This window comes from Glycine max, chromosome 20 (genome assembly GCF_000004515.6).
Source record: "Glycine max cultivar Williams 82 chromosome 20, Glycine_max_v4.0, whole genome shotgun sequence".
Taxonomy (NCBI): Eukaryota; Viridiplantae; Streptophyta; class Magnoliopsida; order Fabales; family Fabaceae; genus Glycine; species Glycine max.
The window spans coordinates 33,191,710-33,263,262 of NC_038256.2; the positions used below are offsets into that span (position 1 = coordinate 33,191,710).

A 71,553-nucleotide genomic window follows, 5' to 3' on the forward strand; every position below is an offset into this window, starting at 1 on the left:
GATAACAAAGCCAGGTCTTGAGCCATATCTGGGTTTGCACTATCCAGCCACCGATATTCCCCAGGCTTCACGCTTTTTATTTATGAAGAACAAGGTTCGTATGATAGTTGATTGTCATGCAAAACACGTGAGGGTTCTTCAAGATGAAAAACTCCCATTTGATTTGACTTTGTGTGGTTCCACCTTAAGAGCTCCTCATAGCTGCCACGCACAGTACATGGCGAACATGGATTCAATTGCTTCCCTGGTTATGGCAGTTGTAGTCAATGACAATGAAGAAGATGGGGACACTGATGCTATTCAGCCACAAAAGAGGAAGAGACTTTGGGGATTGGTAGTTTGCCATAACACTACTCCCAGGTTTGTTCCCTTTCCTCTAAGGTATGCTTGTGAGTTTCTGGCTCAAGTATTTGCCATCCATGTTAACAAAGAAATAGAGTTGGAATATCAGATTATTGAGAAGAATATCCTGCGCACCCAGACACTCTTGTGTGATCTGGTGATGCGAGATGCACCCCTGGGAATTGTGTCAGAGAGCCCCAATATAATGGATCTTGTGAAATGTGATGGAGCTGCCCTCATATATAAGAACAAGGTATGGAGATTAGGAGTAACACCAAGTGAATCCCAGATAAGAGAGATAGCTTTTTGGTTGTCTGAGTACCATATGGATTCCACAGGCTTCAGTACAGATAGCTTGTCTGATGCAGGGTTCCCATCGGCTCTTTCTCTGGGTGATGTTGTTTGTGGAATGGCAGCAGTTAGAGTAACTGCAAAAGACGTAGTATTTTGGTTTCGGTCACACACTGCTGCAGAAATCCGATGGGGTGGTGCAAAGCATGAAGCTGGAGAAAAAGATGATGGTAGGAGGATGCATCCAAGATCATCATTCAAGGTTTTCCTTGATGTTGTGAAGGCAAGGAGCTTACCATGGAAGGAATATGAAATAGATGCTATGCATTCCTTGCAGTTAATACTGAGAAATGCATTCAAAGATACCGAGAGTATGGATTTAAACACAAAAGCAATTAATACAAGACTAAGCGATTTGAAGATTGAGGGGATGCAGGAACTGGAAGCAGTGACAAGTGAGATTGTTAGGTTGATTGAAACAGCAACAGTGCCTATTTTGGCAGTTGATGTTGATGGGCTGGTCAATGGGTGGAACATAAAAATTGCTGAGTTGACAGGTCTTCCAGTTGGTGAAGCTATGGGAAAGCATTTACTCACACTTGTTGAGGATTCTTCAACTGATAGAGTCAAGAAGATGCTTAACTTAGCACTGCTAGGTATGTCTTTTTTTTCCCTCTCTCTGTCTTATCCTTCTATACTCTTTTCTTCTCTTTGTTTTTCAAGCCTTATCATTCATAAGCAAAAGCTTAAAAAATGAGTTAGTATGTGCCTTTGTCTATTTAGCTGTGAGCAACTGAGCATATTATGTTCCCTAAAGCCACACATGAACTTTGCATTGATGAAGAATTCTGAGAAGAAAAGTATGTCTTATTGACAGTTTCATTCAATTTTGTGCCCTTACAATAACTTGGGAAGGAATGGAACACCCTAGGAGTTGTGTTGTTATTTTTATTTTGGGGGCTTGGTGGAAGGAATTGATGCAATTTATCTGACACAATGAGCTTGTATTCTTCTAACCTGCTTTCCATATTTTTTATTTGTTGTTTTGTTCTGTTAACTAGGTGAAGAAGAGAAGAATGTCCAATTTGAGATCAAAACACATGGGTCTAAGATGGATTCTGGTCCTATTAGTTTAGTAGTAAATGCTTGCGCAAGCAGGGATCTTCGAGATAATGTTGTTGGGGTTTGTTTTGTGGCCCATGATATAACTGCTCAGAAGAATGTCATGGACAAATTTACGCGTATTGAAGGTGATTACAAGGCAATTGTACAGAACCGCAATCCATTAATCCCTCCTATATTTGGCACAGATGAATTTGGCTGGTGTTGTGAGTGGAATCCAGCTATGACGAAGTTAACTGGATGGAAGCGAGAGGAGGTGATGGATAAAATGCTTTTGGGAGAGCTTTTTGGCACCCATATGGCTGCTTGTCGCCTAAAGAATCAAGAAGCTTTTGTTAATTTGGGTGTTGTACTTAATAAAGCCATGACTGGTTTGGAAACAGAGAAGGTTCCTTTTGGTTTCTTTGCTCGGAATGGCAAGTATGTGGAATGCCTGCTTTCTGTGAGTAAGAAATTGGACGTAGAGGGCCTAGTTACTGGGGTCTTCTGCTTCTTACAGCTAGCTAGCCCAGAGCTCCAACAAGCATTACATATTCAGCGCCTATCCGAGCAAACTGCCTTGAAGAGATTAAATGCATTAAGTTACATGAAAAGGCAAATCAGGAATCCTTTGTGTGGAATTATATTTTCCCGGAAAATGTTGGAGGGTACTGCCTTGGGAACAGAGCAGAAACAACTTCTACGCACTAGTGCTCAGTGCCAGCAGCAGCTTAGTAAAATTCTTGATGACTCAGATCTTGATAGTATCATAGATGGGTATGATATCTCTGAATTTGTTCTTTTTCCCCTTATTTACATTCATGTGGTGTGAAGCATTTATCAGTTGAAACCTCATTGAAACTCAAGACTAGAAAGTTAACCTCATTCATGCAACTAAACTCCAAAAACATTGACTAGTATAACACAACTGATATTTTGTGTTTGTTGTTATCATGTTCTGTCGTTCTCAAGGTTCTTGTTATGTAGTTTTGTCATGTTTTGAACTTTTGTTAGAGTGTAGGGTACCCATATAAAATGTTCAATTATTAGCATCTTTGAAAGAAGGCATCCAATAGGTATGTTTATTTTTCATTCACACTGTGCTTTCAAAATCACTCTGTAGTGCTAGATTAATTTGTTTGTATGAAATTATGAATACACAAACATGACCAAAAATACAAAGTTTCCTCATTTATTTGTCTTGGCATCTTCCATAACAATTATGTAATCTTTTTTTGTTTTCCTGTGTGTTCAACAGTTACTTGGATCTTGAAATGGCTGAGTTCACTCTGCATGAAGTTCTGGTTACCTCACTTAGTCAGGTCATGACAAAAAGTAATGGAAAGAGTATCCGAATAGTCAATGATGTTGCAGAGCAGATTGTGATGGAAACTTTATATGGTGATAGTCTTAGGCTTCAGCAGGTATTGGCTGACTTTTTACTTATTTCCATCAATTTCACTCCAAATGGAGGTCAGGTTGTTGTAGCAGGCACTCTAACCAAAGAACAGTTAGGCAAATCCGTCCATCTCGTTAAGTTAGAGCTCAGGTAACTCTTCCATGCCCGAATTCAAAATTCATTTATTTAATTTAAGTTAGAGCTCAGGCTATTAGTATTCCCACTTTATATGTGATTTAAATGCCAGGAGGAAACAATGTGTGACATGAATTGATGCATGATCAACACATTGCTCGCTTGTGCTATGCAAAGAAACTTGCATTGTTTATGCAGTCTTGCTAACCAGTGTCCTTCCTAAGGACACCGATAAGGGTCGACATTAACATTTTCCTTTGTTTTTAACCAAAACATAAAGAAGGAACTTGCACTATAACCTTGATTTACATCTAAATAAGTGTTTATTTTTTGTATTTATGTAGCATAACACATGGTGGGAGTGGGGTACCAGAAGCATTACTGAACCAGATGTTTGGAAACAACGGGCTAGAATCCGAGGAGGGTATTAGCCTACTGATCAGCAGAAAGCTGCTGAAGCTGATGAATGGAGATGTTCGCTATCTAAGGGAAGCAGGCAAATCAGCTTTTATCCTCTCTGCTGAACTTGCAGCAGCCCATAATTTGAAAGGTTAAAAGTTTTGGAAAAAAGAATAAAAGATGATGCAACCAGCAAAACACAATCTGTTTTGTACATCATAAAGAGAACGGAGCTAGAAATTAATTGCATCCAATGTAACTCTAATTTGTTCCCACGTTTCTTATTAACTGCTTCTTGTAACGTACGTTGTAGATATGTATTAATCTTCTTCCCATTCCGTGGCCTGTTCTTTCTAGAGTTTTTCCTTATTTACTTATTCCTCCATCAAACAGCAATGATGAATCATTTGTTGCGAAATGAAACGTAGAAATTAGAAACCGCTGATTCTGTCTCTCGCTTCTTATTTCCACGTGTTAGCCTTGGTTTTCTACCTAACTTTTATGATTCAAATTCGATCAATGACCAAGCGAAATCTTACACTTTTCTCATTCTTCATATGTAATGTCTGTCGTAATTAAGATTTTTACAATATAACAAAATTTAGAAAAATACTAAATATTACAAACTTGCAAATGAATAAAATAAAACTTACTCGAAATTGCGTTAGTAGTGTAAAATAGCTGTTAGTCGTTAAGTATTAAAGAAAAATATGTTAATACTGGTTTGAGTAAGCTCATTTCACACGGCAAAGTAATCTCAGATGATGATAAAAAATATATATATTGGATTTAAACGGAATATGTTTGGCACAGAGGATTAGAGTTGGACTTCAAGGGTCAGTAACCGCCCACAACCGAAAGAGGAAAATACTTGATATTTTTCATTGTCTTGCCTTATTACATAAGTCTTATATTTACAGCAAAATTACAAATAACAGAATTTGGAATTTTGCATAACATGATAATAACTAATGGTGGAAATGGATTCGGCAATTGGAATTGGCAGGCAAGCAGGGGACAAGGTTGCCAAGTCAGCATCAAGGCCGTTAGAGGTAGTCCTTGAGGTACTCAAGTTTAGTGGCCCATAATACCTCTTAGCAAGCTTCGAATAAGTACCTGAAATGGTGGACTGTCGGTGGGACCGTAATTTCACCATGACCTAATCTCCTTCCTTAAAATTTACGTCCCTGCGTTTCTTGTCTACCATTTGTTTCATCAGGACTTGTGACTTCAAAAGCTTCTTTCATATCACAGCAAAGACCTCCTCCTTGTTTTTCAGAAAATCATCAACTGCTTCAAGATTGGAGGTTTCGGTAATGTTTTGTGGGATAGTAAAGGGTTTCTTGCCGAAGGTCAACTCGTATGGCGAGATTCCTGAACCTAAATGTATCGAGGTATTATAAGACCATTCCACCCAGTTCAAGAATTTTCCCGAGGACGATTGAGCACCTCTGTTTGTACCCATGTGGCCTCGATACATTCGGGTTCAGGAATCTCGCCAATTGTGTCCCATAGGCACCCATGTGGCCTCCTATGGGGGACGAGTGATACTCTGTGAGCAGGCTAGGAATAAACGAAGACCCCAGGGGCAACCAAATGCGACCACCTTTAAGGTTTAAGTCTTGGGCAATACTATACTCTAGGTGTTTATCAAGTTGGTCCATAATCTCCTGTCACAATTGGAGAAAATTCGTATTATGCAAAAGTTAGTGTTTCAATTCTTTGAGGGAAGTCAAGCATGGAACTGAGAGGACTAACAGGTTGCTGGGAACGAATTCAAGGACCCTGGATAAGGCATTTGCAACGCCATTCAATTTGCATGAGTGGTATTGAATAGAGTAGTCATACCCCATAAGCCTGACTAGATAGGTTTGTTGTTCCGACGTTTGTATCACTTGCGTCATTAGCTTTTTCAGACTACGATGGTCTGTAAGAATGGTGAAAAGGTGACCCAGAAGATATTGTCACCATTTCTTTACCGCGACAGTAATGGCGAAGAGTTCCCGCACATAAGTGGAAGCTTGAAGGAGTTTGGGGGTAAATGGCTTACTAAAGAAGGCAATCGGATGGCCCTTCTGAGATAACACGGCGCCCATGCCGGCACCAGATGCGTCAGTCTACAATGTAAAAGTGAGGGTGAAATCCAATAAATGTAGAACAGGAGCAGTGGTCAGCGCCTTCTTTAATTCCTTGAAAGCAAGTTCTGTCGCGGAGGTTCATTCAAATGTGTCTTGATTGACCAGTTTTGTTAATAGGGCTGCAATGGAAGCATAGTCGCGAATAAACCGACGATAAAACTCGGTGAGGCCGAGGAAACTACGTAATGTCCTTGTTAACTGCGATTTCAACCACTATTGATGGTGTGAATCTTAGTAGGAACGGGTTCCACTCTTTAGGCTGAGACCATGTGGGCCAAGTACTTAATTTGTTTCTGAGCGAATGAACATATTGACAGTTTAAGAAAAAATTGCCCTTCCAAAAGAATTTGGAAAGCTTTCTCCAGGTGAGCTACGTGATCCTTGAATGTCTTGCTAAAAATTAGTATATCGTCAAAAAAACAATAATGAAGTGACGGAGATACGGCTGGAAAATGGCATTCATTGTCGCCTGAAACGATGATGGAGCATTGCACAGCCCAAACGGCATGACTCTGAATTCAAAGTGCCCATGATAAGTGCGAAAAGTGGTTTTGGAGACATCTTTGTGCATCAATAGTTGATGGTACCCCTAGAGAAAGTCCAATTTAGAGAACCACATCGCACCACCAAGTTCATCCAAAAGCTCATCAATGGTCGGAATCAAAAAATGATCCTTGACCGTGATGACATTTAGTGCGTGATAATCGACACAAAATCGCCAAGAGCCATCGTGTTTTCGGACCAAGATTGTCGGCAACGAGAAAGGACTAGTGTTAGGACGAATAAGTCCCTTCTGTAGCATCGAATTGACCTGTGTTTCAATTTCCTGTTTCTAAAAATGAGGTAGCAATATGGCCTTACATTCACTGGCTCAGAGTTCGGTAGAAGGTGGATATAATGATTGGTGGGCTGCGATGGAGGTAATGAAGATGATGATTGGAAAAAGGTAAGTAAACTGTGTAATGAGGTTCTGGATGGGCGATGGTAGGTGGTCAATGGTAGTTTGGGGTGGAGGGAGGTCTGTCGGGGTAATGTGGATATGGAAATATGCATTGGCTTCATCTTTTTGAAACAATCGGTGAAGTTGTGGTGGGATGATGAGATGGAGAGAAGAGTCTGTGTCTCCTTGCAATTCAATTAGGCGCCCCTCACAAATAAATTTCATAAATAGAGTATTGTAGTCTGTCAACACAATGGGCCAAGTGATTCAAGCCACTGTACGCCGAGGACAAGGTTTGCACCACACAACGACAAAACACAAAGAGGAGCAGTGGGGCGTGGTGACAAGACCAATTGACGCACCAGGTGTTCTTGGATGAAGTTGTGGGTACTCCCCCCATCCACTAAGATCACCACTGGTTGCAAGGCAATGTGGCCCACCAGGCGTAATGTTTCAGGGGCTAGGTGGCCCGAAAGTGTGTAAGCTAATCTAGGCCTGAAGCGAGTCTTGGGTATTAGGCGGGTCGAGTGAGGGCTCCAATGAAGGAGGGTTGTCTTCAAAAGGCTCTTCATCGTCCGCAATGAGCAAAAAGGCCTTGGAGGCACACTAGTGGCTACGATGAAATTTTTCATCGCATTTGAAAATAGAGGCCACATTCACGTCTCAAGGTCAACTCCTTAGGCGAAAGGCGCTTAATAGGCAGTGAAGCACGTGGTTTCGGTGGTGTCGAAAACAATGGCACGGGAGAAGGAGTGGTCGAGGGAGAAGGAGACACTGGAACTGGGGAGGAAGGAAATGGAGGTGGTCTACTACGGAAGGAATGACAACCATCCACCAGTTTCTCCTCTTGCAAACGCGCCAAGCCCGCCGCCTGGACCAGGGTCAGAGGTTGCAGAGCTTGTACCTCCTGGCGAATGTTGGGTTGTAAGCCCGAGATGAAGCAGCTTAGAAGAAATTATGGCGAAAGACTGACAATCCTATTCACCAAATCCTCGAACTCAACCAGGTATGATTGAACATCACTAAGCTGTGTTAATTTGAATAAGGCCCTAGTAGGGTCGTCATACTGGGAGGGGGTGAACCTGGTCTGAAGTGTCTAAAGGAACGCGGGCCAAGAAGTGAATTGACCATTACGGGTCATCCACTGAAACCACGCCAAAGCTCTACCTTCCATGTAGCAGGAAGCTATAGTAAGGCATTCATGGTCTGGGGTTGAATGATATTCAAAGAATTGATTAATCTTGAATATCCACCCAAAGGTTTAGTACCATCAAATCGTGGTAATTCGAGCTTCATGCAGTGCGCAGAAGATGGAGAGACAAGGATTAGAATAGCAGTGGATAATGAGGGTGAATGGTGAGATGAATTCGAGGTATGGAGTTTGTGAATGAGCTCATCGAGCTTAAGGGTCATGGAATGCAAGGTTTCACTGAGGGATACTTGGTGGGTAGTGAGTTTGGTGATGGCATCCTCTAAGCGGTTGGAGTTCACTTTTGAACGAGTGGATTCCGCCATGGAGGGCAGCTCTCAACGAGAGCACCATAAATGTTAGGCATAGAGGGTTAGAGCTGGACTTCAGAGGGCCAGTAACCTCCCAAAACCAAAAGAGGGAAATACTTGTTGTTTTTCATTGCCTTGACTTATTACATAAGTCCTATATTTATAGCAAAATTACAAATAACAGATTTTGGAATTTTATAGAACATGATAATAACAAAATGGTGGAAATGGATTCAACAATTGGAATTGGCAGGCAAGCAAGGGACAAGGTTGCCAAGTCAGCATCAAGGCCGTTAGAGGTAGTCCTTGAGGTACCCTAGTTTAGTGCTCTTTTTGTTAGGCCTCTCCTTTAGTGCACCCTTCTACTCTTTCTTCGTAATAGAATAACAATAAGAAAGTAGGAGTAGATAAATCAGAATGTTAAAATATTAACATGACATTGATCAAGGAAAAGATGAAAGAGACGATAAGAGTGGTTTGAACATATACAAACAAGATTAGCAATGAAAAGAGTATATTAGATGATTTTTATTATTATAAAGAAGGGAGATGAAAACTAAGAAGAACATTGGGAAAAAATTATTAAGAGATATTTGAAAATTTTGGGTCTTTTAATTAAACCGAATAAGGTCTTATGATCCATGTAATTAACTTTAAGTAATGGAATAAAATTTTGTTGTCATAATATTAGCATGAAGAGTATTAATAATACATTTTTTTAATGTATTTTTTTATTGCTTAAGATTTATTAAAAACTATCAAATCAAAACAAATGTTCATTAAAATAATAAGATGTGAGACTTACAAAATTTTATAATTCTTAATAAATTTAGAATAATAAGTGAATTTATTCAAAAGAATGTTTTCTTAATATTTTTCAATCAACAATTATTATTTTTATTATTGACATCACTTGTTTTATAGTGTGTTTGGTTCCATAAAAAAGAAATGGTCTGCGTTTTATTGAAGCAAGTTGAACTAGCTTTTGTCTCTTTTTTACAAATTTGACACAGAAATCCTCTTATACATTGTTTTTAATGGATATCCAAACATGATCTTATTTTTCTATTTTACACTACTTTTTATTATTTTCTTAGCATTCACAAATTCCCCAAAATTATTAGCATTAAATATATTGCACTAAAATTCAACCCATAGAAGAGAAGGAAACAAGCTTCTAAATGAAGGCCAGCTGTAATATTGCAATATTTTGACTAGTATTATAGAAACTATGTGCTGAAATTGAAAATATTGCGTTTAAAGTTAAAACACCTCCCTTTATTTTCATCTTCCGATGGGCCAAGCCTTTGACAATATATATGGGCTTGACTTGGGATGAAAAAGGAAATAAAATAAAATAAAGTCAAAATTAGAATGAGGAGAAGTGAAAATGAAAAACCAAGTGCTTAACCTAGACTAGAGTAGTGCTAAGGAGCGAGTTTGTCTTGTCTTAATTGCATAGCATGGATATCAAAACCTTTGCCTTCGCCCCATCTTCTCCGCCGTTATCGGTAATCGCCGCCGCCAAGCTCGCCGGAATCTCTCCCACGATTGATACCGCTCTCTCTCCTGACTCACCTCCCTCATTTATCTTCTCCGATGGGTACTTTTCCGATCTCCTTTTTATTTCTTTATTTCTCCAATGTCTTCAACTTTGCGCACCCTTCAATGTTCGTTTCTCAGTGTAACAACTAGCAACACTGCTTCAAAATAAACCAAGAGTCAGTGACATTGTAATTCATATGTGCGTTGAAGTTCGTTTTGAATCGTAGATGACTGCCAATTCATTTTTTTAAGCCCCCCTTTGCGTAGGATTGACATTTTTGGAAGCATGCAAAACATATAGTATTTTTATGATGTAATGTGCTGTGAGTTTTAGGTTTTATATTTATATTTCATATTTATATGCATATGAATTTCATTTTCGTATGGCTACCCTTTCAAGTGATTCTATCAATTATTCAATTTGGTTCTTAAAGGAAAAAAATAAAGGGTTTATGTTATTGCTAGATTTCCCTCATATTCTCTTATAATCAGGGCAACCATATGTCCATATGTACTATCTATTATTGATTGATGAATGCATTTACTCTGCAGGCTAAAGTTGCACGGACCATATGCTCTTCTACGTTATATCGGGCGAGTTGCCAGCCTTCCTAATTTCTATGGGCAAAATCCATTTGAATCTAGCCAGGTGATTTTCCTGATGTGACATAATTGTAATGCATAGAGGAATCCTGCAAGATGTTTTATTGAAAATGAAAGGTTGAATATAATTTTCATGACAAATATATAATGTTGCTTAAGATTAATAAAGTTGTTTTCCAAATAGTTATTTCATGTGTTACCCTTTTGCTCCTAGTTGTTTACACACTTTATTGTCTTTTTTCCTGATTTCCCTTCTTTTGTTTTAGATTGATGAATGGCTGGACTATGCTCCTATCCTCTCATTGGGCCCTGCTTTTGAGAATGCATGCAAATATATAGATGAGTACCTGGAGAAGCGTACTTTTTTGGTTGGTTATTCATTGTCAATTGCAGACCTAGCAATCTGGGCAGGTCTTGCAGGTAAAGGCTTTTAATGACACCTATTGTCTTGTGGTACTGCTAGTTCACTTTTAAACAACCTGCCGATGGAAGAGAAAATCATGTTTATGATTTCACTTTGAGGTTATTTCTTTGTTGTATCCATGCCAACAAACTAGGTTTAGCAATCTATGCAGGATCCACAGGGTTTAATGTGTAGCTTTGTTGTGTTCTTTGGACAAAAAGACTCTATCGTAGTTGACAAATTTATAGAATGCTGTGGTAGTGTGTGCAAAAGAATACTCTATCTTCCATTTCTCTATTCTTATTCTGTGTACCTTGATGGCCTGTTGTTATTACCCGCAATTCAAATAGATTCTATGTGTGCTATGCTTTTGCAGGTTCTGGAAAGAGATGGGAAAGTCTAAGGAAGTCAAAGAAATATCCAAATCTTGCACGATGGTTCAATTCAATAGTGGAAGAACATGGTACTGCCTTAAATGAAGTCACATCAGTATATGCTGGCAAAAAAGGATTGGGTGAACCAACAGCAACCAAGTCAAAAGAACAGTCAGTAAACACTGATAAAGTGAAGAAGGTGAATGGAGATGTGTCTGAGAACAACAAAGGAGGAAGCAAACCTTCAGCAGAAATAGATCTTCCAGATGCTGAAGTTGGAAAAGTTCGCTTGCGATTTGCACCTGAACCAAGTGGTTATCTTCATATTGGACACTCAAAAGCAGCTTTGTTGAACAAATATTTTGCTGAGCGATACCAGGGTCAGGTTATTGTGCGTTTTGATGATACCAATCCTGCTAAAGAAAGCAATGAATTTGTGGACAACCTGATTAAAGATATTGATACATTGGGCATCAAATATGAACAAATTACATATACATCAGATTACTTCCCTGAGTTGATGGAAATGGCTGAAAAATTAATTCGCGAGGGTAAAACATATGTTGATGACACTCCACGTGAACAAATGCAAAAAGAGAGAATGGATGGCATAGAATCTAAATGCAGAAATAATATAGTAGAGGAGAATCTAAAACTGTGGAAGGAAATGATTGCAGGAACAGAGAGGGGATTGCAGTGTTGTGTCCGTGGCAAGTTGGATATGCAGGACCCAAACAAATCACTTAGAGATCCTGTATATTATCGTTGCAATCCAATGCCCCATCATAGAATTGGATCCAAGTATAAAGTGTATCCAACTTATGATTTCGCTTGTCCATATGTTGATGCTATAGAAGGAATCACGCATGCCCTTCGGTCTAGTGAATACCATGATCGCAATGCCCAATATTACCGCATTCAAGAGGACATGGGTCTTAGAAAAGTTCTTATCTATGAATTCAGCCGGTTGAATATGGTATACACTCTTTTGAGCAAACGAAAGCTTCTGTGGTTTGTACAAAATGGGAAAGTTGATGGATGGGATGATGCACGATTTCCTACAGTGCAAGGAATTGTGCGTAGAGGTTTGAAAATTGAAGCCCTGATACAGTTTATTGTTGAGCAGGTATGTTAAAGGTTTTGGTTTCATTTATTTTTAAAAAAGGAAAAAGAAAGATGCATCATTCTCTATTTCTCTAACAAATTTGAAATGATAAGTAGAATGTGTTTAGCAATGGATATGTTTTTATTTGTGTTTTCATTCCTGTATTACTCATATGCTCAAGAATGTTGATGACTCTTTGATACTCTTGCAGGGGGCGTCCAAAAATCTCAATCTCATGGAATGGGACAAGCTCTGGACCATTAATAAGAAGATTATTGACCCTGTCTGTCCTAGACACACTGCTGTCATTGCAGACAGACGTGTGTTGTTGACTCTCACCGATGGTCCTGAGAAACCATTTGTCCGCATCATACCTCGGCACAAGAAATATGAAGCTGCCGGAGATAAAGTTACAACATATACTAAAAGGATATGGCTTGACCATGCTGATGCAGTGTCTTTATCAGCAGGTGAGGAAGTAACATTGATGGATTGGGGAAATGCCATAGTGAAGGAAATAGAGAAGGACCAAGATGGAAATATCACAGGGTTGAGCGGTGCTTTGCATCTTGAAGGATCTGTGAAGACCACAAAATTGAAACTCACTTGGCTACCTGAGATAGATGAACTAGTTTGCCTGACATTAGTGGAGTTTGATTATCTAATTACAAAGAAAAAGGTGCATGTTCATCCACTGTTATTTTAAGCCCATTGGTTTCTATCACTAACAATTTAGGAAATATAAATTTTTAAGGAAAAAATAGGTGTTGTTTGGTTTGAGAAAAATCAGAAAATGTTTTGTTTTCATTTATTTATTTTTACTTTTAATTACCCAATTTTCAACTCTTTACACTTTGTTTCTTGTTTTCCAAAGTTTTTGTTACAAACAGTGAAAACAATAAAAAGTTGTTTCACTATTTCCTATAGAAATATTTGAGAACAGGAAACAAAGTGAAAAAAGGTGGCATTTTTGTAATTGAAGTTAAAAATAAAAATAAAACTGCAATACATTTTCTGAAAGTAAACAGCACCACAGTAATTTACTAATTTTCATTTTTGTTAAAGTTTTGTTTATATACCGTTTATATCTTGCCTGTTGTTGAAGCCAGTGCAGTGGTCGGGTGAATCTACTGACATTGGGCTGAAACTTTACTTTGAAAAAGTGTCCTATGAAAGAGAGTTTTTACTGTCTCAATATGATGTGTTGAATTGAATTTGCTGTCTACCCTGTCTTAGACTGCAGTCATTTTCAATTTTCTAAAGCTTGACACATCAGATAAAAAAATTTATTGGATAGGATAAGCAATCCCATTTGGCCTCGTAAAATGTGGTGCATGCACAGAATAATATCTAGATGATACTTTTTTTATTGTGTTTACAATATAACTCTTAACCGGGGTTAGGTTAAAACTAGATAGGATAAGAAACTACCACCTTGTGACCTATACACTACCATCACGAGCCACTCCCCACAGCCACCATCATCACCATTTATAGATGTACTACTTAGTACTTACTACTAAAACCATTTTCACCTCCACCCACTACTCTCCCTTGAAAAGATGACACTTTTATCTAAGTGGATATTTGTCTATACCATTAGATATTATGGGGACATGCGCAGTTTGCAATAAACTTAACAAGAATTTATCAGTTTTATATACTACCTCCTAGCCTGATCCCTTGTCTTGCACCATTATTTATCATGCTCACCTTACAAATCCTTAGTTTGATGTTCCTTTCTTCTCTGTAACTATGAAAACTTGTGAAATTCAAATGAGGAGTTGTTTTAGCACCGACCCAATTTATTTGCAATCAATGTTATTAATAAGTTTGTGTTACTAATAGTAATACTTTGTGTTATTCTTTGGTTGCAGCTTGAAGAGGAGGATTTCATTGATGTGCTTAACCCATGTACCAAAAAGGAGACTTTAGCATATGGAGACTCCAACATGCGAAATCTTCAGCGTGGAGATGTATTGCAACTGGAGAGAAAGGGATATTTCAGGTGTGATTTACCCTTCATTCGCCCCTCACAACCAATTGTGCTATATGCAATCCCTGATGGTAGGCAACAGACAAGTTTGAAGTAATCTTTTTATCTTGAAACTGTGTGGAGCATAACCCACATTCACACTCAGAAAAGTTGGTAATGGGGATAACAAGTTTGTGGAACTACTTTTATGTTTACCATCACATTGTACTATGTTTATATGCAAACCATTATATCTGGATTTTTTACTAGCAATTGGAAAAGTCTTCCCTTTGTTATTTTTGGGACAAATTGCAATATAGCCTTAACGAAAATTCTATTGATTTTATGTTTGCTTAAGCGGAAATACTTGACTTAAAACGTTAAAGAATAATTAATAGTAATGAATTATTAACCATTTAGCCTAGTATGTTATCCTCTATTTGTTTGAGAGGAAAGAAAACTAGGAAAGAGACCAAAAACAATTTAATTTAAAATGAAGAGGAAATGATATGGGAGAAAATTTGATTTTTGATTTTTTTATTCCTTATCTTTATTTTCTCTTTAAATAAAAATGTATCCTATTTATTTATTCTCTTATTTTCTTCTCATCCAAAGAAAGTTATTTTCCTTAATTTTAGAAAATTTACTTTTATTTAGTTAAATTATTATTTCATTAATAAAATACATAACTTTCTTTAATAAAAATTGAAGATAAAATTAAAAAATATTTTTTTTGGAGTGTTTTATAAATCATTCTAGATTGGCTTATAATTTAGTTTGGCCAACTAGTTTATAAGGTTCCAGTTTAAAGTAGTAATTATTTTAAAATGAATATTTTAAATACAAAATACATTTTTTTAGGGAAATACAAAATACATAACCTAAGGAATTATTTAGATATGTTAAAGGATATAAATAAATAACGTGGATTTCACTCGAGCCACACTATATTGGGATGACGACAGAGGCACAATAACTAAGAGTGATGTCTGTTTGTGTTATAATCATGGAGCTTTAAAAGAAAAATACTGGGAGAAAATATATTTGAGTTTTTAAATTAAAAAATAAAACTAAATTTAACTATATTATATTTTTATTCTTAAAATTATGAATTTAAAATATAAAATAAAGTTTTTATTATAATATTAATGATGGCATGCACTAAAATATATTATGTTACATGTCATTTCAAATTGATGACATAGTCTGTTTCTATATATATATAAAAGGTGCGTGGAATAGTTAAGGAAAAAAAAGATTCTGCTGCTAACAAAAATTAATATTGGTAACAAATTAATATTGATGGATAAAAAATCTAAATTAAGATTTGGTTGGTGCCATTGTTGGGGTAACCTAATTTGTTGAGTTATTTGACCCAACTAGTTTTGGTGGAATCCATTTACCTATATATGTTTTACCTTAAGTATTAAAAAGTTGCACACCATCCAAATTCCTACACGTTGAGACATTCAATTTAGTGGTTCTAGTACGATGAAGCTTCACTTATTTAAAATTCGCCTACCTTGCTGATGGAAAAGTAAATAGGAAAGGAAAATGAAAAAGAAAAAGAAAGTGAAAGTTTGGGGAGGAGCAACTTATACTATTCCTCCAAAGGAGAATAATACAAGGCAGGAATAACGAGTCAACAAACTGTTGGTTAATTTAGTTACCAACCATGCAATCATCGTTCAAATTTAAATTATTGAACAAATGAATGCGCCATCCCCATTTGCTCACATTCTTCCCCTTTGTGAGATGTTCCAACCATGAATCGTAAAGTGACAAAATATTAAGAGAGGGTGTATAAAAATACTTCACAACCACACAAATTATTACATTATCTAAGTGATTCCGACTAACTTTCACGTCACATATAATCATATTTTTTTAATTTAATAAAATGTCACATGAAAATTGATCCTGTATCATATAATAATTTATCTTCACAAGAGACAAGACAGGCAAATTAACCACCTTGGTGCTTTTACTTTTTTGGTGCAAGTCTAGACTTGATTTTCTGAACCTCCTTGGTTCCAACCTGGAAGGTCTGGGTCAAGACATGGTCTGGAACAGATGGAGTGGCAGCAAACAAGGTTGTAGCAGTGGACTGTGTCCCTGGAAGTTGGCTATTGAAGGCTGAAATCACAGCAGCAGGAACCTTAGCATTGTTCTTTTGGAAGTGAAGCAAGCCTTTTGGGAACACAAATATGTCACCCTTGTTAATGGTCTTTGATATGAGCACATTAGATGTGGTTATGAATCCCACATATAGTTGGCCTTCAAGGACAAACACAAGCTCTGTGGCACGTGGGTGGGTGTGAGGGGGGTTGATGCCACCTGGGGCATAGTCAATTCTTGACAGAGAGACACCAAGTGTGTTGAGTCCTGGGACTTTCTGAACGTTGGCTCCAGTCACCAAGGAGCCAAATGTGTTGTTGGTGGCTCCTGGTTTGGCTAGTATGTTTGAGAAGAAATCTGAGGCATTTACCTTGGATGCTTCTTTGCAAGTGAATCCATTCACTTTCACACCTGTTTTCCATTACAATCACACCCACTAATTATCATTAGAGTATAGTTTGTTTAACTTTTATAATAATTACCTTAAAAATCCTTTTAATAATGATTTTTTATTAATTGACAATATAAAACCTTTTACAGGTATAGCAACATCACACAAAAGCTCAACTGCTAGAATAAGTATTGTCTACCCTACAAAATTGCACTTGCCAATCATGCTAGAAAAATATGCAAGATTTATGGGCAATGCAGAAGTTGTTTTTAGAAAGAAAAAAAAAAATCAAAGGAACTATTCACGTGTGTTGTTGATAAAAACAGGAAAGGGACAAATAGAAGTTAATTATGTTAGTGGGAATAATATACTAGTTAACATGATTAAACACTGGAGTCAGGAAAAAGCAAAACTAAAGTAGTTGGTAGGAGTGGTATGTGTTGGAGAATGATGTTGAGTTAACGTGGTTGAAAGAAAACCAAATGAAGGAAAGGGGAAAAAAGAAAAAAAAATAGAAGAGTAAAGAAAAAGGATCAAATCTAATTATTCAAAGGGGAAAAATACTGTTAAAAGAAAAAGCGCGGGGGAAGAGATATTCTTTTCCAGGTTGGTTATTGCATGCTTAGATTAAAGCTTAAAAACTTAAATTTGAATGAACTTAATTTTACAAACTGAGTTCCCAAAAGTAAACTTCATTTTCTTCCCTTTCAAACTGAATTGTGATGTAAAATTGAGGCAGAAGCAGAACTCAGTTTTATTGAGTATACAGAGTAGAAAATCAAACAAGAGATTTTTTGAAGTATTTTAGGAGCACTCCCAACTTGTTGGATGAATCATGCATGAAAATTTGCACGCTCCTCTGCTCTGTAGAAATACAAGGGAAAAGGAGAATAGAGTGATGCAAAAGGTGTAGTACCTGAGGCAAGGTCGGCGACACAGAGGTCTTGAAGAAGGTCAGGATCTGATGAGATTGCGGTGGCTAAGAGCTGAGCCAAAGTCACGAGAAGCAACAAGTTGGCCATCTTCATGGTATGGTTAGCCATCATATGATGAGTGTTAATGAAATAAAAATAAATGCTATAACACTATAACTGTAAGGAGGCAGCCAGCAATAAGTTGACGAAATGGAAATGAAAAGAATTCAATAACACAAACTAAGTAGTTGGAAGTCTTAGGATAATCAAAGGTGGGGTTTTATGTATTTATAGAAAGACAGATAACCAAGGTTTGGTTGACAAGGAAAAAGAAAAAATGATTTATGAATTTAAAGCATCAAATGAGGTTGTTATTCATATGTTTTGGTCACCAGTGCCATTTCTTTTCTTTTCTTTTCTTTTTTTGTCAACACCCGTGCGATTTCTTAAACTTAAAGAAAAGCTATCCAGATGGATCATGCTCAACCCAAGAAGGCAAAGGAACACAGGCCCCAGGGGCCAGATCCTCGGGCCTCAGTTTTGGTTTGGGCCCTTTTCTTGTTTTGATCCTTGCTTTCCTTGATAGATGTATGCTAATAAATGGTACGAATGTAAAGCCACATCCTTAATTTTTTGTCATCTTATATTGACAGTGTGACATTAGAATCTATGCTACTGACTATTTCTTGTCTTTTAGTTTGTCTATTTTACATCATTAGTTCGTATTTCGTTTTCACATCCAGATTGTATAGCTGTCTTCTTGTCAATGGTGTTGCTATTCCTTAAAATTTAATACAGGGATTAAGTAGAGGGACGATATCTATATGACTCTATTTTTAATAAACAATTGGCAATTCATTCGCATTAGTTACTAAAAGCTTATCCAAAATACAAAGAATCTCAAGACGTCTTAGCACATAAAGTTGAGGAACATGTTAAGATGTTAATGCTGGTGGTCCTGGTGGGGTGACTTGTGCCCTCCTCTAATGCGTTTCGTACCTCGAATGAAATAAGAGAGCCCTGGCTTGGGAGTGCATAAGAAAAGTCTTGATACGGTGTGTTTGTGGAAACGAAAATCTCTGCTAAGCCAAGATAAAGACACGGATAACCCTCCAAATTCAAATCTACTCTTATTGGACTTTTTTCCCTATTAAATCACTGTCAATTGTTGTCTTCGTAATAACATATTGGCATTTTCCGAGTTGGTTTGCTTGCTTAAAACCGTTTCTGCATGACTACTACCGATCAACATGTCCAAGTTTGTTTTGGTTGCAAATGAGCTTGTAAATTATATTAGTCGACTTCTTAACTAGGAAGAAATTTATCAAAATGCTTCCTGTACGAAAATTTCAACAATGAAATGATTGATTTTTGGTAAAAACAATAAGTTGGATCTCAGTTGGTAAACTATACCTACCATGTAAGGGTTTGCTTAACGAAAATTGTTCAAATTAGCTCCACATTTAAGAAAAGTGTGGAAACATCTCATGAGAGACAAAAAAGAAACGAAAAATCATAATAACATCGAAGAGAGATTACGAACCTCCAACTAAACTTCAATATCGACGTGCCCACCTTTATGCTCGAAAGAGCGCTGGCGCACACTCGATTATTGGTAGTTGTTGCTAAAAAAAATAGACTTGGCTTATTTTGGGATCAAGCCCAGTGCATCTTTCTTCATTATTTTGTTTTGTTGTAGTGGTATCATTATTCCTCTCGAGTTCTTTTCCTACTTTATTGTTTTGGATACCCCAGTCCCAAGAGATGTTTAATTTTCAACCATATTTTGACAGTATTGCATTGGAAATTTTTCAAAACATTTCGGGTATATGTTGGATAAAGGCTTGTACAAATTGAAGGTAGATGTAACCAAATACCCATTTCATAAAGTAAACTACATCAATAAATATTTGTTTAGTTTAGAATCTTCTACCAACCTAAATTTCCAGTAACTGGCAACTACAATTGTGTGCGTGCGTGAAAATATACAGAATCGACAAAAGCCAGTGAAATAGTCATGCGATGCAGCAGGAAACGAAACCACAAGTTAAATTACACTCAGGAATGGAGGATTTTGAGTATCTCTGACTCTATCAAATGAAGTGCCGTATCTCAATTTGTCCTTCCATGAGAAGGAGAGAACTCTAGCTTACATTAGTCAAGTTCATTAAATCTACCCCATATTAATATTTTACAATTTGGAAGACTGCATCAGTATTGCGAAACCATCCTCCTTCATGCCAATGGCAACAAATCAGGGGAAAATAGAGGCACAGTCACAGATGTCAGCATGCAAAAGTGACAGTCACATAAACGGGATGAAAGACATCAAGAACTCTAACCTTGTCAAGACACAAAGCCAACTATTTCTTCTTCTTACCACCACCAGCCTTGGTCTTTTTGTTAGTTTCTTTAGCATTATTCACTGGTGTTTCCTGTCCAAAAAGAAACAAAAAATAAATAAATTGCCAAAGCATGGCCTTTCCAAACCAGAATAGTAATCTGTTCTGGGGTAGTTTGACTGCTTCCAGTATTTTGCGTTGAGTGATTTATCTTAACATAAAAGTAGTATTTTGTTAGTTTAATTACTATCAGCAGATATTTTGAGAGATGATGCTTCATTGTGGTGCTTCTAAAGTAGATCAAGGGCAGATATTTTGTTAGTTTAGTTACTAACAGCAGATATTTTCATACTGTCATTCCAACTTTAATGTCCATGTTGGACTTTATCATCAATTCATCAATGTAGATCATCACCTATGCTCAAATTAAAAATCTTAACTCCTCACCCCACCACCATGTGGGAGTGAGGTTTGGCACACCAATTGGGGCAGCTAATAATATATATCAAATTGATGGCCTTTTAAAATCAATATTCTTTTGGATAATAAAACACATTATTAGAGAGAAATAGTGAAAAACAGCACAAAAAAAAGAGGGGGTGGGGGGGAAGATGAGATATTTCCTTAACAAAGACATAGAATAAAGGACATACAAAAAAGATAAAACAAACTCTCCACTTCTCTGCATAATCAATGAGAATTTGTTTCTAAATAAAAAAACCAAGGAGAGTTCATAGAAGTTTAAAATAGTGACTGACAAGATCCACAAACCCATAAGCTAAAGGAATTAAAAGTGAAGCCACAAACAACAAAACAAAGGTAAGAGCTATACACTATTGATTATAAAATATGGCATGAGCATTGTAAGAAGGCTTGACATCGTTTTTAAAGTTACTCATTAAAAATTAGTGGAAGAATTATTATAATACAACAGATTGTAAAAAGCTATATTTTATCATTCTGCAAAGTAACTGTAATCACATTAACACTTGTACATGTTGGTTACTAAAAGATAGATTATGCATAAGCACAGAATGACTTTGGAGGTTCACCAGGGATATTCAGCTTCAGGCACCAAAGCAGACATCTCTAGACAAAGGTATGGAGCTTGGAACCCAGATTATAAATTGGCAAGCTTAACTTGCCAAAAACCATGGGTCTTGACCAGTTAGAAGGTTGCACAGAGAACATCTTAAGCTCAATTGCAGGTTTGAAAGATCTAAGCATGGATTTGATTTCCTGTCATTAAGTGTAGCCAAAATTATCTAGCATGTCAAGTTTAAGATTTCTAGTAGATATGGGGAAAAGTTTCCTGCTTTTGGTTCTTTTCTCTGATTTGGAAGGAAAGGCATCCGATAATTATAAGTGAAAAAACATGGGAACGAAAAAGGTGGCTGAAGAGTTTTGAATCCACATTTGGGTGTTCAGTTGCTTTCATCATCATAAAAAAACAAAGTCCCATTCGAGACATGAATATAGTGTATATCTGTATTTCAGATTTCAAAAAGTTATACTCAATTTTTTAAACACAAATTATGTTAATGAGACTTTTTCATGGAATGGAAGAGTTTTTTCATCATCCATATAAAATCATACAAGGATGAAAATAATGAAAGGAAAAATAATTCATGATTTAATTTCAGGCAGATCAATTGGGGAGAAAAACAGAATAACTGAATCACAGCAAACCCAAGTCTGACCAAAAATGTTCTGGTGAAGAACTTGCCAGGCTTTCTTCAAAATTCAAATAATTCTAGATGCCAACATCTAGCGGAGATGATAGACATAATGGTCATTGGTCACATACCTTGCGTTTGATAGGTACAGATGGATTTACTGTTGGCTTAAAAAATGATTCCAATCTGTTGTTTTCAGAAAGAGAAAAAAGAGGAGTTAGGTAGGACAAGAAAAGAGAAAGGTTTAAATTCATGTCCAATGACTTAAGAATCACTTACCGGCCTTGTGATGACTTGTTCTTTGCCACTTTAATTTTTTCTATTGCCTAACATTCATATAGAAATCATTTAAACCTTTCTGAAGAGGCAATTGAAATCCTACTCAAGCAGTTCATAATAATACTATTTAGAGCTCTACATACCTTAGTCACTCTATCACTGTTGAAACCATTCTCATTAACCAGAAATGTTATTAACCCCTGTAAGAATGCAACATAATACAATCTAGTTATCTTGCCAAAGAACACAATATATATAGATAGAACAAACATATGTATGTCAGTATGTGAATCCATGTGTATTTGAAAAGATATTAGAAGTTCTCAAAGAGAATAGTTATTACTTCTTCATCTGGAGAAGACCACTTAATATCAAGTTCCTTTTCATCAGTTATGACCATTGGTTCTTTAAAAAGCCGCCGAGCCTCCTGATATGGCCAATTATCTGGTATCTGGTACCTGAACCAATGCACTCACATAAGTATTTCCAAGGACGAAAGACCAACATCATAATTAAAAATCATGAACCTTGCATGTGAAAGGAGCATTTAGATAGGCTAATTGAATCCGTACACTAAGTAAGCTTTTCTAGTGTTAATAGGAAGTATTACTCTGATATTAATCACTAGATAAAACCTAATAATGCCTAACGGGCTCCATTAAAATAAGATATATTAATAAAATCTATCATGACATAAATACATTACAAGATCAAGTAGTTATGGCGCATTTGCCATACAAATGAACTTATTATTAAACTTATAAGGACCAGAATATCTGGGCCAGATTTCTAATTGGGAATGCAGCACAAACATAACAGAGAAACAGGTAAACCTTATTCCACAAGCTTATGTCATGTGATTCATACACATTAAATTGCATAGACAAGAAATGGTAATTTTCAAAATAAAATTAAAAAGAGAAAACCTCTCTTTGTTTAGGTTCTCCAGTATATTTTCAATAGAGCCATGTTGACGTATGAGTTTCAAAGCTGTCAGTCCCCCAATCCCTGTGCCACACATCATTTATTATTTATACGATATACATATATGCACATAGAGTTCATACAGCAATCATAGAACCAAACTTAGACCAAGCATCATACAAATGAGTAAAAATATACCTCGAATGCTGTCACAATAATCACAGCCAGAAAGAATGCATAAGTCAATAAATTGGTCCATGGTCATATTTAGCTCCTCCAAAATCTGAAACCAAATAAATACCACAATGAGCAGATCATACGGTAAAAAAACTCAAGTATGTTGAAAGCTTCAAGAACCTTTGCAACTTCGAATTCCATCACTGGAATTTTTTTTGAGCTTGGATCCATTAGGTGGCGAAGAAATTTAGGAGATCCAAATGTTAAGGAATCCATGTCTTCAGAAGCCACAGCATAAACCTATAATAAAACATTCAACATAAATTCTACAGAAAGTTTATATTGAAGGAAATGTTGCCAATTAATTTGAAGGAATGAGTTGATAAAATGATATGAAGGCATACTAAAAGAAAGGATTATAAAAAGAAAAAGGTATGAAAGGAAGAAAATAACTGAAATTTAAACGGATTTTATAAGAAAAAGTGGTAGAAATTTAATGCAATATTTGTTCTTCTTTTTGTTTCCATGAAGTCTGTTTAAAAAGGATTAGTAATAATCTTTTCATTTTAGTTTTCAAGAATCCAGTTCATAAAACAAGTGACACACAACAGATATGAACTTGCCTTTCCAGCTTTGCAAAGGGCAGCACACTGAGCCTCTGCTTCTGAGGGTGCCTGTAGAAACCAAAGCCTTTAAACAAATGGTAAACACACTGTACAACAAATACTTTAGTAATGCAATGCCACCTCAACAACAGGCACTCCCATGAGCCTTAAAAGTCTTTTGCAGTCGTCATTATGCTGTTTTGTCACCTGCAAGAATATGGAGATATGGCCTCAACAGCATGCACCAAAAACCATGCTTCTTTCTCTATCCATAATGTGCAAAACTTTTCAAATAAATGAGCCTAAGAAACAGAAACCCACCTTCACTGTACGTTTACTGAATTTTTCAATGTCTTCCTTATTGGCAGTCTAAATGACAAGAAAAAGCAACCCACAGATGAATATATTGATTTAACACAAGAAATTACACTCAAAAAAAGAACCAAAAAGGAAAGTCAATAGCAAATTACGCATATACCTCTAAGGCTTCTGACAAATCTTCAGTAGCCTCAGCTCTCTTGGAGTAACTGTATCAATTTTAGTGTGAAAACCATTGCTGACAAACTTTTGATAAGTAACAATTCTATAATAATATAACACCCTCACTCCAAAAAAATAAAATAGAACTCTCTAAAATAACAAAAAATCCACATAAAATACCGTTTGGCCAGCTCTTGTTTCTTCAAATCTGGTGGCTTCCCATCAAAAACATATCTGCACACCAGCATTAGAAGAAATCAGCAAACAAAATTAACAGAACAAAAAAATCATCCACGAAAGGTTCCAACAAAAGAAATGTTTAACAAATTTAAAATATATAGATATATACACTGGTTTTATCCCAGCTTCTAGAAGTCTGATTGTCCGCGAAAACATCCCTTGCAAATGACTACAGGATACAAAACCAACACCATCATCACACAAAACGAACCACATTTTATTATAGTAAGAAAAAAAAACTGAAACAAAACAACAAATCACAATTAAGCTTATCTAATTGCAGCTATGAAGAGATTACTGCATATACCTGGTAACTTCACCAGCCTCATTAGTGAGCATTTCAGTTCCGCTTCTTCCCACAACAATCTGCACCAAAATCCAAGACAAAAACACGTGACATTAAGTTATTAACATAATTAAACTGTATTAGTATCGTGGTTGAAATTGAAACTACGCTGTGTTGGGAAGATTAGTACTGACAAGGAACTGGTAAATGCTCATGCTAGCGTCAATGGCGATCTTGCGACCGAAGTAGCTCTCGAATTTGTTCTCCTTCATGGACTTCGGGGCATTGTCCGCCAAAAGCTTTGTTAAACCCTAGAAAATAATCGGCATTAACCTAATTAATATCAAGAATAATAAACCGAAAGGGAAAAATAGGGATAGGTTGATGAAAAAATGAACACCTTAATACCCATTTGGTTTGTGTATGGGAATAGGAATTCGCAGAGAAAATGAAAATGGAAGAAGAGTGGTGTGAGTATGACGGCAGAAGAAGAACGAGAAATGAGAGAGAACCAAAGGCTTCCCGCGCACTCCTCAGTAATCAACATGGGTTTTTCGAACTGTACTTATCCCCCCATTCTATCTATGGGCTATTACTATTTACACCTTTTATTTCTAACTACACCACGTGTCCCTCATTTCTACCTCTCAATTACCCATTATACCCTTTTTCTTAAAAAATACACCCCTTTTGCTTTCCAAAAAATGTCTTTCCAAAATTACATATATCTATTCTGGAAATGTATCATTGGAACTATGCACAATTCCATAGATACACTTCCAGAATGGTATATGTTATTCCAAAAAGACATTTTTGATGATAACAAATCATACCTCAACTAAAGTACTTAATAGTCGTTGCAGTTTGAATCGTTGATGTAGACTTGGATTAGAAAATAAATGAATGCACTTAAAGGAAAGAAACCATCATCAAAAGTTTGGCTTTGTAATTAAGGTGTATAATATATGAAGTTAGTGATGAACGTATATTGAAACACAGTGTCACGCGAAGGAAAATGTAAAATATTATATAATAATGATGAAAATTAAATATTATATAATGAATATATGGTGAAGATAGTTTAACATTAGGGTTTAAAGAATAATAAAAACAAGATGAAAATAATATTTTAGATAAGATTTAAAGAACACTAATGATAGGATGAAAATAAGATTAACAAACATGAGTATAAGATAAGCGTTTAACATGATAGGATGACAATAAGTGATATTTTATTGAAAAATATATATACTTATTTTGGAAGTATGTTTCTAAAACTATGAATCATAGTTCCATAATAGGTGTATGTAATTTTGGAAAGACATTTATGAAAAACAAAAGAGGTGTACTTCTTTAAGAAAAAGGATATAACGAGTAATTGAGAGTTAGAAAGAAGGGATATGAGGTGCACTTAGAAAAACAAACTTATTAATAGAAAGAGCCCTATCTGGCCTAAATAGCCCATTAAAGCTTATAGCCCAAGCTTATTTAACGGCCCCTACACTATTATTTTCCAAGTTTCTTTATTGAAATTATGTGTAATTAATATTAAATTTAAAAAATGGCATAAAAAATAAAATAAAAAACTAATTGCTCTTTAAAATGCTTTTTTTAAGTTCTTAACTAAATTAGGATGTACATTCTTGCAAAAAAAAAATCCTTTATTGCTACCTTTTTAAAATAGTGTGTTGGAGGATACCCATGATTTCTAACTTGAGACCAAAAAATTTCATGCAATGATAATTGTATTAACAGTATATTTTTAATTATATTTTGATAATTTATATAATTTTTAAAGAAAAATTATGAATATATAAGCTTGCATCATTTTTAAATAGGAAGTATATTAAATTAGAACCCTTAGTTTTTTTTAGGTCTTAGAACTGTTAGTCTTTAAAAAGTTGTATTTTCAGGTAGTATTGAGTTCAATCTTTGACAAAAATAATTTTTTATCATACTTTGTTTCATTTCCCTTGATAAATCGGAGGATTAAAAAAAATCTATAACTGTTATTTTTTTTAATAGTTATGATATTTTATTCAAAATCAAGGTCTCAATAAAAGAAAGAATACTTTCAAAAGTAGGGTATTTCATATAAGGGGAAATACTGCTAATTATTATTATTATGGGTAATGAGAATATTAATTATTAGATTAAAATTAACCGTTCAAATTGTGTATTTAATTGTGAATCTCTTGTCATAAAAATAGAATAAAATCATGTAAGATTTATAATTAAATATGCATTTTGAAAGATTCATTTTAATTAAATGGTTGTAATTAAATATTTATGAAAAGTAAAATTTCAGACCCAACATACTTAACAGATAACTAAAATATCAGTCATATTTTTATTTATTTTTTTGCTATTGAAATATCAAGTCATATGATGACACATCAATGATATTATGCCAGTCAAAGAATGAATTATGTGTAAAGAAATATAATTAACCTTATTGGAAGAATTGGATATGAACTTTCTATGATAACTCATGAGAAGAATATAGTTACACCTACCTTTTAAAATTTGAAATTGACAAGATTTAGAGTGCATAACAGAAGTCTCAAGATTCTTGAAAAAAAAACAAAAGTTTCAAAATTGCAAGCAGCATCTTCATATGTGATAATTGTAACATCCTAAAAATAATCTAACAGTTATTTGGATAAAGATATCTAAATATATCTTTTAGTAAGGGAAGTGATAAATTAAATTATTTTAAATTATTAGATTGTTATTTTTATTTTGAAAATATGTTAGTAAAATAATATGTTAGATTGGTTAAAGATAATTATAATTAAAGATAATAAAAATAATTGATAAAGAAAGATTGGTTAAACAAATGTCAAATTACGTACAATTTTTATATAATAGTAGACAATTCATTCTCTAAGAATCACACACATAAATGATCTCTCTTGGAATTAGTGGACTACTTAAGGACCAAGAAAAAGAAAGAAAGCAGAAAAATTCTTTCAATACAATTGGTAGATCAGAAGAAGAATAACAAATGATGCACTTGCAACGACCTTGGCTCAGATGATTAAAGTTGTGCAAGCGCAAGCGGAGGCTATTCGTCAAATGAATGGAAATGTAAACGAAGTTTTCACCAACTCAATTGTGCCTCTGAACCCTCAATATACAGGGGTATTTGAATGTTGTAGGAATGATCCGCCATTTTTTCACGGTGACGCAGATCCTATGGAAGTGGAAGAATGGCTCCAAAAGCTAGAGAAAATTTTTAGTCATGAGATGTGATGATGCACAGAAGGTGGACTTTGCCACTTACATGCTAGAGTCTGATGCAAAGCATTGGTGGAACAACGCTTGAGGGAGTTTGGCAACTTGGGGAGCTCATATCACTTGGAAGGAGTTCAAGGAAGTTTTCCTGGAGAAGTACTTTCCTCATAGTGTTTGTATCCAAAAGGAGATCGAGTTCCTCCAACTTTGGCAAGGAGAGATGACTGTTTCCGAGTACGTGGTTAAGTTTGAGAGTCTGGCAAGGTTTTCTCATTATTTGAAGGATAATCCTCAAAATGATTGGAAAACTATCAAGTTTGAAGAGGGCTTGAAACTAGAGTTACAGAGTTCTATCAACATCTTGGAGCTTAGAGATTATCCTACCCTAGTGAACAAGTGTCGCATAACAGAGCAGAAAAGGCAAGCAATAAGGGCTCAAAGATCTAAGGAGAAGGCTAGCTTTGATGGGAAGAAATTCCATAGCGGGGATGACAAGTTTCAAAAGCAGTTGTGACCTATGCCCATAATCAACAAAGGAAACATGTGCAAGGAGTTTGGACTGACAAAGGTGTCAAATATTAGTGGTGTGGCTTGATACATGGAGATTGTATGTGTCCCGCAGTGCATACCACTTGCTACAAATGTGGGAAAGTGGGACACTATGCTAGAAGTTGCAGGGGTGAAGGGAAATCCCAACCAAGGCCACAAAACCAAGGGAAAGTCTTTACACTTCAAGGGGAAAAGGTGAAGGAGTCTGATGGTTTTATTCAAGGTATGGGCTTTATTAAAGAAAGACAAATAATTATATTTTTTTATTCAAGAGCGACACATTCATTCATATCTCTTGATTGTGTGAAAGATTTAGCCTTGCCTATTTCTAAATTGCCTTTTGATTTAAGTGTTGTTACTCCTGCTAAAGAAAAGCTTGTTACTTCCATTGCTTACTTTAATTGTCCTTTAATGGATCACAATGTGACTTATCTTGTTAATCTTATATGCTTGCCTTTGTTTGGTTTGGATGCCATACTTGGTATGAATTGGTTGTTTGCAAATCGTGTCGTCATAAATTGTTCAAATAAAACTATTTCCTTGCTAAACAACCAATGTCAATTGATTCTTTTGTCCAATTCCTTTGTTTCTGTCGTTGCCTGCCTTAAGTCTTTAGTTAAGGGGGCTCAAGGATACTTGTTTTTGTTCTCTGTTAAAGTAGAGGCTAAAAATAACATGTTAGCTATACCTGTAGTGTGCGAATTCCAAGATGATATTACTCGGGAAGTCTTTAGTTTACCTCCAAATAGGGATGTTGAGTTTAACATAGACCTTGTACCTGGGAGTGGACCTGTATCAGTAGCACCTTATAATATGTCACCTCTAGAGTTGAGTGAGCTCAAGAAACAATTAAAGGAGATGTTGGAGAAGGGGTTCATTAGGCCTAGTGTGTTCCCTTGGAGAGCATTGATGCTCTTAGTGAAGAAGAAAGATGGAAGCATGAGATTATGTGTGGATAATAAGCAACTTAACAAAGTGACTATCAAGAATAAGTATCCATTGCCTAGGATATATGACATTCTAGATCAATTGCGTGGAGCGTTGGTGTTCTCTAAGATAGACTTAAGGTCAGGATATCACTAGATTAAAGTCAAGAGTGAAGACATTCCTAAGACTGCCTTTAGGACAAGGTATGTGCACTACGAGTATATAGTAATGCCTTTTGGTGTGACTACTGTTGCAGTTGTGTTTATGGACTACATGAATGGGATCTTTAGACCATTCTTAGACAGTTTTGTGGTGGTGTTCATAGACGATATCTTGATATTGAGGGTAGTGATCAAGATTTTGAGGGATGAACACTTGTATGCGAAGCCAAAAATGTGTGGATTTTGGCTTAATGAGGTGAAGTTTTTAGGACTTACCATCTCTAATCCTTTGGTGAGTCTTAGGTTTATTGTGATGCTTCTAAAAATGGCTTAGGATGTGAGTTGATGTATGAGGGCAAGGTGGTGGCATATGCATCTAGGAAACTTAGGACTCATGAGGGAAATTACCCCACCCATGATCTTGAGTTAGCAGTTGTGGTGTTTGCCTTAAAGATTTGGAGGCATTACTTGTATGGTGCAAAACTTGAGACTTTTAGTGACAATAAAAGTCTTAAATATTTGTTTGACTAGGGTGAGTTCAATATGAGACAAAGAAGGTGGATAGAGTTTCTTAAGGATTATGATTTCAATTTAAAGTACCACTCAGGGAAAGCCAATGTAGTGGTTGATGCTCTCAATAGGAAGTCCTTGCACATGTCTAGCTTCATGGTGCAAGAGATGAACTTGATAGAGGAGTTTAGGAACTTGAATTTGAATGCATTAAGCATGAAGTTGAATAGACTGGAGATTGGTAGTAACATTAGAGACCTGATTAAGAAGGAACAACTTCTAAACCAAGAACTACAATCATTGGTGAACCAAGAAGGTTATACCTTATCTGCCAATGGCCTAATGTTGTTTAAAAAAAAGAGTCATAGTTCCTAAGGAGAGGAGTCTCAAGAAGAAAAATTTAGAGGAAGCCCATAAGGGTAAGTTCACCATACATCTAGGAATAACCAAAATGTATCAGGTGGCTAGGGATGAAGAAAGATGTAGCTAGCTTTGTATCTAGGTGTTTAGTATGCCAAAGGGTTAAGATTAAACATCACAAACCTTCAGGTTTGCTCCAACCTTTAAAAGTTCCTGAATGGAAATGGGAACGAATCTCTATGGATTTTGTGACTGGTTTGCCTAAGACTCATTTGGGTCTTGATGCCATATAGGTAATTATGGACAGGCTAACCAAGTCTTCTCACTTCTTGCCAATTAAGGACATCTACAAATTTGACAAATTGGTAGACCTATACATAAGGGAGATAGTTAAGCTTCATGGCATACCTACCTCTATAGTGTTAGATAGGGATCCTAAATTGACCTCTAGATTTTGGAGGGCATTCCAACAAGCTTTTGGGGTCCAAGCTAAGTTTTAACACTACTTATCATCCTCAAATGGATGGTTAGTCAGAGAGGACCATATAGACCCTTGAAAACATACTTAAAGCATGTGTTCTTGATGAAGGTGGAACTTGGGATAAGTTTTTACCCTTTATAAAGTTTGTGTATAACAATAGTTATCACACTAGCATAGGAATGACACCTTACGAAGCCCTTTATGGGAGGAAGTGTAGATCCCCTTTATGTTGGTGTGAGGTGGGTGAGAAGACCTTGATAGGGCCAAACATAGTTCAGGAAACCACAAATAAGATCAGGTTGATTAGAGAAAGGATTTGCATTGCTTAGAGTAGGCAAAAGAGTTATGCTGACAAGAGAAAAAAGCCTTTAGAATTTCAAGGAGGAGAACATGTATTCTTGAGAGTTACTCCTAAGACTGGGGTTGGAAGATCCATGAAGGTTAGAAAGCTAAGTCCTCATTTCATAGGTCCCTTTCAAATCCTAAAAAGAGTCGAGTTTGTTGCTTACTAATTGGCTCTTTGTTAGTCGTCATCTATGACTAACTTTTGTATAGAAAAGTTTTCCAAAATGTATATATTTTCCCCAATTTATGGTTCTTTTTGTAGGATTGTAAATATTTTCTTGTTTAGTTTTATCTTTTCTTAATAGAGGCTCTCCGCATGGAATTAATGCAAATTTCACTTCAATTTCAGGTAAAAAGGAGAAAATTTGGAAGGAGCAGCAGCTTTTGTCTTGCTAAGCCTGGACCATGCGCTTAGCGAGTATCATCCGCTAAGCGAGACATCAACCCGTTTAGCGAGTAAGAGGAATCTTGAAGGGAATCTGCCACGGAAGCACGCGCTCAGTGCGTCATCAGCTCACCCAGCGAGTCATCTGTCTCTTCTGGCGCTTAGCGCGCTTGCCTCGCTCAGCCAAATATCACTTACTCGCGCTAAGCGCGCCTTCGAGAACAGAAAGCCCTTTTTAAAGCCTAAAGTGAAAGAAAAGAGATAGCTTGGCGGATAAAGTGTGAAGAACAGAGAATAGAGGCACAAAACAGAGCAAGGAAGTAAAAAGCCTTAACTTTTAGGAGGATCTTAGGTTTAGGAGTGATTTCTAGGTTTTTAGAGGTGGAGGAGACATCCCCACCACTGTGTAATCTGTTATTTTCTCTGAAAATCCACTTTCTGCTTGTCAAAGTTGTTGTCTTGTGATGGAAGGCTAAACCTCTTGTTGGGGAATTCTGCTGAGAACTTAATGTAAATCCTTATCCTATCTATTTAAAGTTGTTTTTATGTGTTCAATGTTTCTATTTGTGCTTAATCTATGCATGCTTGTGGCTTGATCACCCATTTGTATGTAAAGTTAGGAGCTTTAACATTGGAAAATGTACTGTATCCTTAGAACTAGATAGAACGGGCTAGGGTATCGTATGTCTGGACACGGAGTGTGGTAATTTAGTTTTATATGTTGTGACCTTAATGTTGTTCGGTTAAGCTAAGTTCGACAAGACATCTGAGAACAAAGTTTAATTAGAATTAGTCCATTCATGCGAGATATCGATGTTTGGGAATGTTGTCCTTAGCATAGAACACATGAACACCTTCGAATAGAGAAAAACCCTTAATTGCATCAAGTAACTAAGTAGAAGGACCCAAAGTTTTTAATTATCTGTTTTAACACCCACTTGCTCATATTTTCTGTAATTAGTAATTAGAATAACAAACACCATAGTTTTATTCACGATTATTGTCTTTTTATACAAATGCCTGCTTATTAAATGATGCTTCACTAAATGAAACAAGTTCCCTGAGTTCGATACTCGGTTTCTTACCATTTTATTATTACTTGCACGATTCGGTACACTTGCCGATAAGATTTCGCATCCATAATAACAAGTAGTACAGGGGCAGAACACTCTTCCACTACAATTGTCAAATCTTCATGACGTCTTCCATGTTTCTTAACTCCGGAACTACTTACAAGATATTTCACACATCATAGTTCCCGAGTCAATATAATTTGACATATAAATCCAGGCATGTTCAAATCATTGAAAAAAGCACTAGGACTCTAAGGAATAAGACAATTCCTTTGGTGAAAGTAGTTTGGGAAGGATTAACTCGGAAGAGGCTACTTGGGAGCTTGAGGAAGGCATTAGACATCAATATCCAAACCTCATTAATTATGGTACATTCACTCTCAAATTGTTAATAACGCTAATTGTTAATATGGTTAATAGGTATTACTAATTTCGAGGACAAAATTCTTTAAGGAGGGGAAAAATGTAACATCCCAAAAATAATCCAATAATTATTTAGATGAAGATATCTAAATATATCTTTTAGTAAAAATAATAATTAAATTGTTTTAAAATATTAGATTGTTTTTTATTTTAAAAAGATGTTAGCATAATAATATATTAGATTGGTTAAAGATAATTATAATTAAAGATAATAGAAATAATAGATAAAGAAAAATCGATTAAACAAATTTCAAATTATATATAATTCTTATATAAGGATATACAGTTCTTTCTTCTATAAGGGTAGACAGTTCTTTCTTGGTATTAGCATGTTGTTCAAGGACTCAGAAAAATAAAGTATGCAGGGAAATTCTTTGGATGTAATTGGTAGAAGAGAAGAAGAATGACGAAGAACACAAATTTATTCCTTTATGAGATTATAATGTTAGATATCTCTATCTGATATGATGAGAATGCTATTTATTTATAGATATTCCTAACAAGGATGAGGAAGAGATTCTGGATACCTTCATTTTTTTATGAGAAAGACAGTGAGACGTCATTGCATGAAATATGAGCTCATAGATCCTTTAAATATGAACTTATTATTTTTATACAAATAAAAAAATAAATATAAACATCAACAATCTATTATAAAGTATAGAGTGAGTGCTTTTAAATAAATCTTAAAAAATATTTTTTCACATTTTTTTAATTGTATATATTTTGAAAAAGAAGAAAAACAGAAAAATAATAAGTATAATAAATAATGTGAAAAAGATAAAATAAAAAAATTATAAAAAAAAAGAGTAAAATATAACGAATGCAATAGACGCTGATTTTAAGAATTTAAGTAACATTAATAATTAATAACATAACAAAAAAAGTATCCCATGCAAATAGTAGACTCAAATCTACAGAATAAAAAATCAAAGTTCACGTATTAACTATTCGTAGATAAACTTTGCTCTCAGTTTAAAACCCGTTTTCACTGATATCACTGGTGGAACCAATGGAACTAACCCAACTTTGGACGTAACTTAATAAGCATTCCACTTTCCAAATACAATCCACATGGTAGCCCCAATTCTTCCCCTGGTTTTTGTTAGTTTAGCAATAATAATTATGGAGTATCATAGACACAATTCATATGCATATTTTACACTTAGGTGGCACCATCCAGTTTTTAGTTTACAATTACACGAACCCCAGAAAAAGGTGAAGTCCCTTCACTACCGCTTACACAAACTAATAATGATCAATTTGAAGCGACATATGATACACTCACACCCCACACACGCCAAAGACAGCTGCTATTGTTTTTTTTTTTTAATATGTTATTGGTATGAAATTATTTCCACAAAAATAATGATAAATATTTATTGGAGATCATAAGTCCATAAAAAATAATTATTTTTCTTTTAACATAGTTTATTTCTTACTCAAAAATTAATTACAAATCAAATCTTAAATAACTTGATTAAAAAACATAAAATCACAACTACTTATGTGAATAATGGTTAGTTTTCATACTTAACCTTAGTGTACTTTTTTAATTTTTTTTTCCTTGCATCGATATTTGAATACTAACGTTAAAATAAAAATAAAGAAGTTGAAGATTAGTTGATGAAGTTCCGTTTCGTGTCAACGTTAAGATACGTTTTCCCTTTATTTGTCACATTTTGCAAAATATACTAAGAAAAAAATGTTGAATCAACCTCACACGCATACATACACTCGCAGAAGCGACATATTCTGGCACGGACTCACAGCATGATCAGAAAGCAACAACAGGGGTGTCGTGAGCAACAAGAAACAACAATAGTAGAACTGCCAAGGTTGAAAACTACTGGAACACGGTGCATGTGTCTAGAAGTAGGAAGTCGTAGAAGAAAAACAAAGCAGAACAGAAGACGAGGGAAGAAAACTCATTCTCAATCACTCAAGCACTTTGGAAAAGTCATGGACTATTGTGGGAAAAAAAAAAGTGATAGAACCGGTGTCATTGAAAAGCATATGGCATGAAGGGTGGGGTTAATAAATCAAGCTTTATGAAAAAGGAACATTTATGAACTAAGGACCATAACAGTGTGCCTTTGAGATAGAGAAGCATCTACATAGCCTTTATGAAAGTGTATATATTCATTCATATATAGAAAGCCACACACGCAAAAGGATGTATCATACACACTAAAATTGATAGGTTTGGTTCAAAATTTTCAACTGCATTGCCAACTTCTCCTAACAGTGGACCTAGTAGTTAAGTGGCTATTGATTAGCCCACCACGGCAATAAAATGCTACTTTATCTTCCATCAAAGTGTAAACTTCAAAGTGAACTTAATTCTTTTACATACTATTAGCCTTGATGATAATGATCAATTGAACCAAAAGAGAATTTGTTTATGACTATATCTGACCCTAGTCCTATCTATGCTTTTGAGAAGTGGGATATGGGCAACAATAACTGCATTTTAGTTTTTAAGTTTAAGCTCTGAATTTGCTGGCACTTCTAGTTCCACACAGGTTGGCAGTACATTTGCTGGTTTCTAAAGTTTAAATAGAATTAATAATCCCAGCCTATCTCAGTTGTATAAATATAAACATAAATATATATCTTAATTTTCAATTCTTGTGATATAACTTAAGAAATGAGTTTGAGTTCAAATCCATAATACGAAGTTATATTAAATATTTAGAGGGAAGTCCTTATGACTCATAATAATATTATTTAACTTAAGCATATTAATTTTGTTGAAATATAATTGTGAGGTGAAGTCTGACATTTAATAGAAATGATAAAATTGACTATTTTATAAGTGGAGATAAAACTCATAAATTTAAGTCCTAATGTTTTAGTTTAAGATGTGATATTAAATTTACTGGTATGATTATTCATGATTCATTGATATAAATCTCTCTAATATTTATCCGATGATTACTCAACAAATTCCCATAAACTATATTTATGGCATTTATCACACGGAATGTTTTGACATTCTATTCAAAGGACATTAACATGGTTTGGATTATGCACTATAAATTCTTTATAACAAGAAGCCACTTGAATACAGATATTGATTTCTGGTGTCCTTATTCTCAGCAACTGCGAAGGACTAAGTAAACTGCCTGTGGATACTTGTGACATACTACAGGACAGCTAAGGCCGGCTAGTTTTCGCAGGTCAAGATTTCAAAATGATTTTTTCTTCACACACCAATCAAACAGGGTGGAACATACCAAAATTAAAAAAGAGTGCTTTCTAATTGATAACGAATTTTAAACAGATAAATATTTAGCATGATGGAGATAGTAGAAGTTAGACTTCTATTTTGATAGAGACAGTTCAAACGAGATGTGAGTTTTATCATTGGATTAAGACTACAACACAAAAGCTAAAGCCAAAACTAAGTTCCCATGAGAGGATAAGAGGGGGGAAATGAGGTTCATGAACACTTGCCTAACAATGGAGCTCCATGAGACATGAAGGACCGCATCATATGAGTTGTATCATGTGACCCATAGTTTGATTATTTGACTTAGGATTTTCGATTTATTTTTTCCAATACATTTTTTACAGTCTTTGGGGGAGGTTGAAGCTGCATGTATTTTGAGGGCTAGCCGGCTTGGTGACTTAGTCCCCCAAAATATGAAGTTTTCTTTGTTTTACAATTTTTTTAATACTTCAACTTTGTACTCTTAAAAACGATGTTTTTTATTTTTTATTTTTGGTAACCAAAATAAAATGATCTACCTCCACTTGTCCCTCGAGGATGGAAGGTCGGTTGTAGAGAAATGGGTAAGCTTCAAATTCAATTCTTGCCTCTATTACACATGGAAATTCTAGGGGTACTTGTGGTTTTTCCCACTGCAAGGAAAAATATTGGATCCTTTTCCATCTGACAATGCTATCTAGTGCCAAACCAAGGACAAGTTTCAACCCCATTCATTCCCCTGATCAGTATCATGAAAATTTAAAAAAATCTAAACTTAAGACACAAGATTGTTTAATGTTTTACACATTTAACTACCAATAAACAGGAGTTTACAGTTACACAAGCACTTAATTGACCACCAACTATTCAATGTCCCCATTAATTATTTCCTTAACAAGGTTATCCTCAGGACATAATTAAGAGCTAATTATTAGGGAAAGCATGTGATGTATGCACGGTTCAGCTGTAAAGAAACATAATAGTCTACGAATTTGAAAATATAGCCAGCCACTGGCACTGGGTCACATGCTATGGCATCAAGCTGGGAAAAACTGAAAAGTCTTCCCACCCCCACTCCCCAGTTTCTATAAGTATACTCTTCCTTTCAATTTGACCTGTGAACAATACTGAAAAGCTTGCTAGTTTAGGAATAGTGATACAACGCCTCAAACGGATTGTTCAGCGAAGACAGGCACATATATAAAGTGTAGTGGGGCACATATGTTGGCCTTGATTAACATCATTGATTGATTTAGCATCAATAATTAAGCATTAGCATCCTTAAACCTCTTACCCTTGCGTTTCAAAATTTTGCTGACCTTGTCAATAATAATTCAATCCGTAATTTCTGTTTGGACGTTTGAAACTGGTGAGCACAGCACAGAGTCCAAGAGAAAAGAAAGAGAGAGAGAGAGCATGATAAATAGAAAGGAGAGGACAACATAACCAAACAGTTTCAAGGCATTGAGCTAAACTTGTTCTCTCTTTACCTTCCTTGTCTGAACTGAAAAGCTACCCTTTTGAGTTATATGTTCACCACCACCATTTTTAATTGAAACTTGAGAATGGTAAGCAAGACATTCAACACCCTCATTGGCTCATTCTCTATCTCCTTTCTTAGTTGATGAGTTTCAAATCTTGTCGTGCAGGGAGACAAAGAAGTAAAAGAAGAACTAAAAGGTGGATTCAGGGCCTCCATGTTTATTTTTGGTAAGCAGAAATGTTGAAGCAAATTCTCATGTGGTTGTTCTCAATGTTCTGAAGCTTAATCTTTGTTCTTCCTTGTTCCTGCAGTGTTATCAGCATTGGACAACATGGGTTTTGTGGCAAACATGGTGAGCTTAGTCCTATACTTTTATGGGGTGATGCACTTTGATCTGTCCAACTCTGCCAATACCCTGACAAACTTTATGGGTTCAACTTTCTTGCTCTCACTCGTTGGTGGCTTCATCTCGGACACTTACTTCAACAGACTAACCACATGTTTGCTTTTCGGATCACTCGAAGTTCTGGTAAGTGCTAAACAATAGAAATATATAGTAGTGGTATTATTATTTGAAATATATGTTATTATTATTTGAAAATTTCAAATCCCAATGGCCTGTCCAATGAGACAAAAAAACGTTAAAGTTTGTTTCTCATGTTGGACAGGCTTTGGTAATGCTCACGGTTCAAGCTGCTCTGGACCATTTACACCCAGATTTTTGTGGCAAGTCAAGCTGTGTCAAAGGTGGCATAGCTGTCATGTTTTACTCATCATTGTATTTGTTGGCTTTGGGCATGGGAGGAGTGAGAGGCTCCTTGACTGCATTTGGTGCTGACCAATTTGGTGAAAAGAACCCACAAGAAGCAAAGGCTCTTGCTAGCTACTTCAATTGGCTTTTGCTGAGTTCAACATTGGGATCAATTATAGGGGTCACTGGGGTTGTGTGGGTTAGCACCCAAAAGGCTTGGCACTGGGGCTTCATCATAATAACCGTAGCTTCCTCCATTGGATTTCTCACCCTTGCTCTTGGCAAGCCATTTTACCGCATCAAAACTCCTGGACAGAGCCCCATTTCGAGGATCGCTCAGGTAAGTTAAAATTAACTTATGCATAGGTTAAAAAATTTAACTTATAAAAAAAGTTCAATTCATTTTATCTTTTTATTTTCTTCTTTTATATATACTCATTGTGAAGTTTATCAATCAAAATATATGCAATAAAGCATAAAACCCACCAATGTTTTGTTCGCTACAGGTTATTGTTGTGGCTTTTAAAAACCGGAAGTTACCACTGCCAGAGTCTAATGAAGAACTTTATGAGGTCTATGAAGAGGCTACATTAGAGAAGATTGCACACACCAACCAAATGAGGTGACTCTTGGGTCTATATACATTACATACATGTTAAAAAATTCATGGTTAGCAGCTTGCATAATAATGCTGCACTCATCCTAATAATGTTGTGTAAGCGATGAGACAATAAACTAATACATGGTCCAGCACATTGGCGTGTTTGAGATTCTTTTCTTAATGTACGATGGAGTAGGTAGTGCCAAGGGCTCTGGACCTACTACCACTGCTGCACGCTTGGAGCTGCAGCCATACAGAGAATGATCACGAAAAATATATCTGAACCGCTTGTAACATCACACACAAAGAAAAATGAATAAGTTCCTCACAACAATAACTAGGTGAAAAAAAGTTTTAAAACAACAGTACTAGCTGCAATCAAACTCTTTTTTTGTTTTTTTTCTGTTGGCTTAGTTCTGTGTACTTCACTGAGAGATAATGAAAAGCAACTTCCTTCTCAATCAATACAAGTCATAATCTCAATAGTTCAATTCTTTTTTCTTTCTGTTTTTTTTTTTATTTCTTTCAAATGGCCAACTCCCCATGCATATTATAATTGATGACAGTTTTTTTTTTAAATGGTCTGGTTTTTGTTGAATCAGGTTTCTAGATAGAGCAAGCATTCTTCAAGAAAACATTGAGTCACGGCCATGGAAAGTGTGCACAGTGACACAAGTTGAAGAAGTGAAGATCCTAACCAGAATGTTACCTATATTAGCCAGTACCATTATAATGAACACTTGTTTAGCACAGCTTCAAACATTCTCAGTTCAGCAAGGGAATGTGATGAATCTGAAACTTGGTTCTTTCACTGTGCCTGCACCATCCATTCCAGTTATCCCTCTTCTTTTCATGTCCATCCTGATTCCCCTCTATGAATTCTTCTTTGTGCCATTTGCACGAAAGATCACTCACCACCCTTCTGGGGTTACACAGCTTCAAAGAGTAGGTGTTGGGCTAGTACTTTCATCTATTTCAATGACAATAGCCGGGATAATAGAAGTGAAAAGAAGGGACCAAGGAAGGAAGGACCCTTCAAGGCCAATTAGTCTTTTTTGGTTATCTTTCCAATATGCTATATTTGGAATTGCAGACATGTTCACTCTTGTAGGACTCCTAGAATTCTTCTACAGAGAAGCACCTGTAACCATGAAGTCACTATCAACTTCTTTCACATACTTGTCCATGTCTCTTGGTTACTTCTTGAGCACAATCTTTGTGGATGTCATTAATGCTGTTACCAAAAGGGTCACTCCAAGCAAACAAGGATGGTTGCATGGCTTGGACTTAAACCAAAACAATCTCAACTTGTTCTATTGGTTCTTAGCAATCCTTAGCTGCCTTAATTTTTTCAACTTCCTTTATTGGGCCTCTTGGTACAAGTACAAAGCTGAAGACAACAATTCAAAGGTGAATTTGAAGGCTCTCAGAACGACTGGTGAAAGGAAACAAGATGAGGAAGAGAAGAAGGACATGAGAGTTAAGGCTAAAGAAAGCAGCCAAACAAGTGAAGCCAATACTGAGGGACCCTCTTCCTCTGATGAAACAGATGATGGAAGGAACTCTAGGGAATGGAAGCACAGCTAAAGTCAGGAGGCTCAAGACATGATTTGGTATTAAGGACTAGATAAGTAAAAACATGTTATGTGGAAACACTAAAATAGATAGTGGTTGAAATCTCTCTTATCCTACATGTGTCCTTCTTGTATGATTGATTAGCACTGTTGGTTCTGGCTCCATCCGTGTGTCTGTTGTGTGCAGAGTCAAAGAGCTTTTTTTTTTTTTTTTTCATTTTAACATGTTCTTTTTTGTTATATAAGTTTATTAATTATTCACCTGTACTTGTAATTGTGTATTAAGAGATGCTTAGTTAACTTAATTGTTTAATGAAGTCAAAGAATCTATACACAAGTCACAAGTCAATACTCAATACAATAATAAGGCACAGGCTTGTCCATTAAGGAATTACCCTTTCGTTAGAAAAGAGAGTGGAGAGGAGAAAAAATGAAATAAAAAAATTAGAGACAATTTTGAAAATTGTTTTTGAAGTGAATATTTTTCTTGCTTTATTTTTTCTTTGATTGAATAATGAAAAAATTACAATTTAGTTTCTTTCTATTTTTTCCCTCACTCCATAAGAAAGAGCATTGAGCGAGGCGTTGAACAGGGCATTAACCATTGAGCGAGGAGATACAAATAGAAGTAAGGCTCCTCGTGACTCGTGCAATAGGCCTTGTTCGAAGTGGTCCCATGGTGTTCATCATAATCGTGGTGATGGAGGTTTTAGAGATGGTGTATAGCAGGATGGTGACCAACCACATAACACTAATGTTTAGGTAGACAACTGTAACTGGCGCACAGTCCAAGGTCGAGATATTCCACAATACCATGTGTCGTCTATTATGACTTCTGTCACATTTGTCAGGTGTGAAAAGGTTCACACACACTTTGTGAATAATGGGATATCAAAGAAATTTGAATTAATGTAACACTTTGTGAAGGTGATTGGAATTTTGAATTTAACATGAATTTTGACATAAAATTATCTAATTAAAAATTATTAAATGATATAATATTTTTCATAACATATTTTTGTGTGATTTGATTACTTTCTTGTGTATGTGTATATGAGAATATTTTGTTTAGATAAAAATATAAATGATTAAAGTCAATCTTTAAATTTAAATTAAAGGATCAGATTAAAAAATATATTTAAAATTTCACTAATATTGTAAAGGTAATTTTATTGTTATTAATTATTACTGTTGTCACCATTATCATTAATAATAATAATTTTTATGTCAATAATGACAGGAATTACAACACCAATACATGTTTATTGTTGTTATGTTATGGTTGTCATCAGACTCCTAGGGTGTTGACAAAAGTTGTGATAATTATAACAATGTGACAATATTACCACCATAAATGTAGGTAAATTTTTAGGTTAGATTTTTAATTTTAACCTTTCATTTAAATTTAATGGTTAAAATTGATATTTTTTTAATGAAAAAAAAACATTTCAATAAAGAACTGAAAATCCGGAGGAAACATGGTGGAAATTACATCCGCCATAAAAAGATTTTGTGTATGTTTGGAGTCGCTTTAGGGCAAACATGAATATTGATGTTGATCAAGATGTTTGAATTCCGCATCGTAATTGATTATGGTCGGGAGACGTGCGTCTATGTTGAAGCTGTTCAAAGTAGCTTATGAATTCAACAAAATCAATTTTTGTGAATATTTTTTATTTTATCCTTTTTTCTTTTGTTTTTGAATAGTCAACAACAGTAATGTATTTTTATTCTAGCATTTATACCCTTTCTCACCAACCTATCCATGTACTAAATACTTTTTTACTAATAAATATAAAAATAAGTTATTATTAAGAAACATGCTGCACTTTATTCCAGAAAAAGAATATCAATTTAAATTTTATTGTGCAAAAAATATGATAAATTTCATTATTTATTTTTAAATTATATATATATATATATATATTTACTGTTCAATTTTTATGTATCTAATACAAAATATCTCCAATTATGTTTTATTTTTAATTATTTAAAATATGTTTAATATAAAATACTTTTCCAAACAATTAATGTCCATTTTAGTAATTTACACATTCAAAATTGATTTTGAGAACAAGTTTCCAAATAATATTAAATGTGGAAATCAATTTTCAGATACAAGTATTCAAATAAAAATCACGTTTCTTTAAAATCAATTTTATAGAATCACGTTCGATTTAGAATCAATTTTACAAACGCATATCCAAACACGCACTTCGTTTTAGCATTACCAAAGAAAATGGTCTCACACGGGCACTAATTTCATCTTCTTTTTTTCTTTTTACTTCACTTGTCTCCCTCCCAATGACATCACATTATTTTTTTCCCCTCTCTTTTCTTGTTTTATAGCTAGTTGTTGTTCCCATTGTAGTATGAATCAGTACCAGCCTCCTTTTCTAGAACAAATGCAGAAAAGCAGGAGAAGCTGGACCTAGGGAAGATATGGAGAACAGAAATCTAATGGGAGGAGTGTCGGAGTTGGAATGAAATTATGTGGGTTGGCCGAATTAAGACCAAACCTCGTCGTATCTCTTCCTCAGTCAACAACACTATACTAGAGTCATCACAACTGTGTAACACTGCTTTTGTTTTTTCAGCAATATTGACAGCTAAAGTTAAAATTAGGCACTGGGGTTTTTGAATACGAAGCTTCACTTTATACATATAGGAGCATCTCCAATTGCACCAATACTATACCATTGCTTACTATTTACTAACTTATTCGGTATGTGAACCAAATCTTGCAATAGTTTTTGACACAATAATTTTAGGTTTGCAATAGTTTTTGACACAATAATTTTAGGTGCAGTTACATTCACGCACGCATGCATGCATGGTTATTATCTCATATTTAAACAGCTTTAATGCGAGATCTGTTCATATTCTGTTGAAAATAGTTTCAGTAAAACTAAAGTGCTTGTACTTTAACGTTTTCTCAAATAGGAAAAGTCCACTGAAAAATCAATGAACTGGTTACATACCCTGTTTATATGACTCAGAAAAATTATCATTAAAAAATTTAGGGGATAAATTGTTTAATCGGTTCAAGTTTGATGAAAACTGACCAATGCTACGTACAGAAAACTAATAAGTGAAAAATTGATTGTTTGAAGGTTTTTTCTTAAAAGAATCATAACTAACCTGATCCATTCTATATTGTGGATTTTTTTTAATATTATTACAATTTAGTTCTTATAAAATGTAATTTTTTTTAGTAATCCTTTAGAGTTTATTTAGATAAAGAATTTTAAATTTTAAGAATTTTAAATATTTTAATTACAATTTTTTTATAATTTTTTTCATTTTCAACAAAGTTATATTTCTCATTTGAAAGCCCAACAACTTGGGCATTAACACAAACACATAGATCACAAGAACAAGAAGAAAGTATAAACCACATGATTAGTTAACTCTCCTACAGCCACACGTACAACCTGAAGAACACAAAAATTACTTGTACTTTATAAATTACAATAACACCCTCCCTTTTCTGATTTCTCTTGCCTATAAATTTGTATTAGATCACTATATTCAAAAGTTTAATTCACCATTTCAATTTTTAGCCCAAATCACATCATGTGAAAAGACCCCAATCAAACTTTAGGAGAGACAAAGGTATTAGAAAGATCAAAGTTGTGAGAGAGACAAACCTGAGAAAGAAAGCTAGATTGTGAGTGCGAGTAAGTGCAAGGAGTTGTGAGTGAGAAAGCAAAAGTGTGAGTGCGAGGTCGCGGTGTGGTGCGAATGTCTAAAGACGAAAATTTTAATTTCTCATGTTTTAGAAAGAAATTAAAATTTCATATTTTTAGTTATTTAAAATTCTATTTTAAAATTTCAAAAATTTAAATTCTTAAGAAAAAAATATCCAAACAACGAATTTTATATTAAATAATTTTAAATTTTTTTGATAGATTACTTTCCTCAATTAAAATCTTCTATCTAAATACACTTTTAAAGATTTTTTTGTTTTAGTTCTTGTAAATTTTTTGTCTTTATTGTCAAATAAAAAATATGACATAACAACAAAATTAACCATTCATCTACTTGTCATATCATAAACAAATCTGACAAGATAGTTACATGTATTTTTTTAAATTTATTAGGAACAATTGATGAGGTAAGATTAGTTGATAATGGATTAAAATATAGTTTTTCAAAAACTTTTTTTTTTTTACAATTACTAAACCAAAAAAATTTTAAGGAACTAAAACCAAAAATAGCATATTTTATATAGGGAGCAAATTTTTATTTGAGTCAATGTTTTAATATAAGATAAAAATAAATATAGAATAAATCATGGAAGCAATTAGGAAAGAATTTAAAAGTGAATCTTTTAAAATTATTTTTTTTAAATAAAAGCGATTAAAAATATTGTTTCTTAATAAATGAAGCTAATAAAAAAATAATGAAGAGAGATGTAATTTTCTTGATTCAAGCATGTTTTTCATTACGAATGGTATAATTGATTAAAATAAAAATCAATGACTAAATAAGAAGTGTGAAAAAAAGGGTAGGAATGAGTTTAACGATGTAATCATAATGTAAAATAGTTTATAATGTGCATGACATTTTTTTAAAAATATAACAATATGTAAATATACTTTATAATATGATTAATTATTTTATTATAAAATTTTGGAGCCTTTCAAATTTACGACATTAGCAATGTAATATCTTTTTTTTAAGGATCCTGGGTTTATCAGGAACTTACCATAAAAGTTAGTTAATTTTTTTTAGAAGAAAAAGTTAATTAAGGTAGGTGTCATTAAAAAAATAACTAGGTGATATCTTTTATTCGCCATTAGCAATGTGATATCCATAAGGTAAGGGACTTGATATTTTCACTATCACTTTTTGAAAAGTAATTGGAATAGATAAAAGTGTTCCTCAGTACATTTTTCCCACCCTTTTCTCCATTCTTCTCACCACACATTTTCTTTTTCCTTGCATTTTTTTTCTGTTTTTTTTATAGACAATGAGAATACAATTCCTTGTGTTATGGGTTGAGAATCAAAAAGGAATCTTACTTGTGTTGTATTTTTATTTGTTTTATACAACACCACAACAAAAGTATGATTTTGTTGTAATTTTCAACCCATAACACAATGAAATCTCACTTCCATTGTGTTATTTTTTTTTTTGAAAAACAACACAACTGAAAGTATAATTCCATTATACAATGAGATGAAAGTAAAATTACAAAATGAAATCATGATTTCATTGTTATTCGGTGGGTGGAATCATAATTTTGTTATGTTATATGGGGGTGATGAAAATTGTACAATAGAATCATGTTTCTGTTGACAATCGAGGGTGAAAAAAAATATAACAAAAAAGCAACGAAAATAGCATAAATAAAAATACGGCATATTAACAATTGGAACTTTGGCCCAAACAACCAAAAACAGAAAGCAATGAAGATTTATAAGAGGGCTCACTCGGCCACTGAAATTCAGAAATTAACTTCTATTCTTTTTGCACCTTACAAATTCTACCTGTACCCCCACAAACATTCATTTTGGCCCAAACAATCCTCCTAAAAATTGTATGTGTGCAAGTGTTCCTGCACGTGATTCATGTCATTTGAGGTGGCTCAGTCTAATGTTCATTTGTTGATCCTATAGTGAAATTGAGACTAGTTGACCTCAAACTAATTCACGTACTAGTAGCCTTATCTATCATGTTGTTGGCTCTATTTATGCATTCTTTTTTCATCTTCCTCCTAATCTAAAATTCTTCCTTAAATGGTTGACTTTAAAATACTGATCAGTAAGAAGGAGCAAAAGGGGAAATAGGGATAAGATTTTTGGGAGTATGCATTCTTTTTTCACCAATTTAGGACTTCACATAAAAACTAAAAAAAAATATTAATCATAAAAATATTTACAATTTTACTATAGAAGTCGTAACATATCTTATTACTTATTTTTATTTGAATATTAATTTAATTTTTTTTGATAAATTACAAAAATATTACCCCCTTTTAGTAACTTTCCCAAGCCCACCTTGTCATGGATTTTTTTTACTCAAATTAAGATTATCTCTAATAAATTTAATTAAAAAAAGTTTAAATATATTTTTTGTCTCTAATAAATATTTTATTTTTGTGTTTATTTCTTAATAAATTTTTATTTTGTGTTAAATACATAATAAAACAATAACTTTGTTTTTGGTCATTGACATTTAATTTTATTCCTAGGTAAATTAGTCAATTTTATATTTACTTCTTGATCAATTTTCATTAGTCAGGACTATCACAAAATTCATTAATTTATTAGAAAATAAACATAAAATTCATTAATTCATCAGGTATTAAAACAAAATATGAAGAACAAAAATAAAATTATTATTTTATAAGTGCTCAACATGAAACAAAAATTATTAAAAAAAATAAATACAAAAATTAGATATTTATTATGGATAAAAAATATATTTAAACCTTAAAAATCTATATTTTATTGTAATTGACAATGTACTAAAATATAAATTTTCTTTATAATTTGAATTAGCTAGTACCTTCCGTGAATTCTCTCCTTTTTCTTAATACATGATTGAAGCTATTTAAATTCCTAAATTTTGTAAGAATATAATAATGTGCATATATAAAAAAAAAAAAAACTTTTTGCCCTACAATTCTTTCTTCTTTTATGCAACACCTATATGTGCAATGGTCGGGGAGAGGAAAGGCATTGTATTATGCAGAGACAAGCCATGTGTAGAAACCTGTACTTTGTTTTTCTTAAAAACAAAAAACAAGAAAGAAGCAAGGGAAATGGAATGAGTTATTTTTTTTAAATAACTGACTATAAATTTGATTTTGATTCAATATATCCGGATGCACGGTTTAGTCCTCGAGCACCTCATCTATTCCTCTCTCCTTATAGCTGGATAGCGCAGTACCTTCATAGTTCACACTTTCATGAACCGATAATTTTAAAAAAAGTTTGTTAGACGAAAATACACGAATGGCATGTTTCTCTGACAAAGGATCCTTTGGACTTAAAATATAGATGATATACATGTTTCAGAATCAAACTTTAATTTACTGGAGCATAAAGATTCTAGTACCACGTTACAAATTAGTAACCCCCAAAACTTAAGTCATTAAGCGAAAACAATTAACTGATTTTTTTGTATTACGTCTCTAATAAATATAAAGAATTTCTTATTATAATTTTATGTTGTGTGTAAAATTAATTTAACTTCCATATACAAAATTAATTACACGAACTTCTATTGCAAATAAAATAGTTTAAGTATTTTAATAACGAGACTTTTTTTATTTGTTAATCCATAGAACATGCACCTCAAATAAAATATCAGCTATAAAAGACGCCTCTCTCTTTTTTCTTTCTTTTTTTGAGACAAGCTAAAAGACACCACCACCTCTTATCTACCTACAAAAACAGTTTTTTTTTTTAACTTTTTTTTTACATACAAACTCTAATTACACTTCAATAATGATCAAGGACAAAGAATACAGCAATACAGATTAATTAACAAAACATTGACTTTTTAGCAAAGAATTCCAAAAGATGAACTAGTGTACCACCACCGACTCAGCTACAAGGCTGTTTAACAATTGCTATAAGATCGCGACCAGACTTGACTGAACTCTTAAATTTAATTTTAATATATCACTCTTAATTTTTGCTAGTAATTGGGGCTAGCTTCAAACCATTGAGAATAAAATAGTACTTGTGGATCTGCGTTGCAGTGATCGATGACAAGGATTTGGCTTATGTTAAAAAAAGGTTAAATGTGGGCCTGGCCAGACCTAAATTTGTTCTTCTATTTGTCTGCTGCTTCTTCCTCTATGGTAGGTTGCCGTTTCTCTATTTTGTCATATGGTTATCGAGAGTATTGAGATTATCAGTTACAAAATATAGTTTTTTTTGTATGTGCGAATCAAAAACAAAAACAACACACAGACAGACAGACATTTGTAATAATTCACATTTAGCTATCTCTTACAAAATATTTAGAGTAAATTTTTCTCTAATTTTCTTAAATTGTATTCGATATTCATTTTTCTGATTAGATTCTTTTTACTTTCTTCTATTAATGTCATTGACTAACGTCAATTGAAATAAATATGTGAGCAGACAAATTGTTCTTCTTTGTTGATCCTTTGAATGGACCTTTATGAGAATAAGAATTTTTTCTTTAATATTTGACTTTTACTTCATTGTTGCTAGCACGTGAAGAAGTGTAGCTCTTAATTGAGACATTATATCAAATACCTAATGATAAAAAATAAATATTACAAAGAAATGAGTTAAAAACACAAATGCATGAGCAAAATACTAAAATTTGAAACAAATGACCATATTCAATCAATAGACATTGCTGAGACCAAGTCCAACAAAAACATAACCAAATAACCTAACATGCACCAAAAAAATCGAACTAAAAAAAGAAGAAGAAAGGGTGTTAACATATGCGTACCAATAAGGTGAGTTCACATCCAATAAAAAACTAGGTTCATGTCCAATTAGAGAAAAAAAAAAGAAAAAAAAAAGAAAAAGAAGGAAGAGTGTTAAAATATTTTTCAAGTTGGTATCATGTCTTTTATGGAGTTAAGAGGAAGAAGACATGTGACAAACATGTGCCTATTTTCTGTTAAATTATTAAGCAGTATCTAGGAGGGAAGAGATCTCAGTGTAATGTGAGCTAAACAATTAAGAGATTTTTTGTAGAGTGCAAAAAAAGAGGGGTGTCAAATGTAATTTGAAAAAAACACATGGGGTGATAGTGTGAAGAAGAAGATAATGGTATTTTATATATAGATTTTCATTAAAAGTCATGTGATCAACATGCGTCTACTTTTTATGTGATAAACTATTAAACGATGTTTAGGAGGGAGAAAGTCTGACTATAATGTGAGATAAACAATTAAAAAGTTTTTTTTTAGGATGAAAAAAAGGAGGAGTGTCGAATACAATTTAAAAAAAATAAAGGAGATGCTAGTGTAATTTATTCAAATATTTAATATATTTGATTACTTTTTTTAATTGTTTAAAAAAGGTTCAATACTTTTAATCCGAATTAATTTCAAGTGTTTTTTTTTTCCTTAATGAGAAATTGGGCCTGCTCAACATTGGTGGGCTTGCTAGCTGTGTGCGCGTCTTTGCCATTGCCAACTATTCTTAGAGATGCTGATGCACATGTATGTATGTACGTGATTAGGAACGTTCAAACTTCAAAATAGCAGATCTCACATGCACCTACTCTATCCCTTCTCTCTATTTATTTTTATATTCTAAAAATAAAAACAAAATAGTAAAAAATAGTAGTGACGATCGATTATGATTCAAGACCATGGATTGCTGTTCGCCATTAATCTTTGTGTCTATAGCACGTGATCACACAGACAAAATTATGATTAATAATAATTTGACCATCTCGTTTAACTTCGATGAGAAATATATATATATATATATATATATATATATATATATATATATATATATATATATATATATATAAAGAAATGATCGATCAAATTATAGCTCTGTAACTTAAAACAATTGTTACAGCATATAATAACTTAAATAAATAGTTCAATTGCCATCATTTCATGAAAATTTCATTACGAAAAAGACAGTTACTCACTAGTGTAGCAATTTAGACGTAGATAGTTATAAGGTCACTTCACTTGAGTATATTTTTGGCACTAAAATGAAGTTTTCATGACCAGCTCATACCGATAAATTTGATTAAGACGTAGAAAATTACATGAAAAATACGCAACTTAATAAAATAATCAAGTCATCGATAAACCCAAATCCACTTGACTAGAGTCTTCAGCACAAGTCAGGCTCAGCTCAGGCCCCATTAATGTGCCCAAAACTTGGTTTACTTTTGTGTTGCGTGGAGGAGAGTGCGAACTCGCGTGAATGTATGTTTAGGTGTCTTCAAGGAGATGCTGCGTGAACGAAACGAAGACACCAAGTGTCGTTTTTTGTGGATTATTGACGCGGGCTTCATTCAAATTTGAAAAGATATTACTGAGCATGCAGAATGTCACTCCTAACTGCATGGCCTTTACTAATCACTCGACCAATTAGCGTGTGTTCAGTTCATAGTTATTTTTTTATGCTGATGGTTATTTTACATTTTTACTTAAAACGGATATTAGAAAAATATATAAGAGACTTAACAATTTGTATCTAAAGTGTGTGTGTTTTTATAACTCTAAAAGTGTGTTTCTAGATTATTCTCAGCAGCACATTTTAAATTGTAACCTTGATCAAGTATAAGATTGACGTAATGGTGTAAAATTTTGTTGGATCGATAAAGAAAAATCATGTTTAATTTTTTTCTCATGTAAATTTTTTTAAAGTTAATAAAAGTCATACACTATAAATAGGATTAACATCTAACTCAATAATGATGTGACATCCGTGATTTTTAACTTTAAAAAAAAATTGTAACCTTGATAACGTGATGTGTAAGCGTAACCAAACAATTAGAATGTGACTGGGAATTGAAAACGAGTTTGGTAACCGTAGTAGCAGAAGAAGGAATGTAAAATAAAAAGCATTTTGTTCGTCTCGGACACTCCAAATTTGGCATGGCATCAAATTTTGGGAATATAAAAAGTGATTAAAGATTACTCTTTTTTTTTTGGAATTTTTTTTGAAAGTAAAGATTACTCAAATTTTAAATCAAGCTCCATGTCTCTATTTTTCTCTGACTTTGTCGGCAGTTCTGGATTTTAAATTGGGTACCACAAGAACTTGATTCAGTCCGCGTCTAATTCTTGTCACATAACTAATTGATGTTACTGAAATGATGGATCGTTTAACCTATAACTCAACCAACTTCTGAACTTTTTAAGTTGAAGTTGTAAAGATTAATTAATTTTTTTTAACAAAATATGGTGTTAGTTTTACGCGCCAGAGGTTATGCCATAGGCATAGAATTCGAGTGTTTTTTTTTTTATGTATTTTCCCTATATATAGGATTAATGTATGTAATAAAATATATTTATTTTTCTAATCTATTAAACATTAATATATTTTTTTATGACGATTTGCTATAAAAAATTTCCCCAACATGAACTTTTTTTTAGACTGAACCCCAACTTGAACGTAGAATACTATAATGCGAAATCAGCAAAAAGAAAAAAAGAAAACTATAATGTGAAATAGTGATTCGCGAGCTGGGCGTGCGTTTGAGTGGCCCGTGAATCAGCTTATTCGGCTTTATACAATTTCAATGTCGAATTTATTTTTTATAAAAAAAAATTGAGTGTTGTGTGTTAATTAAATTAAAATTTTATTTCAATAGTTTACGTAATAATAATCGATACAAATACAATTATTCAATAGTAATTATTAAAATAAAATTATACTTTTAACTCCATAATAGCAATAGCAAGTTAAGAGAGTGTGCAAATTTTGTCCGGTCTTGCTACTGAATCAAACCTTAAACATAAGATCCGAAACGCGCAGGCTGTAATTAAAAGCTGAAAAAGCCCGGCAAACACTGTTTGTTCACTGTCTATAAATATGTCCCTCTTCTCTCCTTAGTATTATTATGAACCTTACCACATTTCTCTTTCTCTATTTTGTAGTATTTGGCACATAGTGCATAGTTTGTGCCATTAATTAACCAAGGAAAAACGCCACCTTTTGGCTCCTTCTGTTGTTCCAACTGTGCATTTGTGTGCTGTTTCTTTCACAAACACGCAGCAGCAGAGCCAGAATGAGAACGGGGAACCTCTTCTGGCTTGGCATTGTTGCAGCACTTGTTTTCAGCTTCTGGGTTGATGCCTTTTCAGCCAATCAATATTACCCCCACCACCACTTCAATGAAACCGAGTTCTCTTCGTTGGAGTCTCAAGAACAGGCACATTCATCCCTCCTTGGGAGGACTCCTCTCATGGTTGGACTCACCCTTATTCAAAGTGCTGCTGCCAAAGGAGCAGGTACACTATAACTCTTACCTCTTTGTTTTTCATCTCATGAATGAGAGCTTGGGAAACAGAGTTGTTGATTAGTTGCTCTGTTTTTTGTTTTAGTAAGATCCATTGTTATTTAGAATGTACTTTATCTAATTAAAAATTGCTTGAAAGTTGAAAGTCTTCTTGCATGTCAATTAATTTTTAATTGACTAAAAATATGAAGGCATGCACTCAGAAACTAAAGCATACATAGAGCCAATGCGGGTTAATATTAGTGGTTAAGGATCTGGTACAAATTCCCACCTTTTCCATCGGTGTGGATTTGAATTTGTGATGCAACTTTCTCTGCTTCGTAGACAACCCTCTATGGGAGATCCCTAAACACCTAGGGACTAGTTGAGTTGCTGCAACATGGTAGAATTGCTTACGAAATTACGGTCTGAACACGTGCAGTAATCTTCTAAGTGAATCTATCATTGGCGTCCTGTCTAATAGTGTTGAGGGTGTCTCCCCATTCTACCACTTATATCACCTAAAAAATGCATATATAGAGCCTTATTATTAGGTGATAGTTAAGAACTTGTAGCCCTTTAATTTAGCTAAATATATTTCTTTTCTTTTGCTGTGACAGTTTGCTTGGATGGAACATTGCCTGGTTATCATTTGCATCGGGGATATGGATCAGGAGCAAACAGCTGGGTCGTTAATTTAGAGGTATCACATGAATATGATCTGTAGCACGTGCTTCTTTTTATTTCTTCTTAATAGATTTAGATCTGTATACCAAAATAATATACCATGCAAGTTTAATAGTGTAAAGGTTAATGAGTAAGCCTTTCTAGTGTAAGTAATGTCGGAATTGACTTTTATTGTGTGTGTGAAAAGACAATTATTGAAAATACTCAGATAAATAATATGGGATCTGAACATTTCATGTGCGGCTGTTTTCAAGTGTTGATGAAGCTACTTCCCTTTTGTGCTATAAAAAAATTCTGTTGGTATTTAAGTGTAAATCCTGTGGCAGGGAGGTGGGTGGTGTAATGACGTTAGATCATGTGTTTATCGCAAGAAAACACGGCGTGGGTCATCAACATTCATGGAAAAACAGATACCTTTTACAGGAATATTAAGCAACAGTGCTGAAGATAATCCAGGTTTTCATTCAATTTAATCACCTGAACTATTCCATTTATGCTTTCTCCATCTCCAGCCCCCTTTTCCTCATGTTGTTTCCTTATGGTTGCAGATTTTTTCAACTGGAACAGAGTGAAAATTCGTTATTGTGATGGTGCCTCTTTTGCTGGGGATGGTGAAGATAAGGTAGATTTTGATGTCTTGGAGTTATTGAAAATTGAAACGATGTTTAATTCTGTGGAGGCTGACTAGAAGATGAAATAAATAAATAAATAAAAGAAACTATGGTTACGTTACAATATTAGTGTAGTATCTGCAATAAAATTCGTTGCAGTATATAGATTTGATTTGATAATTGTAAAGGAGAATATGCAAAACACCTCTGCTTAACTCTCTTATTTCTTAGCTCGGTTCTTTTTTTTGAAACTTCGAATTTTGACATGTCTTAATGAATTTTGCAGACTTCCAACTTTCTTCATTCAGTTTTTATAATTGTAACATCTTTCTTCAAATGCTAGCTGTAGATACATTTATTTTTTGGTTACCAGTTAGGTGTAGATAATCACAATTTTAACATATAAAAACTGAGGCATGATGTTGATGACACTTCAACGCACTTAACTTTACATTGGACAATACTTACTTGCGAATATTGTCTGTTGACACAGGTGGCGCAACTGCAATTTAGAGGACAGCGTATTTGGTTGGCTGCAATGGAAGATTTGAAGTCAAAGGGAATGCGATTTGCCAAGCAGGTTGTACACACATATGCATGCATACATTGCTACTTATATAATCTTTTGTTCTCATGTTAGATGCTACTATTTTTGCTTCAGGCTCTTCTTTCTGGATGCTCGGCTGGTGGTCTGGCTACTATTATACACTGTGATGAATTCAGAGGTTTTTTCCCAGAGACTACCAAAGTGAAGTGTCTTAGTGATGCAGGATTATTTCTTGATGCGTATGTGATTAACTGCAGAAGTTCATTCAGTGAATGCCATTTCCATTGTTACCACAGGATTTTTGGTCCTTAAATTTTTTTGTTAATTCGCCCCGCTCCCTTTGAATTACAGGATTGATGTCTCCAGGGGACATACCATCAAGAATTTATTCAGTGGTGTTGTAAGGCTACAGGTACCTCAGTTTTTTTATTAGGCCACCAATTTCCTTAAGTATGAAAGCAAAATGTACTATAACATTTCCTATTTCATGGTCATCATGACAATTGACTAATAGTATTTGGTTCAACTATTTCAAATAAGCTATTGTGAAATAAAATCTTAAACTCCATGCTGGATACTGCTGTTTTAATCATGGATCTTCACAAGGTTTTTCACCAAACCTCAGCAGGAACCTATTTTGTTTGCTGTTAAATTGAATTTTGAAAACCTTTGTTTAGTATGAAATGAGGATCTGCCACATGCTAATTTGCTTTTATGGTTTGAAACTTGGCTATTTTGACATGATTATAACTCTTACAGCTTGCTAAATATTTTGTCCATCCATTGCAGGGAGTGCAAAAGAATCTGCCGCACTTTTGTACTAATCACCTTGATCCCACTTCGGTAATGATAAATATATTTTATTCTGAAAATTTAGAAAAATCAGTTTCATTTGAATGAATGTGCGAAGATTTGATGCTCCATAATTGTTACTTGCTCTGAGTTTTTCTTTTAGTGATGTATCTTTTACCCCTCTTTCAGTGCTTCTTCCCTCAGAATTTGATTGCCGGTATTAGAACCCCACTATTCATTCTTAATACAGCCTATGACTCATGGCAGGTAAATGTCTGATTTTTTCACCTGGTTGTCTTAATTCCTGATAAATCTTGCATTAAATCAATTGTAGACATATTATACTCAACAAATATTTTCTGTTTATCATCAGGTCCAAACAAGCTTAGCTCCTTCATCAGCAGATCCCCATGGCTTTTGGCATGATTGTAGATTAAATCATGCTAAATGTACTTCTTCACAAATCCAATATTTGCAAGGTGGTTTGACATATGAGAAATAGCTTTCACAAGAAGTATAAATATGTCTTCAGTAAATTACTGTAACAAGTCATTTCCCTGTATCTAATGCAGGATTCAGGAATCAAATGCTGAATGCTATTAAAGGCTTCTCAAGATCACCTCAAAATGGATTGTTCATAAATTCATGTTTTGCTCACTGCCAATCTGAGAGGCAGGATACATGGTTTGCTGACAATTCTCCTGTCATTGGGAACAAGGTGGGTGCCTTATCATGTCTCTGATGCAGTTTTAGTTGAGAATATTGCATCTTGGTATGCGGAGGAGTTTCAATACTAGATTGAGCTTAATGATGATATGATTTTTGCCACAGAATATTCACCTTGAGAAAAATTCTAGGAATTTGTAAATGTATGCTTTGTTTATTGGCCATATATGCTTACTTATGGAATCTGCTTTTTAATGGTGTTTGCTTGCCAGTATTTCATCCGTATTCTTTGAGGTAGAATGGGCTTCCAGCTAGATATTTGATATATATAGTATTAATTGCATTGAAGTACTTTTGTTTTCTTTATTTATTCTTGTTCCTCCGCCATGGAATCAAGACATCATTGTTTGAAACAATGGCAATATTCCATTTCATGATATGTTCTTATTCAGAAAGAAAGAAAGAAAAGGTGTAAAAAAGTTAAACCTTGCACTATAATTGTGCAACTTAAGCATTGTGGTCTGTTACCATTACCAGTGAGCTCACATCAAAGTCAATCATAACATAGTAGGTTATCCAGTGGTGATTCTATCATCTTCCATGTCAGTGCAATTTAAAACCTAATCGTGTTCTCGGACTCTGTCTTTGAACTCTGAAGCTAGTATTTGTAATTTTCTTATGCTTCCCTTTAAAATTTTAAGATCTTCCTGTCTAAGTCTAAACTATATGCATTTATGCAGGCAATTGCTCTTGCTGTTGGAGACTGGTATTTCGACCGAGCAGTTGTTAAGGCCATTGATTGTCCTTACCCTTGTGATAATACATGTCACCATCTTGTCTTCAGATGAGAGAAATCTCATCAATCTCCACCATTTCGCTCATCTCATTCATTTGGATCTATTATTACTTGCAATTAGGAAATATGCTATTCAATTAGGAGGAATGATAGTAATATATTTTTTGACACATTTTTCTTAACACATTTTATTATTTGGTGAAATTCATGCAAGACTTACTAAATTATGTCATTCCATCTTTGGTGGGACTAGTATGAAATTCACCAAATGATAGTGTTAAGAAGAACACGTTAAAAAGTGTGAGTATTATCTCGTTTAGTTTATGATCAGACAATAAATGGTTGGTTGAAGTGCAAAATTAATCAGCCTTTTCCATTATTTAGTAAATTGGTGGGAGTAGTTTTCATGTATAGATTACTTAGTTGGGAAAGCTGAGGCAAATGCCTTCGGTTTTTTTACAAAGATTGGGAGAGGTAAAGGACTATTAGAATATATACACTGTAATGGAGTAAGCATTGACAGTAGTTGAATGAGATAATCTCAATCTCATATTTCCCTTTCAATTTGGGAATGAAAAATATGTCATTATTGAATTATCAATGTTTATTATATACACTGATGACTTAAATAATGTTTCATTATTGATTGTCTAGGCCTGAAATGCTTTCCTCGATTTTAATATTGATGAGGACTGTAGTATGATTTCTTATGTTATAATATTTCCCTCGTTTTGCAATTATCAATGTCATTAGTCATACAAGGTTTCACATTTATCTAACTCTGTTTTTTGTATTTAATTTTTTTACGTAGAAAATTATTGCTTTAAAGGAAAACATATGGAAAATGGTTTTAATAAATTGAAACAAATGACACATACAAATAGTGATGGATCTTGATCAAATTGACGAGAAATGATATACTCAAAATTATTCCATGTGTTATACATGAAAAATTACTCATACCTTTTTGTGTTGCCCACTCCAACATATCTCCGCCACCACATACACACATGGTTTGCTAGCAATTTTAGGTTATGAATTTTGAACAAAAAAATATTTATTTGTAAAATGCTGCTGATCGAGGTCGAATCTGTGACTCAGAAGATGATGATGGTAAGGAAGTAGCATGAAGAAAGAGAGGGTCGTGTACAGACATTTTGAGACCTAAGGCGAAAATGTTAAAGTGATCTTTTTTTTACAAATTTTTTAAAGAGACTTAGTATATTATATAAAATATCAATTTTTATTATAATATTATATAAATTATTTCTCAAACTATTTTTTTTAGTTTTTTTATGAATTTTTTTTACCAATTAAAATCATTTTTATATGCTTTTTTTATGAATAGTAAGACATTTATCAAGAGTACTATATATTGAGATTGAATTAATTTTTTAACTTATTTTTTGTTTTAAGTTTTGAAAACCAAGTTCCTACTTTCTATTTAATTTTTTTCCTATTACTACAAAGTATAAGAATAAAATAAAGAAGTACTACATAATATAAAAAAAATATTTTTTAAAATCTGATATCAATTAAGGTATTGAATAAAAGCTATTTTTAATTAAAGGAACTGATAAGTTATGCATCAATATCTCTAGCCCTTAATGTTGTAAAAAAAAATTATCTCAACATTAATAATCATATTCCTAATTAATGATATAATTTCTTATAATAAGCTACAAATTCAATTTTCAATTATATATATGATTTTGGTATTTAGCTTTTTCACCTCTAATTGTTAATTAATTAAGACAAGTAGCTAACTTTTGAGTAATTTTCCCATCATAGAACATCCTTGTCCATTGTAATTTGAACAATAAGAACTGATTCATGTAAAAGCTTACATAATAACCAGTAAAATAAAATTAAGAGGCCTAAGACAATGACCTTAATTGTCTTGCACTATCACGGCATTGAAGAAAGGTTCCTTCAAAATTGATGGACTCGAAAAGATACATGCGCAATTGGATGAGGTAGCTAGCGATGACTATCAAGTATCAAGGAACTTAGTTGGAACCAATTGAATATATTGATTTGCTGTTTAAAGAGGTGATGGGCATTGATGTGGGATTGATTGTCGTTTAACTTTAACATTTTTGGCTTTACCACCTTAAACAGAGAACAAGGGAAGTATAATTTTTTCTTTCGGTTGTCTAGACCATATTTAAGTAACCTGAAAGTTGAGTGTAAGATGAGATCTCTGTTGAGATTTTTTGTGGATTATTTAATAATAGATTGATTTTTTTTAAAATAATATGGATTATATAAAATATGAGGAATACAATCCCTCAAATACTATATCATGCAATGTAGGCATTTAGAAAAAAAAAAAAGAAGGAAATACTATAAACTAGGAAGATAAGTTTGTTTACTATAGGGACGGATATATGAGTGTACTGAAGGGGGACAGATTTTTTGTACATAATAATTTAAATATTTAAGTTTTAAAAAATATTTATTATTAATTTTATGGATAAAATTAGAGATATGATCTGCTATTAAGAAATTTTTAAGTAAATTTCAACTAAAAAACATAATTTTCATACATATTTTCCTTTATTAATTTTTTAAAAACTTTTTTTTTTCCATATATACACAAATGATCTAGGGAAGGGAGGGGTTTGCCCCCACTTGGATCCGTCTTCTACTTCAATAAATAAACTTATAAATTAATAAACTTAAGTTATAAATTAGTTAAAAGGATGGTACTTACTAGTTAGTGACATTGAGAATTTTGACTTTTTTTAATTGGTGTTTATTTAGAGTCAAGAGAGAGTGTTTTATAGTACTAACCCCCGTACAAGTTAGTTTTGCAAAGCTCACACTTAGCCACTAGAATTACTCATGGCAGCTTGGAATCCTCCAATTTGGTTCTTCTTCCTTTAGCTTCGGTTATGATATATTCTCTTAGGCCGTATCTATGATATACTCCTCTCAGAGGGAGTGAGGCTCTTCCATTGGGTTAGGCTAGTTGAGTTGGGCCTTGTTAGTTATGGTCCACTTTAGGAGTGTTGCTAGGTGCACCTAGCATTTTTGCTGGTGCACCCAGCAGTTGATGCAAAAATACCTTTGTATCCTTGGCTCAATTTTTTTTTTTTTAAAAAAATGGTTCATCTCTCTCCCTCCCTCCCTCCCGCGTTGGCCTTCTTCTTCCTCGTGACCCCTCACCATTTTTTCTTCTTCTTCCTTTCGTTTTGTTTGCGTGAAGTGGTTGCAGGTTTCAGAAAAGCTTGACCCACCGTCGAGGTCCTCCGTGCTGCGTTCCCCTCGTGAGCGTCGTCTTCTTCCTCCGCGCCGGGAGTCTGTGTTCTGCGATCGTGGTGCTCGTTGGTGTTGAGTAGCCCAAGCATTTTAAGGGTGGTGTTCTCCCTCCGCGTCGACATTGTCAAGGTAAGCAGCTCTTCGTCTTCGATTGTCGACATTGTTATTTAATCCGTAAACGTTTTTTAGGTGATCCGTAAAAAGTAGTTAGCAGAATTGAAGATTACGGATCAAGTTGATCCATAAGCTCCTTTCGGATGAAGTTGATCTAGAATAAGCTTACGGATCAACTTGATCCGTAGTCTTCAATTTTAATTTTTAAAATTGGGAAATATTTAAAAAATAGTGAGTTTTTTTTAAATTAGGATTTAGGGTTAGTTGATTAAGTTTATAATACTTTGAAATTTGGGGGATTATTTGTAGAATACAATAACATTTGAATTTGGTGTCTTTTTGTTCTGAAATTTGCAGGTTACTCGTTAAGTTGGTGGATTGAGTTTCTTTCTCACAAGGTGTTTGTTTGAACTCTGAATTGTATGTACTTTATATATTTAGAATTTTTTTTCAACATTGTGTATTACTTTGGTAGAAGATTAAATAATACTTGTAATTTGGATGATTCTTATTATTAGATTGTTGTCACAATTTGGTTTGTCAATTTAGCAAGAGCATTGGTAACTGTGATGTTGTATATTATATTCTTGGAACCTGTTGGGGCTTTTTTGGTTTGAATTAAATTTTACTATGCACACTACATTTTTGGTTTACTATGCACACTATATTTGGTTCACAACATTTTGGTCATCTTGGCCTAGTTCGAGTTGTAATTGAAGGCAATCTCTTGGTCTTAACCCTCCCAACTATTCAAGCCTTCTTCTTTTCTCCTTCTGAAAAAAAGGGGGTTTATGTCTCTTGAGCAGCACAATTTTATGAAAAAGAATTTTAGTCAAAGAGGCAAAACATTTTACCTTCTCTTGTGAGGAATGTGTGTCCCATAAAAATAGCTTCTTAAACATGCTAAACCAACCTTTCTTAACCATTTAACAATATCACATGGACCAACTTCAGTTTCTATTATATGAGAAAATGCTCATAAGAATCCTCTCTTATATGGTAGATATTTTGGTGTTTAGTTATTTAATGGTCCCAGGTCAACTTGAACAAGTAGATGGGTGAAAACATAGATTTAAAAGCATATACTAATTGTATAGTGTTAGACTGCTAGTCAATGTTTAGTAAAAGTTACTTTTTGTTTATTTTGACCTTAGTAGTCACAATGGTGGATTGGACAACAGAAATAACATCTGATACAGAAAACAACAGGTGCATTGGACAATCCTTTAGGCCTTGAAGCTGTTATTTGTTGAAAAATACATATATTTTTATAATTTGATTTGCTTTCCCAGTTGAATATATTGCCTATCATGGATCAACTCTACTAAAAGCCATCATTGGAGTGCATATTAAAATTTAAATGAGGATAATGCATAGGCTTATTGTGCCTCATTTTAAAATTCAAATTTAATTAGTAGAATCTAGTTGACAAGAATAAAGGTCTTGAGTCTTAACCGCTTAGTCATGTAGATGTTTTAATATTATGTCCAAGATTAGTCTTATATCTTCTATTATTACCAATGTCTTTTGTAGTTGTTGCTGTCATTTAGAGTAAGTAGTGAAGCAACCTAATTGAGTAGCAAGTTAGGAAAATTGTTTTTATTCCTATCTTATGAAATCCTGACAACTTTTAAAATAAATAATTGAGTGAATGAAAGCCCTACAGTCAATTAAATCATGACAACTTGCATGACTTTGAGTCAATGAAATTTGCATTAGACCAATGAAATTTGAGTGAATGAAATCAGTGATGGAATTTGTGGTACTCATATGCAGATCATGGTTAGGACTTGAGAATTAGGTCGTGCCTTAGGTCACGTTATTGGCAGAGGTGTGGGCAGAGGAGATCGTGATGATTCCGATGATGCTCCGCAGCGTCGATGGCCCACCACATCCACACACAGGCAGAGAGTAGTTGTCACTGCTGAGCACGATGAGCCAGTGGTCCCTACGGTAGAGGCTGACGTATTTCCAGATGAGCCGATGGCAGGAGGTGATGTAGAGGACACTGGGGTAGACATTCCTGCACATACAGGCGCACAGGCTGCTGAGAATGAGCCTGAGGGATTTCCAGGTGGTCCGAGCGACCCATCCGTGCTAACCCAGTATGCGGATCACGTTGCAGGCAGCGTATGGACGGGAGATGTATTTATAATATTGAATTTTAGTTAGTTGTTAATTATACTTTATCATTGAAATTTGTTTTGTTAATTATACTTTATCATTGAAATTTGTTTTCCTTTAAATGATGATGTTAACAAATTATGTGTTCCTTTATACTTCAATTCAGGAGTGTCCTGAGTTGAAGTTATCCTCTCACGGGAGGAAGGTCCATAGTTTAGGCAGGCATGTCCCTGCCATTGAGGGCCTAGTTCCTGGGATAGGACTAAGTCCTCTGATCGCGTGTTCGGTAGACACTGGCGATCGGGGACTTTTGTCATTGTTTATCGAGCGGTGGCACCGGGAGACGTCAGGTCTCCATCTCCCTATGGGAGAGGTGATGATCGTGCTGGACGACGTCTCGTCTCTTCTGCATCTGCCCGTGGTTGGTGACTTGCATGCCTTTCAGCCATTGCACGTGGATGATGCGGTATAGATGCTGGTGGACTTATTGATGGTCTCTGCAGAGGCTGCCAGGGCTGAGACAGTGCATTGTCGTGGATCGTATGTACGCCTGCAATGGGTATGTGATATCTATGAGCGCCGATGCCAGGCAGGTCATTGGACAGCTGCGGCTCACGCGTATCTTCTTCATCTTCTGGGTTGCACTCTTTTTGCTAACAAGAGTGCAACCAATGTTCATGTTGTGTTTTTGGAGGCCCTTCGTGACCTCAGTCAGACCGGGAGGTACGCCTGGGGAGTAGCTACGCTGGTCCATATGTACGACCACCTCAACGATGCTTCTATCAGCACCAGCCGAAGCTTAGCGGTTATATCACGCTGCTGCATGTAACAAACATGTTTTTGATTCGTTGAGGTTCAACAATGTTTAACTTTAAATGTTTGTAGACTTTCATTATTAATGTTTATGATTTTCATGTTACCTCTGTAGTGCTGGATACACGAGCACTTTCCCTCGGTCGCGAAGTCACTGCTGATCCGGACTACGACTAGGATTCACCGCGCGCCTGTAGGTGGATTGCTACGAAGAAGATCGTGAAGAGCACACGTACATCGGTGTACAGGGAGCGCATGGACCAACTCCGGATTTTGGATGTTTGTTGGATCCCATATGGGGAGCACTGACCAGTCCGTGACTTCCATATGATTTCATGCTATTCCGGTCTCCTGCGTTGGGGGCCCGTTGTTGTGTATTATCGACCAGAGAGGGTCCTACGACAGTTTGGATACACCCAGACCATTCATGCTCCACCTGTCAATTCATGGGTGTCGTATGATGATATACACGACAGGCGAATTCACTATTCAGATCATATTGTTGCAGCAGGTGAAGTGTGCACCGTGCCAGGTCAGTGTGCCAGCGACTACATAGACCGGTTCTTCCGCATTTCGCATCCTTTCATGACACCAGGCCAGGCATCAGATCCTCTACTAGATGGTCATGCTTCACGACCCCGAGTCGTCCCTCAGGTCCCAGAGATAGATATCCCTCACGTGCTGGAGCCAGGAGCACCATCGACATCTGCAAGGCCCGCTGTGGACGAGCCTAGACATGCAATGGTAAATAATACTAATAATTTACGTCATTTACGTCAATATTTTCATAATAATTTGTCTAATCTGTTTGTTTTGTATTTGACAGGAAGTTTGCTATGGGATTGCTGAGAGGTTGGAGCGCTATCTGAGCCTATGGGTGGTCACGCCAGGCTCATCGACATATGAGGTGATCGAAGAATGTCTCAGGATGGCCAAAAGTGTCACACAGGACCAGCTAGTATATGTTAGGCCTCAACGCAGGCGACGCACGGATCAGGCGTAGTTTATTTACATATTTTATATTGATATTCGATGTATATACATTTATTGTACTTGAACCCATTTCATTAGTAATGTTGCTTTTATTTATTTCCATTAGTAATATTAGTTTTATTTATTTCCATTGATTGTGTATCCCCTTTGCCTAATCTAGCTTAATGGATGATATTAGGATTGTGATCAACTCGCTGCCTATTAAATAATTATTTGAAAAGTGTGTTTTTAAAAATGTTTTAAAATTTAATTATCACTATACTAGGTATAATTATAGGATTGTGATCAACTCACTGCCTATTAAATATGTTTTTTTAAATATGCAAGGGCTCGACAAAATAAATTAATAACAAATCAAGCTAATGATAGGCTCATCAATTGAAATAGTCAAAATTAAGCTCAACGTGTAGTTTATTTACTCCAAGTAGCATATAATCCATATACTTATAGGTTTATTTTTTCTAGAATATTTTTACCCCCTTAAGCAAGAGAAAAATTATGATGAACATACATTATAAAAAAAAAGAGAATCAGTATTTAAAATAAGTTTAGATTTTTTTTTCCCTTGGTGTACAATAGTCTTATAGAAATTAGAATCTACAAACTTATACATACTACTTATAACCCCAATTTTTGGCCAACCCTAGAAGGTTTAATATGTTTATATCTGATCATGATCATGACTATCTTTACACCAATACATTTCATTGAAAATAACTCATTTTCTAGTGAATTTATACTTCAAATATAATGCTTTTCATTTTAATTTTTAGAATTTCAATTTTAACTTTTCATATTTTTTGCACAGCTTTAACTTTTAAAAATAAAGTATAGGTTTTATAATTGTAAATATTTCCTTTAAAAAATTGTAAATATTTTTATTTCTAAATAGACTATTTTAGTTCTACTTGAATGTATGTTTTATTTATTTATAATCTAAGCATTCCTTTAAGTTAATCAAATGATTGAATACAAATGGTTAATATAAAAATTAAGGTTGAATTGTTTGAATAATACACGAATTTGATTTTTAATAAAAATAATTTTTAATCAAATTTAAATTAACTTCTAACTGAATTTCAAATTAATGAATTTCAAATTAATGAGAAATCTTTTTTTTTTCTGATGAATGGGATGATTGAAAAAAACAAAAAATTCCTTGGTGCAAGGCCCACAACTCATCTAACTGACCATAGTTTTTTTTATATTTAAAATAATTTTGCAAGATCGACAAAAAAGTAAAAGTAGTAGAAATCAAATTTAACAGAGAACGACAACTCATCTTCCATTTCCAGAAAAAAGAACGATTATGCGATTCGTGAATTCGAACAGTACATTAACTTCAACATAGTCTAACGAAATTAAATTTGCATCAAATACTACAACTAACTCATGTTAATTTTGCGACAAGGACAACTCGTCTTCCATTTTCAGTACAGGTTTACTGAAAATAGCTAAAATTTCTATTGGCCCAATCTTTTTCCAGTAGTTAGACTCAATCAAAACCTTCATCACGTCATCGTTGGTTTTGAGTTCAATTATTTCAAATTTTATACCTTTTTCTGAATACTCATGGTGACTTGGTTTCCGAAAAAATAATCGCCTTACCATTTGTGTTTCATCAATACCATAAGGGGGAATCCCAGGAGGCGCAACTTGCTTGATCAAATCCTTCAGTTCATCCATGGTACATCCGGTGGAAATGTCAAACGTTTTGGGATTTTTTTCCTGTGAACGAGTAACCAACAAACTCATTTTGGCGTGACATGTTCCACCTCCCATTGTAATATAGCAGGGCATCATGAGTAGGGATCATAGTGGTTTGAAGTAAGTTTAAAATACCATTTGGGGTTCTTGCAATGCTACATAATAACTCAATCGGACCAACAAACGAAAATTCATAATTACACATTAACATTGTGTTAACATCAACATCATCTTTCAGTTGCATACATTGAAACCAAAATTGATTACCTGCATATGTGAAAGGCTGTCGGTAGTAAATTTCATCCAAAAATTGTTTGTCAGTTAGCTTAAGGGTATTGTGTATTCTGGTTTTTAGCGTTTGAAAATCACAACTGTTAGGTACTCGAATGGGAACTGGAGTGGAAGCTTGAAAGGAAACACCACTGTCGTTGTGAACAATGGATCCATTTGGAAAAATAAAACCCAATGTGGAGTTCACAACTGTCTGACTGGTTGTCTCTCCCAAGAATGCCATAGTTTTTTGTAAGAGTTGGGTTACGATTGAAACTTGTGGTTTTTTACAGTGTTAGGTTGTGTCATATATATAGATGAGTTTTAATATCAGTGCTGCATTTTTTAAAGATTAAAAATACGCATGCACATGCTTTTTGTATGTGTTGTCAATTACACCAATGACGTGACATGCTTTAGCTTGCATCAGAACTACATGTGTAGTCATACCGTGCAAGGTCCTTTCATGCACTTTATGTTAATGCAGATAACAATTTATCATACACGTTTTTTCACAATGTGTTGTCAACTCAGACAACGATATGTCATACATGCTTTTTTAGAATTAAGTAATAATTTTGTTGTGGACGTAACAAATATATAAAGACACATAAATGTGAATATCCAATTCAAAACAATCAATCATTATAAATTACATGTTCAATCATCATTTATATCAACATAGTCTCTCTTGAACATCACAAAGCTCTTGTAATGCTGCATTATACTAATATATGGATTTGGTCACGGCTTCGCTTGAGGATGATAATTGCTAAACCATAAGTATACTACAGGCGGTAAGGGACAACGTTCTTTTAAATAAACTTGTTGTACATGCGAAAAAAGTGTTAACTCAATCCTACAAAACTCATTGCATAAATATAAAAAAAAAAACACTTCATATCTACAATGTACCTCAACAAAATGATTGTCATTCACATGACCGATACAAATTATACGATGCAATGAAGAATTTGCTAGCGGTTGACTTCTAAGAGGAAAGAATGTCGTGCTTTGTTGTTTAGACAATGATACAACGATTACGTTATACCTTGATGCAATCACATGTCCCATGTCCGTTATATCCATCCACTTTTCTGTAGTCACCTGAGTGAAACAAATATACACGTCAAACTTAATTTCAAAGTTAAGTTTTAAAAATCAAATACATAAATTACATGCCTTGATTAACCCATCAACAAGTAGTGACATCCTTAATTCCTCAAATCTCTTCGTGCCACCAAAGAGCTTGATATAGTCTTCTGAGAATCTGGCAAGTTCTTTAAGCAGATGGTTGCAGAACACCGACCAAGAGTCTTCACCCATACCTAATAAATCAACAACCGACTGATATCCACAATTACCATCAACTTTGACATCAACAATCTTATCAATGAAGTCATGCATAAATGATTGAAACTGGTCCAACATGGGCATCATCGTTCTTCGATTCGGTTGCTCAGAGGATGATGCAGTACGCCTCACCGACGAATTGCTATTTTGTATAGATTCAAAGGCATCCACATACTCCAGTAAGATGGATTGTGCTTTGTTGACCTTGGGTTCCTGCTCATAACTTTCTTCGGTGCCCCCTTTGTGTTAACTTTTGCCGAAGGAGGACACATCAAATTCTGATCAGGGTATGAAATTTCCCAAAGTTTTGTCTTCAGAGTAAACTTGCCACAAACATCAAGTTCTTCGAATCTTTTGGATATTGTTTTTATTTCTGTCTTGATGCTCACTTCGGGCTCAGATAACCCTTGGTCAGAAAAACTTAGTCTCCTCCAAAACATATGGATTGAATCCAGTGGGATGCAATCACCAACATATTTGGATAGCTCATAAGCACATGGAAGACCAAGCGTGGTTCTCACCATGCAACCACAACTTGAGGGATTCTTGCCAGCATAGTCAAAACGCTCTAATTTAGAAGCAATCTGATTTAAAGCATACCTTGAAATCATTCCAAGAAGCCTCCTGTATAAGGTTTTTTTGAACGCATGTCCAACGACATGTGTACTTGTTTCAAATAATGCTTTAATCTCCGTGTGCTGCAACGTAATCATGTTGTTCATGGCATCCCACACACTGCATAAGTCTCAAAGGCTATTTTGTAACAATCTTTTTAAAGACGAATGAACAGATTCAACCCTACATTTCAAATACACAAATAAAAATAAACATATACAATAATACAATTCCATCAATTCATCAACGTTAATAGAAATAGTTGAACAATTTCATACTTGTTTGTTGTTGTGTTTCCTAAGTGCATCACCTTATTAGTCCAGGAGGAAACAAATTTTTCCTTGTGTGGTATTATCCATGTTTCCTTGACATAGTCAACAAACATTGGCCAAGGTGCGCAAGCCATTTCGAACTTCTAGAGGCATTCATCAAATTGTTGTTCTGAAGGACAATCAGTCAGACATCCCCAACAATCCATGACATAATTCCAAGCATTTTTTTGCCCAATTAGTGATTTACATTTGACCTTCACATTCTTATTTATGTGAAAGCTGCACAACAAATTTGTACAATCAGAGAATACAACCTTTACTGCATTCATCAATGTTTGGTCTCTGTCAGTGACAATAACTCCAGGGAGGGCATCACACTTTAAAAAAAAGCCTCGGAAGTGTTGTAAAGCCCAGACCAAATTATTAATATGTTCACCCTCCACATATGCAAAACCGACAAAGAATGTCATCCCAGTCGGTGTCACCCCAACAAAATCGAGCAGTGGGAGTCTGTACTGGTTTGTTTTGTAGGTGTTGTCTATCAAAAACACCAAATCACATGCGTTGACTAACTTCACTGCATCAGGGTGACACCAAAAGATATCACAAACCACGTCTTCATCCTTTATTCTGTACCAATGGATATACTGATCACGTTCAAGAAGCTTCATCAGATGTTGCATTTCAAGATCGCTTCCTCTTATGGAAGAACGGAATGCACTTCTTGCATTGTATATATGTTTAATGGTCGTACAACTATTGACATTGTGTTCCTTCAGAGTTAGCAGAATGTTTCTTGGCTTCACCATGGACTTCGTCATATCAGCAATAGGTGTTTTTTTAGCTTTAGTCAATCGCCCTGCATATGGATGTCCAACTAATGACTTGGCCAATTCATGATTATGCACTCCACAAATCAACTTCACCATCCAACCTTCTTCTCCAACCATTGGCTTGCAATGAAGCTTGAAGGGACACCCATATTTCCTAGTTCCAGTATGTCTTCTGATAAATTCTTTTTTCCTACACCTATACTTGCCACTCCTTTCACAACCAATTAACACAAATGTAGTCCTTTCTCTACTACCTGTGTTTGTGTTCGACCTTAAAATCACCGCCACAAATCTGTTTTCATGAGCAACGGATCGAACCCACCGCAAAACATCCTCTCAGCACTCAAACACCTACAAAGCAGTCTACATAATTTAAGTTTTCTACCAGTATTCATTTTATTAAATCATTGACAAACATTAACATTATAACCTGAGAAGTATTGAACGCATCGGAACAATCAACATGTGGTTCATTCGCACCACATGCTTCTTCATTTTCATAATCCATATCTGCTTGTTCAGACATTATTTCATACATCCACTCATCTTCGTCCATCTAACTAACTCAAATTAATACTTACCTTCACCTACACTGCACCTAATCGTTCACAATGAACCCACGAACCAGAGACAATGCCACACGAACAAAAATGGAGCTGTGTGCATTTCTGAAAAAAAAAGCTTTTATAAGGAAAAAAGAAGCCAGGGACATTTTTGTCATTTATAAATTTTGGTGGGTGCACCTAGCAACACTCCCACTTTAGTCACAAAGATTTCCTAATCCAACCAATAAGTGTTATTCTCACACTTCTACTATTCACACATCCATGTGCTTTAAAAAAATTTCTATTCCAAAAATACCATTTTCATGGAAACATGATTATGTTGACAAATACACAATGAAATCATGTTTTTATTGTATAAAAGGGGGTGTAAAAAAAAAATATACAATGAAAATGTGATTCTATTGTGTTTTGTCAACATTGTGTAAATTTCTTGCACCTCTCTTACACAATGGAAACATGTTTTCATTGATTAAATATATAACATAAACATGATTCAATTGTGTATTTTTCTCAAGGGAAATTCATTTTGGGTTTGTTAAATTTTTAAAATTGTTTTTAACTAATTATAGATGTAAGTTGCTTCTTTTTTTTTTTTAAAAAAAGAAGTAATCAAATTAATGATGATATAAATTATATTTTTTACAAATTGAAATTAAATTAATTAAGATGCAATTTACCTTTTTTTAATAGTCAATATCATTTATATTATCTTTTTAATCAAAATTGAATTGATTAGACAGAAGTTATCATTTATGAAAGTAATCAAATTTAAAAGCATCCAAAAGAATGATACAATTATTAGGAATTTTATAATTCCTAATTAATTAATTAGTGTGGGATACATATTATATTTATCATTTATATTAGTTATTTACATTTATGGGCTCAATAAAAGTGATCTAATTTGGTGAGCCTATTAGATTATTATCAGAAATTAATATGGACTTGATAAGCGGAAACCAGTTTGACCCGTTAGGGAATAATGGGAGGTTAAAACCTAAAGCAAGGTTGTGGTCCCTAATACACCAAAATCAGAAATTGTATTCTCTTCTCCCCATCTGACGAGAATCCTAAGGTTCCAAAAGGAAAACCGTGATTTGGTTGAGGAATAACATAAAACCAACAATTCCTCAGACTCATCAATTCCGCTGCTTATCATGGATTCAGGTATTTTTCACAACCCCTCATGATAATTTAATGTAATGTGTTTCCGGTGATTATTGGTATTTTATTAAGATCCCTAAAAATTCAAACAAGTGGTATCAGAGCCACCATTATTGTTAGATTATTGGGAATTAAAGTTATTTGATTTGTGTTATACTTGTATTATTTTGTTACATGAACCTTTATTTTATTTTGGGATTTTATCTTTGCAATTATAATTATGATTGTAAGTTTGGAAATTTCTTTTTCTTTTTTCCTTTTTGATCAGGATATAATAATCATCATATGTGCGTTCATGTTTTGCGTTTGGATTTCATGAGAAAACTATTTTTTTTCTCACTCCAGAATAATCAGTCATTTTTGTTTCTCGTTCACGTGTTTTTTTTATGGCTGTTGGTTTTGTTTCCTTATGCATGCCATACATTCCATGACATGATATACATGTGATACATAATCTTCAATTTTATTATATTATCATAAGAAAACCACTGTTGCGTATTGTTAAATGCAATTTGGCTTTTGCATTTTATTTTTGTTTTCCTTGTTTTTATATCTGAATTATGTGTATTAATTGGTGATTCCCATTATGTTTTGATGTAAATTCAGAAATTATAAACCCTGAAAATTATTCATTTTTTATGTCTGGTAATTTTGATTGAGTTGATTGAAAAAATATATTGTCAAAGCA

The 71,553-nt window shown here is 34.3% G+C and overlaps 6 protein-coding genes across 10 annotated transcripts in view; 4 read left to right on the forward strand and 2 right to left on the reverse strand.

The window, feature by feature from the left end:
- Nucleotides 1-4,002, forward strand: part of E4 (phytochrome A) — a 5,571-nt gene extending 1,569 nt beyond the window's left edge. For 2 of the 3 annotated variants that reach the window (XM_006605285.4, XM_006605286.4), the window contains exons 2-5: nt 1-1,289; nt 1,695-2,511; nt 2,993-3,283; nt 3,613-4,002. The exon at nt 1-1,289 is cut by the window's left edge. In XM_006605285.4, the coding sequence (XP_006605348.1) occupies nt 1-1,289; nt 1,695-2,511; nt 2,993-3,283; nt 3,613-3,823 (2,608 nt within the window). In that variant the 3' untranslated portion in view covers nt 3,824-4,002. The remainder of the gene's footprint in view (nt 1,290-1,694; nt 2,512-2,992; nt 3,284-3,612) is intronic. The other variant, NM_001254603.3, reaches the window with a different exon arrangement.
- Nucleotides 4,003-9,592: 5,590 nt separating this feature from the next.
- LOC100791298 (glutamate--tRNA ligase, cytoplasmic) lies at nt 9,593-14,523 on the forward strand. The gene is made up of 6 exons (XM_003555719.5): nt 9,593-9,848; nt 10,343-10,439; nt 10,660-10,813; nt 11,173-12,296; nt 12,487-12,954; nt 14,153-14,523. Exons 1-6 carry the CDS (start codon nt 9,709-9,711, stop codon nt 14,366-14,368), a joined length of 2,199 nt encoding a protein of 732 aa, XP_003555767.1. The 5' UTR covers nt 9,593-9,708; the 3' UTR covers nt 14,369-14,523.
- A 1,559-nt stretch (nt 14,524-16,082) lies between these two features.
- On the reverse strand, nt 16,083-17,941 carry GER19 (germin-like protein). The gene is made up of 2 exons (NM_001252805.2): nt 17,676-17,941; nt 16,083-16,779 (listed from the first exon to the last, which is right to left on the reverse strand). Exons 1-2 carry the CDS (start codon nt 17,803-17,805, stop codon nt 16,235-16,237), a joined length of 675 nt encoding a protein of 224 aa, NP_001239734.2. The 5' UTR covers nt 17,806-17,941; the 3' UTR covers nt 16,083-16,234.
- A 1,755-nt stretch (nt 17,942-19,696) lies between these two features.
- LOC100792878 (flap endonuclease 1-like) lies at nt 19,697-25,216 on the reverse strand. Of its 3 annotated transcripts, XR_005890241.1 has the most exons (19): nt 25,083-25,216; nt 24,877-24,993; nt 24,704-24,762; nt 24,506-24,565; nt 24,337-24,390; nt 24,155-24,203; nt 23,998-24,045; nt 23,818-23,883; nt 23,695-23,745; nt 23,252-23,371; nt 23,093-23,177; nt 22,897-22,978; nt 22,314-22,428; nt 22,114-22,170; nt 21,971-22,017; nt 21,823-21,877; nt 21,068-21,254; nt 20,016-20,108; nt 19,697-19,906 (listed from the first exon to the last, which is right to left on the reverse strand). XR_005890241.1 is itself a non-coding variant. In XM_006605708.2 (18 exons), exons 1-17 carry the CDS (start codon nt 25,092-25,094, stop codon nt 20,037-20,039), a joined length of 1,149 nt encoding a protein of 382 aa, XP_006605771.1. In that variant the 5' UTR covers nt 25,095-25,216; the 3' UTR covers nt 19,697-19,906; nt 20,016-20,036. The 3 variants fall into 3 exon arrangements, 2 of the variants coding, with proteins under 2 accessions (XP_006605771.1, XP_003555770.1); XM_006605708.2 differs by lacking the exon at nt 21,068-21,254; XM_003555722.3 differs by lacking the exon at nt 21,068-21,254 and having other exon boundaries at nt 19,697-20,108.
- A 12,229-nt stretch (nt 25,217-37,445) lies between these two features.
- Nucleotides 37,446-41,072, forward strand: LOC100817702 (protein NRT1/ PTR FAMILY 4.5). Its single transcript, XM_006605709.4, has 6 exons — nt 37,446-37,915; nt 37,997-38,057; nt 38,142-38,359; nt 38,499-38,921; nt 39,088-39,203; nt 39,785-41,072. The coding sequence occupies exons 1-6, from the start codon at nt 37,913-37,915 to the stop codon at nt 40,767-40,769; spliced, it is 1,806 nt and encodes a 601-aa protein (XP_006605772.1). The 5' UTR covers nt 37,446-37,912; the 3' UTR covers nt 40,770-41,072.
- An 11,196-nt stretch (nt 41,073-52,268) lies between these two features.
- On the forward strand, nt 52,269-57,391 carry LOC100793403 (pectin acetylesterase 12). Its single transcript, XM_003555723.5, has 12 exons — nt 52,269-52,691; nt 53,299-53,381; nt 53,692-53,821; nt 53,914-53,987; nt 54,470-54,556; nt 54,638-54,762; nt 54,875-54,935; nt 55,313-55,366; nt 55,505-55,582; nt 55,689-55,794; nt 55,888-56,033; nt 56,722-57,391. The coding sequence occupies exons 1-12, from the start codon at nt 52,469-52,471 to the stop codon at nt 56,827-56,829; spliced, it is 1,275 nt and encodes a 424-aa protein (XP_003555771.1). The 5' UTR covers nt 52,269-52,468; the 3' UTR covers nt 56,830-57,391.
- Nucleotides 57,392-71,553: the final 14,162 nt, after the last annotated feature.

What these genes read in the sequence shown, in the direction of transcription:
- LOC100791298 (XM_003555719.5), top strand. Translation starts at nt 9,709, where the DNA reads ATGGATATCAAAACCTTTGCCTTCGCCCCATCTTCTCCGCCGTTATCG. An exon ending in ATCCATTTGAATCTAGCCAG is followed by an intron (nt 10,440 to 10,659) that starts GTGATTTTCCTG and finishes CTTTTGTTTTAG; the next exon opens with ATTGATGAATGGCTGGACTA. An exon ending in ATCTAATTACAAAGAAAAAG is followed by an intron (nt 12,955 to 14,152) that starts GTGCATGTTCAT and finishes CTTTGGTTGCAG; the next exon opens with CTTGAAGAGGAGGATTTCAT.
- GER19 (NM_001252805.2), bottom strand. Translation starts at nt 17,805, where the DNA reads ATGATGGCTAACCATACCATGAAGATGGCCAACTTGTTGCTTCTCGTG. An exon ending in TGTCGCCGACCTTGCCTCAG is followed by an intron (nt 16,780 to 17,675) that starts GTACTACACCTT and finishes AATGGAAAACAG; the next exon opens with GTGTGAAAGTGAATGGATTC.
- LOC100792878 (XM_006605708.2), bottom strand. An exon ending in TGAGCATTTACCAGTTCCTT is followed by an intron (nt 24,763 to 24,876) that starts GTCAGTACTAAT and finishes ATTTTGGTGCAG; the next exon opens with ATTGTTGTGGGAAGAAGCGG. An exon ending in GAAGCTGGGATAAAACCAGT is followed by an intron (nt 24,391 to 24,505) that starts GTATATATCTAT and finishes GCTGGTGTGCAG; the next exon opens with ATATGTTTTTGATGGGAAGC.
- LOC100817702 (XM_006605709.4), top strand. An exon ending in CCATTTCGAGGATCGCTCAG is followed by an intron (nt 38,922 to 39,087) that starts GTAAGTTAAAAT and finishes TGTTCGCTACAG; the next exon opens with GTTATTGTTGTGGCTTTTAA. An exon ending in GCACACACCAACCAAATGAG is followed by an intron (nt 39,204 to 39,784) that starts GTGACTCTTGGG and finishes TTGTTGAATCAG; the next exon opens with GTTTCTAGATAGAGCAAGCA.
- LOC100793403 (XM_003555723.5), top strand. Translation starts at nt 52,469, where the DNA reads ATGAGAACGGGGAACCTCTTCTGGCTTGGCATTGTTGCAGCACTTGTT. An exon ending in CAGCCTATGACTCATGGCAG is followed by an intron (nt 55,583 to 55,688) that starts GTAAATGTCTGA and finishes GTTTATCATCAG; the next exon opens with GTCCAAACAAGCTTAGCTCC. An exon ending in ACAAATCCAATATTTGCAAG is followed by an intron (nt 55,795 to 55,887) that starts GTGGTTTGACAT and finishes TATCTAATGCAG; the next exon opens with GATTCAGGAATCAAATGCTG.